The 71775-nt window shown below is 30.8% G+C and overlaps 4 protein-coding genes, 2 non-coding genes and 3 pseudogenes across 12 annotated transcripts; 7 read left to right on the forward strand and 2 right to left on the reverse strand.

The window, feature by feature from the left end:
* The first annotated feature begins 3367 nt into the window (after nt 1–3367).
* LOC111277192 (perakine reductase-like) lies at nt 3368–5954 on the forward strand. The gene is made up of 7 exons (XM_022863435.2): nt 3368–3509; nt 3820–3987; nt 4169–4372; nt 4488–4660; nt 4879–4975; nt 5090–5243; nt 5399–5954. Exons 1-7 carry the CDS (start codon nt 3447–3449, stop codon nt 5590–5592), a joined length of 1053 nt encoding a protein of 350 aa, XP_022719170.1. The 5' UTR covers nt 3368–3446; the 3' UTR covers nt 5593–5954.
* A 248-nt stretch (nt 5955–6202) lies between these two features.
* Nucleotides 6203–6273, forward strand: TRNAG-GCC (transfer RNA glycine (anticodon GCC)). The gene has a single exon. It is a non-coding gene; the product is annotated as a tRNA-Gly (tRNA).
* Nucleotides 6274–6376: 103 nt separating this feature from the next.
* Nucleotides 6377–9585, forward strand: LOC111277191 (putative aldo-keto reductase 1). Its single transcript, XM_022863434.2, has 7 exons — nt 6377–6597; nt 7209–7376; nt 7649–7852; nt 7943–8115; nt 8216–8312; nt 8631–8784; nt 9211–9585. Exons 1-7 carry the CDS (start codon nt 6535–6537, stop codon nt 9402–9404), a joined length of 1053 nt encoding a protein of 350 aa, XP_022719169.1. The 5' UTR covers nt 6377–6534; the 3' UTR covers nt 9405–9585.
* An 890-nt stretch (nt 9586–10475) lies between these two features.
* LOC111277580 (putative aldo-keto reductase 1) lies at nt 10476–15116 on the forward strand (annotated as a pseudogene).
* Nucleotides 10931–11001, forward strand: TRNAG-GCC (transfer RNA glycine (anticodon GCC)). The gene has a single exon. It is a non-coding gene; the product is annotated as a tRNA-Gly (tRNA).
* Nucleotides 15117–15841: 725 nt separating the features above from the next.
* On the forward strand, nt 15842–22935 carry PNG1 (peptide-N-glycanase 1). Of its 4 annotated transcripts, none has more exons than XM_089764028.1 (17): nt 15842–15950; nt 16035–16088; nt 16173–16385; nt 16496–16594; nt 17055–17141; nt 17571–17653; nt 17977–18090; nt 18596–18684; nt 18781–18867; nt 19777–19832; nt 19922–19981; nt 20073–20160; nt 20327–21079; nt 21187–21247; nt 21530–21629; nt 22378–22512; nt 22602–22935. In XM_089764028.1, exons 4-17 carry the CDS (start codon nt 16542–16544, stop codon nt 22684–22686), a joined length of 1851 nt encoding a protein of 616 aa, XP_089620154.1. In that variant the 5' UTR covers nt 15842–15950; nt 16035–16088; nt 16173–16385; nt 16496–16541; the 3' UTR covers nt 22687–22935. The 4 variants fall into 4 exon arrangements, 3 of the variants coding, with proteins under 3 accessions (XP_089620154.1, XP_022719171.1, XP_089620153.1); XM_022863436.2 differs by having other exon boundaries at nt 18630–18684; XR_016343722.1 differs by lacking the exon at nt 21187–21247 and having other exon boundaries at nt 18630–18684.
* Nucleotides 22936–23308: 373 nt separating this feature from the next.
* On the reverse strand, nt 23309–26471 carry LOC111277195 (PITH domain-containing protein At3g04780-like). Of its 2 annotated transcripts, XM_022863441.2 has the most exons (8): nt 26253–26471; nt 25905–25991; nt 25506–25629; nt 25256–25304; nt 25103–25160; nt 24948–24994; nt 24776–24853; nt 23309–23686 (listed from the first exon to the last, which is right to left on the reverse strand). In XM_022863441.2, exons 1-8 carry the CDS (start codon nt 26292–26294, stop codon nt 23638–23640), a joined length of 534 nt encoding a protein of 177 aa, XP_022719176.1. In that variant the 5' UTR covers nt 26295–26471; the 3' UTR covers nt 23309–23637. The 2 variants fall into 2 exon arrangements, with proteins under 2 accessions (XP_022719176.1, XP_089620155.1); XM_089764029.1 differs by lacking the exon at nt 24776–24853 and having other exon boundaries at nt 26253–26409.
* Nucleotides 26472–26683: 212 nt separating this feature from the next.
* Nucleotides 26684–27987, forward strand: LOC111277194 (putative ribose-5-phosphate isomerase 3, chloroplastic pseudogene; annotated as a pseudogene). Its single transcript, XR_016343723.1, has one exon. The product of XR_016343723.1 is annotated as a putative ribose-5-phosphate isomerase 3, chloroplastic pseudogene (transcript).
* Nucleotides 27988–28815: 828 nt separating this feature from the next.
* LOC149518259 (uncharacterized) lies at nt 28816–30608 on the reverse strand (annotated as a pseudogene). The gene is made up of 5 exons (XR_016343724.1): nt 30475–30608; nt 30289–30369; nt 30049–30174; nt 29865–29945; nt 28816–29422 (listed from the first exon to the last, which is right to left on the reverse strand). The product of XR_016343724.1 is annotated as an uncharacterized LOC149518259 (transcript).
* Nucleotides 30609–71775: the final 41167 nt, after the last annotated feature.

The following is a 71775-nucleotide window of genomic DNA, read 5'->3' on the forward strand; positions in this document are numbered from 1 at the left end:
TTTATCTATGATATATTAGTGTTTAGGCTACATTCATCAATAATCATATAATTAATTTTAGCTATGTAAATATTGTATCTATGGCATAAACAATTATATTTTATAGAAAAGTTATTAACCTGTTAATTTAGAATTTTTTATATTAATTTGTTTTTCAATAAAAATTTTAATAAAATCCTGGATCTGTCGCTGTTCAAAACAGCATCTTTCTTATTATTTCTGTCCCAAACTCTATCATTTTGTAGGTTTCCAATTTGGGGTTTGACTGAATGGGATTTACAGGAATGTACAATGATCCTGTCTCTAAAATGTTGACTTATTAATTATCAAACTCGCAATCTATAAAAAAAAAATCACTTTCTTTGATATATCAGACTTCTATGAACCCAAAACTAATGAAATATTAGTTGGATAGGTAACATGGTTGCCCATAAAGTTCTGTTATAGACCTCCTGGATGAATTCCAAGTTTCAACAGTTTCTTAGTTTTGCTTTTAAATAAGTTTAAGCAAATAACTTTTTCGTTTGACACATTGATAGGATTTCTTATTTTAATTGGCGAGTAAAGCAATTTATGATTTAGAATACGAACGTTTTTCAGGCATTGAAGCAGTTACCACAACAAAAAGTACAATTAACCACAAAATTTGGTATTACAAAAATGGATTCTACTGCTTTAGTAATAGATAGAATATGTTTGTGCCTCTGTCGAGGCTAGCTTGAAACACCTTGATATGGAATACATTGATCGTTACTATCAGCACGGGGTCGACATTACAATACCAATAGAGCATACGATAAATGTTGTAGAAATCATCCTGTATTTTCCTTGGTTTAAATGATTATTGTGGTATTATGATGTTTAGCTGCTTGAACTTAAAATTAAAATATTTGTATTTATTCTTTCAATCTTGGATGGGAGAACTCAAGAAATTGGTGGAAGAAGGGAAAATAAAGTACATTGGTTTATCTTAAGCTAAACCTGAAACTATAAGGGGGGCACATGCTGTTCATCCCATCGCTGCTGCACAAATGGAGTGGTCGCTATGGATTCTTGATATTGAGGAGGAAATAATCTCCCTTTGCAGGTTTCCATAAAACCCCACTATGATCTTGGTGAAAAATATAGTATATTGATTCATTAAAAGTAAAGATTACCTGAAATTTGAACTTTGTTTTTGATAATACATTTTATTTCTTACTATAATGAAGGTGAAGTTTCCTTTGTTACCTCATACCTGTTGTTTCAGCAACTATGCTTTTTACTTCTTAAGACCAAAACATGCTTAATTCTTCGTCAAAGGGGATGATGTAGCACCTATTCCTGGTCAGTCGCGTTCTGTATTTTCACCATCCATTTTATTCTCTTCGATAGCAGGCAATACAGATATGTCAAGAACATCACACAAGAATTCACATAATTTGCCTGAAAATATTATACAAATACGTATCCTAAATTTGCCATGTTTATCCTTTCACAATTTGTAGAAACAACCAAGATAAAAAATCTCGATAGCGACATCGATTCTTTAAGACTGAAGCTCACTGAAGAAGATTTAAAAGAGATCACTGATGTGATTCCCATAAACTAGGTAGCCGAGCCTAGATCACCAGATGTATTTTCCAAGTTCTCATGGAAATTCGCTAATACACCCCCAAGGGAGAACAAGATGGATGCAAAGTCCGCAGCGGAATAAGATGCTTGTGGTCCATCAACTCTCCAGGAACTGAAGTATTAAAACAGGGGGTCATTGAAAGCAGAAGCCGGCATTACCAAAAATAAATGAAATAAGTAGGCTGGCTACTGGCTTTACTGTTCAATGCATGTAATGTAATTGTATGGTTTTTCTGTGTGTGCTTACTTGCCAGCAATTGCAGTGGTTACAGTTGTTGAGAGCACTGGTTAAGATGCTAATTTAAGAAAGTTGCTTTACTTAAATGCTATTGGTTCTTCTTGATCTCTTCTTTTCTCCCTTTACAACTTGCTGCAACCATATGTTACAACACATGGCTTCTAATGGAATAGAAGTTGTGGCAAACAAAAAAAAAACCAATGATAAATATTTCACATATTATAAATTATAATATAATCTAATCTAATATCGACTGTAAACCTATGAAAGTTTGTAATAGCATCGGAAACAAATAGCTTACTATTTTTTTTACAATGATATTCATGTTACGCAAATTGTGATTCAAATCCCTATTAAAAAATGATTGTTTTAAAAAGTTATGCAGTCATATATTTACAGTTTTAAAATAAAAAAATATTATTAAATATTAAAAAATTAAAAAAATAAAAAAAGAAGTAGAAGCAAGTAAGTAATTGTAATATAATTTAGAAAGGTCGTATATTAAAAATAATAAAATAAAAAATTTCTAAAAAACAAAAATTTTTTTGAAGGAAAAAATTTTGAGAAGTGCTTAATGATATTTAAATTAAATTCCATACAAGAATAAAATTTATCTAAAGAACAAATTTTTAAAAATTGTAAAAAAAAAAGGAAAAAAATTGGTAAAATGGATCATATAAAAAATTGAATTTAAAAATCTATTTATAAAATTTTTAAAAGGAATTGAAAAAAAGTAAAAAAATAAAAATGGAAAAAATAAAAAAACAAAAACAAAAAACATAAAAATAAAAAAATAAGGAGATGATGCCACATGACACAATGTGGTGAGTGCGAGGAATGCCCTACATTTGTAACTTTAAATGTATAGATGCTGCATTTAATGTTATAATTGATTCTTCTTGATCTCTTCTTTTCTCTCTTTACAATTTGCTGCAAACTATACATTACAAGCCATGGCATCTAATGGAAGAAAAATTATGGCAAAAAAAAAAAAGATTACATAATGTACCAATGATAAAGTTACCAATACCATCACAAACAGACAGCTTACTATTTTTTTCCAATTATATACACAAATTGTGGTTCAAAACCTCAAACCCCTATTAAAAAAAATTTGTTGTTTTAAAACCTCATGCAGTTATACCAATGTATATGCATATTTCTCGGTGAATTATGTTATTAAAAAAATTTTGACTTCCATGATCTGAGGCAAAAAGTAGGAAATATAGCACCCATTTCTTGGCAATGTAGGATTATGTCTATCTGATAACATGACTATTTTGTCTTTTTGACTAATTCTTTGCATTTTGATATTCAGCCGTTCTTGAAGCCTAATTTTCAATGTTTTCTGCAAATTATTCAAAAAGAATTACCTATTGGGTGACATATTCAGAATGGGTGACATGTTTAATGGCGTCACAAAGTTGATACGTCTAACTAATCAAGGTCAAGATTCTAGATATAACGCTGCTAATAATATATTCTTGCACTTAGCTGTCTGCTAAATCTTGTAGTTACTGTTTTTTGAGCTATATAATAAGAAGACAAGCCTCGGTTGAATAACAAAAGAACAAAAAAAGGAACAGAGGAAAAGATGGCTGAGGCACACCAGAGAATTCAGGTTCCTAGAGTGAAACTGGGAACTCAAGGACTTGAGGTTAGATTTTGTTTTTCTTAGAGTAGTCAAGAGAAAGGTTGTTAAAGAGTTGCATATAGCAATGTTTATGAGGTGATAAGCCCTCAGTTTTATAATTTTTACTACTGTTCCTCAGTGTTTGGGTTGAACTGCTGATATACAGATGATTAAGATGCTGGATTTCCTTGTTTAAGTCTATTCAGATTCTATTCTCTTAAAACATGCATAGGGTCAACTTCTTTAACTCACTCTAATCAAATCCACACTACATTCGTTTCGAGGACAGAATCCACGTATCTCATTTCTGTTGTAAAATCCATTATTTTTGTAGGTTTCAAAGTTGGGGTTTGGCTGTATGGGACTTTCTGGATCCTTCAATGATCCTGTCCCTGATGATGTTGGCATATCGCTCATCAAGCATGCATTCAATAGAGGAATCACTTTCTTCGATACAGCAGATAGCTATGGACCCAAAACTAATGAAATATTGCTTGGAAAGGTAACATGCTTGGACAAAATGCGTAGACGTTCAAGTTGAATTGCAACAAAGGATTCCAATTCCTAAATAGATGGCATTTTTTTTTCTCACATTGATATGATTTTATTTTTTCATGTTTTCATTATTGTTCTTGGCTTGTTAAAGGAATTCAATCATCTGTGAAACCAATATTTTTTTTCAGGCATTGAAGCAGCTACCGCGAGAGAAGGTACAGGTGGCCACAAAATTCGGTATTGCAAAAATGGATTCTACTGGTGTCATAATCAATGGCACTCCTGAATTTATCCGCGCCTCTGTTGAGGGTAGCCTGAAGCGCCTTGATGTGGAATACATTGATCTCTACTATCAGCAAAGAGTTGACACAACCACTCCAATAGAGGATACTGTAAGTGCTGCAGTAGAAACCATCTTAAAACTATTTCATACTCTCATTGTGGAGCTATGATCTTTAGCTGGTTGAACTTAAAGCTAAGCTATTTACATTTAACTTTCTTTCATAGATGTCTGAACTCAAGAAGTTGCTAGAAGAGGGAAAAATAAAGTACATTGGTTTATCTGAACCTAGCCCTGAAACTATAAAGAGAGCACATGCGGTTCATCCCATTACTGCTTTACAGATGGAGTGGTCACTTTGGACTCGTGACATTGAGGAAGAAATAGTCCCCCTTTGCAGGTTTCTTCTTGTATCTTGAATCATTATAACTTAAAAAAAAAAGTAAAGGGTACTTGAAATTCAAACTCTAATCTTGAGTCTTTTTCATGACCTAAGTTAAAATGTTGTTTGAGTACTCTTGAGACTCAATAGACTCAAGCTATCAACAATAATTACTCCTTAAACTGCTGCAAGCCAAATAATGAGATATGCCTATTTAAATGTGTTCAACCATGCAGGGAACTTGGAATTGGGATTGTTCCATATAGCCCTCTTGGTCGTGGTTTCTTTGGCGGCAAAGCAGTTTTGGAGGGTTTGCCTGAAAAGAGTGTTCTGGTATGGAAACTCTTCTATTTATGGCTTTAAGCAATCCTTAATCTTGTACATTAACAAGCCTTCTAAGTTATAATGGATAGCTTGGTTGACTGATCGCCAACATCTATTTTTAAGGCAATGCTCCCAAGGTTTCAAGGAGAAAACTTGAACAAAAACAAGATCTTATATTTGCAAACAGAGAAGTTGGCTCAAAAGCATGGATGTACTCCTGCACAACTTGCACTTGCCTGGGTTCTTCATCAAGGAGATGATGTAGCACCTATTCCTGGTGAGTCACCTCCAGCAGTATTCAGATATTTCAGCTAAAAGTCACACCAGAAGTAGCATAATTGGCCTGAAAATCTTTTACCAAGTACCAATGCATAGACTGAATTTTGCCTTAATAGGACCATAAGTCTTGACCCTTTCTTTCACTTTTTTCAGGAACAACAAAGATAAAAAATCTTGATAGCAACATTGATTCACTGAAAGTAAAGCTAACAAAAGAAGATTTGAAAGAAATTTGTGATTTGATTCCAATAAATGAGGTAGCGGGCGCTACTTATCCGGAGAGATTACAGCAATTCAATTGGAAGTTTGGTAATACACCACCAAAGGAGAGCAAGACTTTAACATAAAATAACTATATATGGATGCAAAGTCTGCAGAAAAATATGATGGTTTTGGTGAACAGACACTCCAGCTATTGAAAGACTAGAAGTTTGTATTGATGAGTTACCAAGTTTCGGATACATGAATGAAGGGTTCAGTGAGAGCAGAAGCCTGCATTATTACCAAAATAAAAATGATGCATTTACTTGTATGGTTTTTCTTTCTATGATTTGTAGCCAGTAATATCCCAATGGTTACAGTTGATAATGGGTATTTTGTTTATTAGCGGTTTATCAGATGTAAACTGTTGTTTCTGCTACTAGCAGCAGTTTTCTTCGTGCTTTGCTTGGATTAATAAAAATCTTACTTATCCAAAAAAAAAAGAATTATGACAAATGTTTTTTTTGACAGATACATGTTTTTATTTATTTATTTTTCTTGGCACAGAGAAGTATATGTTTACTTCTTTGTGTACGTTTTTATTGCTCCAATAATTCTCCAATACAATATATTCACATTTCGAAGGTGAATTTGTGATTAAACTTAGATTAAAAAAAAAAGGGACAACTTAAAAAACTAGAAGTATATTTAATAAGAAGAGACGAATCATATTACTATGTCATCCCACCGGGCAAAGCACTAGTGGTCTAGTGGTAGAATAGTACCCTGCCACGGTACAGACCCGGGTTCGATTCCCGGCTGGTGCATTCATGCTTTTTCAGTTTGATACTTTCTTACTTTTATATTTTGTTAAAATGCCAAGTGGCATGTTCCCGTAAAATATTGATATGGTTTTCCTTTATTCCTTCTATTTCAAGTTTCAACCTTTGGTTGGAACCACTTACCTCACCTAACTCAACACATTGATACTCACCTACTTCTCAGTTCCAACACATTCATAACCTAGAAAACAGTTTGCGATAACAGGAAGGGAACGAGAAAAGAAGTTGGAGCTTAGATTTTCAGACATGGCACAACAAGAAAACTTATTACAAATTCCAAGAGTGAAACTGGGCAGCCGGGGACTTGAGGTAAGATTCTGACGTTCTCTTTTTGTTTTCTTTTAATTCCTTGAGCACCCATTTCTGTTTTTGCCTAAAAAACTATACTATGCTCAAATATGTGGGTGGAAATTTGAACATTGTTATTCTAATGTTTATGAAAATTTAAACTTTTCTACATAGTTGGTAAGTAAACTGTGAAGTGAGAATGATTTTTCAGTGTTAAGGTTTTCAGGTAATTCAGTGTACAATTTAGTTGAGATTAAGGTGAGATTTGAGAAATGACAGATTTTGATCAAGTGGGTAATCATGTCTCCATAATTATTTGAAGTGTGTTAGCTTTATCCAAAGGTGACTTATTAAATTTCCCAAAGTTAGTATATGGGCAATAACAATGTGTAAGCTTTTTCTTCTGATATTCATAGAGCTATGGAGTATGGACTAGAATTAAAACATTGGCTGCAACTGCTGACTAGTGAATATATCAAGGAATCAAGGCAATGTAATTTTTCTGTCATTTGGAAAGAGTAGGAACTGTCAGGAAAGAAAACTCAAGTTATTAGTTTTACACAAGCAGGACTGTTTATCAGTGTTCTTCTGTTCCTGAATTTTACTATTCTCTATCTTTGTTTGTCCAACAGGTTTCAAAGTTGGGTTTTGGATGCATGGGTCTAACAGGAATCTACAACTCTCCACTCCCTGAGGAGGAATGCATCTCAATCATAAAAGATGCCTTTGCTAAGGGAATCACTTTCTTTGATACGGCTGATGTATATGGAGCTCATACCAATGAAGTTTTGGTCGGGAAGGTGAGCATCTCTGTTTGTGAGTTAGAAGCTAGATTTTTAGAATTGCTGCATTTGGAATATTTTGTTTCTAATTGTTGATAACATGCAAGACACCATTCCTCTAGAACATTAGTTATTTGAAAGGAAATCTTCTAAATATCTATGTGGAAATGCATTCGGTGTTTCTGGTTAATAGAAAGGGATGGATACCAGTCTAACATAAGTGGAGATGCCTTATGATGATAAACAGATGATTTTGTAGTGTCTACTGAAGAGAAGTTTATAACTTTCAGGCCCTGAAGCAGTTACCAAGAGAAAAAATTCAATTGGCCACAAAGTTTGGCATTGCAGGAATGGCACTTACTGGTATGATTGTGAAGGGTAGCCCTGATTATGTCCGCTCATGCTGTGAGGGTAGTTTGAAGCGCCTTGATGTGGATTACATTGATCTTTATTATCAGCACCGAGTGGATACATCAGTACCCATAGAAGAAACTGTGAGTTTCCTTCTCCTTATGCTATGCTGCGAAGAAGCTGATCTATTTTGGTAGAAGGTTTTAAAACCACATTTTTTTCTTAAAATGCAGATGGGTGAACTTAAGAAACTGGCTGAAGAAGGAAAAATCAAGTACATTGGATTATCTGAGTCCAGTGCAGACACAATAAGGAGGGCACATGCAGTTCATCCCATCACGGCTGTACAAATGGAGTGGTCCCTCTGGACTCGTGAAATTGAGGATGAGATAGTCCCACTTTGCAGGTTTGCTCAATTTCCTTTCCAAGTTCTGAAGAAAAAAGTCTACGTTTCAATTATTTGTTCTCAAATATATAGGCAAGTAGTTGACGCATTTACCTTGCAGGGAGCTTGGTATTGGAATAGTTCCATATAGTCCCCTTGGTCGTGGCTTCTTTGGTGGCAGAGCAGTAGTGGAAAGTTTACCTGCAGGCAACTTCTTGGTATGCATATGTCAATCTTGTTTCCTTTCCATTAGTTTAACAAGTGACATGGAAGTTTCCAGGAAACTATGCTGTATTTTTTATTCCATTCCTTCAAATCTTTTCTCCATTGAAAATATTTGCTGCAATTTTCACTCTTTTTTTTTTAAACTTTAAACCTGAGTATCTAGCAGATCTAACAATGAATGGTTTTTATTTTCTCCTTTAAGATATATTTTTTCCTTTATACCTAAGTATCTAGCATTCAATATATTGTTCACTTGCATTGGAGGAAATTGTTCTATTAATGACTGACAACGTTTTTTCTTTAATTATAAGGCCTCACATCCTCGGTTCCATGGAGAAAACTTGGACAAGAACAAGAACATTTACACTCGAATAGAAGACCAAGCCAAGAAGCGCCAATGCACTCCTGCTCAACTCTCACTGGCATGGATTCTCCAACAAGGGGATGATGTTGTACCTATTCCTGGTGAGAGGCTTTATCTTTATTGTTTCCTAATGCTTATGTCATCTTATAGGAAAAATGAGAAAACCAAACAGGATGTAACCAAGGTCCTTTGAAGTATGATTCTATGCCATTATTTTAGTCTGGAATCTTTCGGTTGTAATGTGGATTCAAGATATTAGCTTCTGCTCTTCCGGTCTGATTAGTATAATAGATAACTAACAATCAAACAAACAACCAATCAAGTAAATAAAACATGGAAAGGTAACTTTGAAAGTACCCAACATTTTGTGCTTCATACCATCCTGACGTTTCAAATATGAAATTTTAGGGCCTAACAACTCATCAGCCCAGACTTTTGTTGCCTTATGCTATCTCAACTGAATTTATTTCATAATATGAGCACTACCTGCCATATTCTTACTTTACATTTGCCTTGAATTTTTGTAGGAACAACAAAGATTAAGAACCTGGATCAGAATATTGGCTCCTTGAAAGTGAAACTCACACCAGAGGACCTGAAAGAAATTTCTGATGCTGTGCCCATTGAAGAGGTAGCAGGTGATAGAAATTATGATAGCATGAGGAAAGCATCATGGAAGTTTGCAAACACACCACCAAAAGATTTTGGGGTCTCAACTTGAGGAACTTGTGGTTGTTATTCATCTCACTTGGAAACAGTTGATGAATAAGTCAATTGAAATGTTCAAGGCACGTTCATGAGCTGTTTGTATCATGTATTGACAACTTTTGGGCATAGACCTATATGAGCTGCCAAACTATCAAATTTTATAAGAATGAATGATGTTAATCTGATTGCTTGGATGAATTATTCCATAATCCAATGCCTAAACATCAGGTATGTGCTTCAAGAATGTCCAGCCTGGAAGAAGGTGCAGCCTTGAACTGATCATGATGAGCTTATTTTCAATCTGAGAATGAAAAATTTTCTGATAAGTTACAACTATAAGTTTAGGTTGCAAAAGAGGTGTCCAAGCGTTTACTTTTATAACCCAGATTGAAAGGATAGGTAAACGGTCTTTCTTTTACCCTTTGTTGAGAAATAAAATCCAAATTTTATGTTAAAATAACCAATTTAGGGCTACCCTGTCAAGCATTGCAGCTAAACATGATATGAGAAGAATTATTTGCAAAGCTTCTTTTTCAGGGTTCATCTTCAGAATTGCGACCTAGAAATAAGCTGCACTCACATCACTACTTTTTTCTTCGGTTAACATTAGAAATATACTATATTTGCAAATACAGAAATTGGCTGAGAAGCATGGATGTACCCCTGTGGCCTGCACAACTTGTACTTGCCTGGGTTCTTCATCAAGGGGATTGTATAGCACCTATTCCTGGTGAGTCACCTTCTGTAGTTTTCAGATATTTCAACTGAAAATCGGAGCGGAAGTAGCATAATTGGCCTGAAAATCTCGTACCAAGTACCAATTACCTTGTTTATATAAATTGGATTAGGATCGTAAGTTTTGATCCTCTCTTCACTTTATGTAGAAACAACCAAGACCAAAAATCTTGATAGCAACATTGACTCACTGAAAGTGAAGCTCACAGAAGAAGATTAAAAGGAAATTTGTGATGTGATTCCACAAATGAGGTAGCAGGCGCTGTTATGCCGCATGGTTTAAATTAATTCACGTCGAACTTTGGTAACAAACCACCAAAGGATAGCAAGATTCCAACTTAAAATAACTATGGTTGCTAAGTCTGCAACAAAATATGATGGTTTTGGTGAATGGATGGACTCCCCAGAAAATGATCCTATTCAAAGACTAAAAGTTTGTATTGATGAGTTACTAAGCTTTGGATACATTAATGAAGGGTTCAGTTAGAGCAGAAGCCGGCATTACCAAAACAAACAAGTAAGCGGACTAGTAGGCTAGCAGTAACAGTAGCTTTGCTATTGAATGTTTATCAAAAAAGAATGCATTTACTTGCATGGTATTCCTGTCTGTGATTTGTAGCTAGTAATCTCCCATTGGTTATAGTTGATAATGGCACAGATTGTTTATCAGTTGTAATACAGTTCTTCTTGATCTCTTCTTATCTCTCATTTTAACTTACTGTTCACTCTGAAATTCTGTATTTGAAGATATAACCTCATTTTATTTTTTATCTTAAAAACTTAGTGCAAACCAAGACCCGCAGAGCACCAGTGGTCTAGTGGTAGAATAGTACCCTGCCACGGTACAGACCCGGGTTCGATTCCCGGCTGGTGCAATCTTTATTTTTCCGTTTACTTATTGTTGAAATGCGAAGCGCCAAGTTCCTCTTCAACAAGAGTTTTCCCTTTTATTTCAAGTTTCAACCCCTTTCCAACGATCACTTGTCTCAACAGACAAAAAGATTATCAGACATGGCAAAAGAAGAAACTTGTTACAAGTTCCAAGAGTGAAACTGGGAAGCCAGGGACTTGAGGTAAGTTTGAGTCTCTCTTTATGTTGTCTTTTAATTCATTGAGCACCTATTTCTGTTTTTGTTTAAAAACCTCACTTTCATCTTGTTGGATTAAAACCAATCTTGTGTTCAAATCTGTGGATTAAAATTAATTTGGATTGAACATTACTGTTATAATGTTTATGAAAATTTTAAACTTTTGTTTGCATAGATGGTAAGTAAACTTTGAATGGAGAGTATTTCTTCAGTGTTTTCAGGTAATTCAGTGTACAATTCAGTTGAGATTAAGGTGAGCTTTGAGAGATGACAGATTTTGATCAACCGGATAATCTTGTCTCCTCAATAATTATTTAAAATGTGTTAGCTTTATCAAAAGGTGGCTTATTAATTTGCTAAAGTTAGCATATGAGTAACAACAATTTGTATTTGAAGCTCTTTCTTCTGATCTTCATAGAGGTATGGAGTAGAATTAAAAAAATGACTACAACTGACTAGTGAATAAATTAAGAAATCAAGGGAATGGAATTTTTGTGCCATTTGGAAAGATTAGGAATGGCTGAAACATCCCTTATTCATGAAAGAAAAATAAAATTTCTCTGAAAGTAAGAGTTGGTTAAGTTGTCTTCACGTTCTTGACAGTGATGGACCCTAGGACAAATCAAGATGTTTGAGTTCTAAAGTTATTAAGTTGTAGATTTACACAAGCAGGGGCGTGTATCTCAGTCTTCGTCTGTTCCGGACTTCTACTATTCTCTTTGTTTGTGCAACAGGTTTCAAAGTTGGGTTATAGATGCACAGGTCTAACAGGAATCTACCACTCTCCTCTCTCTGAGGAGGAAGTTATCTCCATCATAAAAGATGCCTTTGCCAAGGGAATCACTTTCTTTGATACAGCTGATGCATAAGGACCTCGTACCAATGAAGTATTGATTGGGAAGGTAAACATCTCTTTTTGTAACTTAGAAGCTAGAACATTTGGAATATTTGGTTTCTATTTGTCAGTAACATGTAAAATAACATTCGTCATTCGAAAGAAAATCTCCTAGAAAATCTATGTGAAAATGCTTCCTGTGTTCCTGGTTAGTAAAAGGGGATACCTACCAGTGTACATAAATGGAGACACCTTACGATTACACAACAATACTTTGCGATGTCAACTGACGAGAAGTTTTTAACTTCCAGGCACTGAAGCAGTTACCAAGAGAAAAAATTCAATTGGCCACAAAGTTCGGCATTGCAGGAAATTCTCCTACTGGTTTGATTGTGAAGGGTAGCCCTGAGAACATCCGCTCATGCTGTGAGGGTAGCTTGAAGCGCCTTGATGTGGATTACATTGATCTCTATTATCAGCATCGAGTGGACAGATCAGTACCCATAGAAGAAACTGTAAGTAAATTCTCCTCCTCCTCCTTATGCTACTCTGCTAAGAAGCTGATCTGTTTTATCTTTTATAGTTGCTGGTAGAGGGTTTTGGTAACCACATTTTTCTTAAAATGCAGATGGGTGAACTTAAGAAACTGGTCGAAGAAGGAAAAATCAAGTACATTGGATTATCTGAGTCCAGTCCAGACACGATAAGGAGGGCACATGCAGTTCATCCCATCACAGCTGTCCAAATGTAGTGGTCCCTCTGAACTTGTGATATTGAGGATGAGATAGTCCCACTATGCGGGTTTGCTCAATTCCTTTTCCAAGTTCTGAAGAGAAAATTCCATGTTCTAATTATATGTTGACAAATATGTAGGTCAGTTTTTTGATGCATTTATCTTGCAGGGAGCCAGGTATTGGAATAGTCCCATATTGTCCGTTGGTCGTGGCTTCTTTGGTGGCAGAGTAGTAGTGGAAAGTTTACCTGCAAGTACCTTCTTGGTATGCTTATGTCAATCTCGTTTCCTTCCCATTAGTTTAACAAGTCAAGGATTGGAGGGGAATCTCCAGGAAATTATGAAGTATTTTTTAATTCCATTCCTTCTAATCTTTGGAAAATCCTTGTTACAATTTTCAATGTTTATTACTTTAAACCTGAGTATCTAGCAGATCAAAGTAATGAATGGTTTTCTTTTCTATTTTATTTTTCCTAAAGCTGAAAGCAAATGAAACTTTTTCTCATGAAACTTGCTTCGGAGGATTTTGTTCTGTTAATTGCATACAGCTATTTTCTATGATTATAAGACCTAACTTCCCCGCTTCCAGAGAGAAAACTTTGACAAGAACAAGAAGATTTACACTCAAATAGAAGACCAGGCCAAGAAGCGCCAATGCACTCCTGCTCAACTGGCACTGGCATGGATTCTCCATCAAGGGGATGATGTTGTACCTTGGTGAGAGGCTTTGCCTTTATCGTTCCATTAGCATACACCATCTTATAGGAAAATAAGAGAACCAAACAAGATGTAACCAAGGTCCTTTGAAAAATGATATGATACCATTATTTTCCTGAAACACAAGGAAACCAAAGCAAAGAGTATACTTTCTGCCAATCTGATTAGGAGCTTATAATTTTACAAAAACGACACTACAGAGATATAATGGAGAACTAACAAAAACAAACATCCCATAAAGTTATAGAACATGCCAATATGTTGTGCATCAGGTACTTTCTGACATATGATCTTCAGATATCTTCATAAATTTTAGGGCCTAACAAGTCATCAGCCCAGACTTTAGCTACCTTATGCTCTCTCTACTGCATTTATTTCATTATATGAACATTGCATGCTGTATTCTTACATTACATTTGCTTCGAATTTTCATAGGAACAACCAAAATTAAGAACCTGGATCAGAGTATTGGTTCCTTGAGAGTGAAACTCACAGCTGAGGACCTGAAAGAAATTTCTGATGCTGTACCTATTGAAGAGGTAGCAGGTGATAGAAACAATGATAGCATGAGGAAATCATCATGGAAGTTTGCAAACACACCCCCAAAAGATTTTGTGGTCTCAGCTTAAGGCACTTTTGGTGGTTGTTAATCTCACTTGGAAACAGTTGATGAATAAGTCAATTGAAACGGTTAAGGCACATTCATGAGCTGTTTGTATCATGTATTGAGAACTTTTTGGCATAGACCTTTATGAGCTGCTAAACCATCAAATTTTATAGGAATGAATGATGTTAATCTGATTGCTTACAATTGTATGCTTGGCCAAATTATGGATGAATTATACTATAATCCAAGGCCTAACATCAGGTTCAGGCACTACAGTGGAGAATATATCTGTTTTCCAAGGCAAAAAGGATTTCCATATGAGGTAAATCCATAATGGTATCTCATTCAAGAAGATGCAGCCTTGAACAGAAGAGATGTTGGCTCCAAGTGCAAGATAACTTCATCTTCACATAGCTTGACAATTTGCTCCTCTGGCAAGGTTCCCTTTACCGTCCTTGTAAGCTCTTCATCTGGTCAACCCTTCACCTTCGACATTCCCCACATGGCATGCCCCATGAGCAGGCTTCACATTGTCCTCAAACATAGCAGCATACATCAAAGGTCGATCCCCATTAATCATATACTCCATGTGAACACAGATTAGTTCAGGGCCATACATCCTAGAGGGTAATGAATGTTTTCCTCCCTCTCCCTTTTGTGGTGCAAGCCAATCTACCACGGACATCCCTGCCAAATAGCCATGCACTGCATCAACCGCAAGTCCTAACTCACCAGGAATCATATCTTTCTTCGCCAACGACAGCAGTGAAAAATGCAAATGCATTGCCAAAATAGCCATGAGTGGCTCCTTCAACAGCCTCCTGAAGTCTATGCAGATTGAAAGGCAGTGTGTACGATCATGTCAAGAGCCCTTTAAACGCGCAACACTCATCCAACATTCATCCATTCCCAGCTATCAATGTATTTTTCATGCATGCATGCATATAATAATTTCATACAATAATAGTTCATAAAATGAATAGAAAATGTTAAAAGAACTCTAACTTTTATTTATATGAAATACGAAAAAAAAATTTATTCAATCAAGTTTTCCAACTAATTGAATTAAAGGGATATTAAATTTAGATAGCTTTTTATTGAAATTTAATGAGGGTGGATCTCACAATGAAAATTGTTATTACTTATATCTTTCGGGCTTCTACATTACATTTGAACATTTATTTTGGAAAATGGTTTTAGAAAAAAAAAATCCTTCTTTAAATTTCACAAGAATAATATATAATAAATAAAAAAATATTTTTAAAAAATATTTTAATAATCTTTAAACAAAGTTTATTTTATATGTCTACTTTATTAAAACTTCAATCCAATTACCTTGCAATGCTTAATAATAATAATAATAATAATAATAATGTCAAAGTTCACAACTTAGTGTTGTATTATACCTAAAATAAAGATTTATAAATGCTTTTGTATTTTTTTCCCCCCAAAAAAGAAAATCAAGCTTGTAAAAAACAATAAATGGGTCAACCCGATCCAATCCATGGGATGGAAATTTGATCCAAATAAAAATAAAAATAAAAACCTTAAAATCCAAGTTTCGGGCAAAAGCAATAGTCGATGGGCCTCAGCCTGCCCATGAATTTTTTTGGCCAATCTACCCATGAAATTGGAAATATACCTTTTTTTTTTCCAAGAAAATTCAGAAACAAAAATTTTGGGAATTTCAATTATCCAAAAAATAATAATAACGAATTAACATTAGATAAAATCCAAGAGACAAGTAAAGTGAAAAGAAAAAAAAAATGGTGGCTCGAAAGTTTCTGGTTCGCCACGACGACTCCGCGTTTGCCGTCGATTACGACACCGATGACGGTTTCGAAGTCTCTTTTTGTCTCTACATGATTTTTTTTTCCTTTGATTTTCTCTCTCTAGAACTTTTGTTTTTTCTTTTTTTAAATTTTCAGGTATTTCAGTTTCAGATCTTCTCTCTCACTTCAATCCCTCCCGAAGACCAAAAGGTCAAATGGTTCTCTCTCTATATGTATCTGTCTATCTATCTCTCTAATGAAGTTCTTTTTGATGACTGGTTTTGGACGTTGCAGATCATCGGGGAAGGTAATGATCGGATCGTATCGGACGATTCCAGCCTGGCTGCGGTTTCGGAGAAGCTTCGATTGGTATCGATCGCCGCTGAGGAGGAGAGAAAACTGGAGAAACAAGAAGAGACGACGAGTAATACCGCTGGCACCGACACCGGGTACTTCGATGCCGGAACCACCGTGATGTCCGATGAGGAATTGGCACGAATGTTACAGGTTTTGATTCTGAATATTGAACCAACAACTGCATTTGCTTCTTCGCTATGAACTGTTTTAAAATTTTATATTTTTTCTGGATTTTTTGGTTATGTTTTTGATTAATTTAGGCAGAGGAGGAAGCGCTTTTGCTTGAACAATATGTAGCAGGTGAAAATGGTAGCCAGTTTGAAGAGAGAATTTGGCCTTATGTTAGTCAAGTTCTCATGGTAATTCATTTATTTCTTTTTTTTTACATTACAAATTTGGATTATTCATATGGTTGTTAGTTCATTTGGTTTGTGAGAAAATGTATGAAAAATATAATTGGTAGTGAATTAGACATTAGTGCGCGATAGGTAACTCATTGACTTTTGGAGGAAAGAAAAAAGAAACTTTCAGGAAATGTAGGAAAATGCAGTAGTTGTGAATGATGTTTTGATTATGGGCTCTTTTTTTTTTCATTTTGAACTTGTTAGACTACAGAAATAGAAAAACATTGAACTTCTGAATGTTAAAATTTAGCTGCAAGAAATGAGGATAACTGACTTTACTGAATAGTATGGGAATCAGAAGATGGGATACCTTTGTTATTGTTTGTTTATATTTACTTTTTCCCTCTATTATTTATTGTTGAATAGATGGTTAGTACTTTGTAGCATAACTTTGATATGTCATCTATTATTGTAGTATGAGGATCCTGTACGCCAGGAAGCAGCTCGGAAGACGGTTCCTGCAGATAATCTTGAGGAGAAAGCGTTGGTTTCTTTGGCCAAGGTGAGGACTTTGGACTTGTGCAGTGTAGAAATTGTTAGAGAGTGCCGCTGCCCTAAAATGTGTACTGATATCAAGCAAAATAATAAAAATATCAAGGATCAATGGTCCGATATCTTTTTCCATTAGGAAATATTTGAGAGCCCTTTAGTGTGCATGATTATTGCTGTCTGTTAGTGCTGATATATTTTGAGCACTTACATGAACAAATGCCTTTAATTTTGGTTTCTTCTAAAATCTTGTTTACTCCTTTTTAGGGGAAAAAAGGTTGATTTGTGACTTTATCTTAATTAAGGATCAAAGAATGACGGTTCTTTTCTGTTAAAATTGACATTGCATTTTGCTATGTATGAGATTAAGAACCATCACATTTCTAGATTTTATTTTGCAATAACATCATGATAATTGGTGATTTTGCTAAATATGCTTTAGGAGGGGAATCTTAATCCGTCAAAAATTGAACAAGATCATGCTTTCCTACTCCAGCTGCTTTTCTGGTTCAAAAGATCCTTCAGGTGTTTTCTGCTTCTTTACTGTCAGGATTGTTGAACTTTCTCACAAACTCAACAGAAAACTTTTCAGTTAAATTCTTTAGTAATTTTCCACAGCTGAAGTAAATAAGAATAAAACTAATCTTTAGCTTTGCCTTTTACTCAGATTTTATAAAGTGCACAATGTGTTTTATAGCATCCTATTATGAATAAAACTTGTAGGCAACATAGGAAAGTCTATTTGGTTGCCATGCAAAGTTGGCAGAATCGTGTTTGTAATTCCAAATTTACTGAAATTGTGTTCTCTATTATTATACATTGTTGATCCTTCAATTCTTGTCTTGAAGTTGGGTTCATGCACCTCCTTGTGATGGTTGTGGTAATGAAACCGATGGTCAAGGAATGGGTGATGCACTCCCTTCAGAAATTCAGTATGGAGCAACTAGAGTTGAACTTTACTGGTCAGTGTATAGAACATTTTTGTTTAATAGATATGTATATACATTCATCTTGTTTAATTCATACTAGTCAGTTTGGCATATATTGTTTAGTTTAACCTATGTTTCCATTTAGTTCTTCCTTGAAGCCTGTTACATAGATGGCTGAGGTCCTTATATTCATGCTCAATTGCCTTTCCATAATGTTCTGGAAGCTGGAGTAATTTATACCTATGAATATCATTTCTGAAAGATTTGAATTCGCATCCTGTGTTAAAGTTTGCGTGTAACAACTGCTTGCATGAGTGTTTGACACTGTAGATAACTATTTTTTTCTCACATTGTTATTCCTTTGATCTATTTTGCCATCTTCAAGTCCTATCCCTTCTTTATTCCATGAAGTCTTAGTTAGATGAGGTCTTGACACATCACATGAAAAGAATTAAGGTTGATAAGTTTTGGTTGGCGCCCTGTTGTCTCCTTTGTTGTATTCGCGGTCATAACTTGGTTTTTGATAATTTTCTGTTAGAAAGCAAAGTTAATTTTTTCATGGACAACTGCAGTTGCAATACTTGTTCAAGAGTTACTCGATTCCCACGCTACAATGATCCACTGAAGGTATGATGCTGTATTAGTTCGTTTTAATATTATCTTTTATTTTTGGGGGTCAAGAAGTCCTTGTTTCATGAATCTTTCTCCCTTTCATATTTGCAGCTTGTGGAAACAAGGAAGGGGCGTTGTGGAGAGTGGGCCAATTGCTTCACATTGTACTGTCGTGCTTTTGGCTATGAATCTCGTCTGGTTAGTCATTGATGGATGCCATTTCAATCTCCAAATCCAACTTTCTAACAAACAACTTCTTCTTTCTTGCAAAGAGTGGTCAAGATAATTTAGGATAACAAAGAAAATTAGTGTTAACTGCTGTTCTGGTAACCTATTTTGACCTATATTCAGATATATGTAGCTGGAATTGTTTTGATCTGAAGCTTTGGATGATAGGACATTCGTAATATCTAGGCTACTGAAAAAAGGGAAAAATTCAGTGAGAGTGGAATAAAAGATTTAGAAACTCAGGGAAGTTAACTTTAATTTGAAATTATGAGAATGTTTTACCTGGATGATTTTGATTCTGTTTATACTTGAAGAGATAGGTCAAACAAAGAACATGTTCAAGATAGGTTTCAAGAAATTTGAAATTTCGTATTTTTTTATGTATAATATTTTGATACCTGTGTCATTGTAAATGGAAACCAGTTTTAGCTTTATAATTTATGACATGTGAAAGGGGAGCCTTCGCGCAATTGGTAAGTTGCTGCCATGTGACCTGGTGGTCACTGGTTCGAGTTGTGGAAACAGCCTCTTGCAAAAATGCAAGGAAGGACTACATACAATAGACCCTTCCCCGGACCCCATGCATAGCGGGAGCTTCATGCACCGGCCTGCCCCTTTTCTAAGTTATGACTTATGAATGGTTCCTTTGCTGATAATTATGGCCATTGAAGCTATTTATTGTGCAATATTTGGAATCAATATTTCTAGTGGTGTGGCATATAACTGAATTGTATACTTTCTGTACAGCCAAATCAGACATAGTTGTATGCATGTTTGTCAGCTCTAGATGAGATTCCGTGGGCTTTCTGATACTTTGCTTTGTGGAGTTCTGATTGCTTGAGATGATGGTGTTTATGTATACCAACTGTTCTTTTCCAGGTCCTGGATTTTACAGACCATGTTTGGACGGAGTGTTACTCAGAAGTTCTGGGAAGGTAAAAAACTTAAAATTGATGCCTTTAATCTTCTCTTGTGAAAGAACTGATCATGTCACCAATCAGTTTATACATACATTTTTGTACAGGTGGATGCATCTTGATCCTTGTGAAGCAATATATGACAGACCATTATTATATGAAAAAGGGTAATCTTAGTTGTACCGTTATCTTATTTCAAAACAATTTCTTTTTTTTTGGTTCTGATGCTAGACTTTTTTTAATACTTTCTTTATACAGGTGGGAGAAGAAATTAAATTATATAATTGCTATTGCAAAAGATGGAGTTTATGATGTCACAAAACGTTACACAAGGAAGTGGGATGAGGTAGTTTAAAAATAGTAATTTTGATCCATACAAGCACTTTATTCCCTTCAGTCCTTTTTTGCTTCTTAAACTTACAATGCTTATTGATACATTGTTATGGAGAACATGATTTCTCCTCCTCCTCCCCCCCAAGCTCACCTTTTTGGTTGTAACCATTGGTTTCTAGGTTTTGTCTCGACGAACTCTTACCACAGAGTCCTCTCTAGTATCTGTTCTTGCTTCAATGACGAAAGAATGCCGAAGAGACTATACATCTCAAGTTCTTTCTGTACTTGAAGAACGTGACAACATTGAAAGGGAAGCTCTAGAGAGAGATTCACATTCTACTGATGATGCTTCAATCTTGTTACCTGGGAGGCAAAGTGGGAGTTTGCAATGGCGCATTGCAAGATCCGAATTTGGGACTGACTCTCTGAGTTCATCTTCTTGTCCAGTTCGTATGTGTAGAGATGAGCACGTTACAAGAATCTATAATGCATTTTCTGCTATCCTTCATAAGTTTGTTGAGGATTCTTTAATTGTATCCAAAGGTGTTGAAGTTCTCAAGATTTTTAGGGCCACTGTTGTAGATCTCAAGAAATTACCGTATAAAGAAAGGAGAGCTTCTTTAAAGTCAAACTCAATTGTTGGAACATCTTTGATGCATCATTTGCTACCCTCTTTTAATGAGTTGCTTAATGCGCTTTCGCTGAAGAGTGAACTGGATACTAATGGCATTGTCAGTGTTTGCTTAGCTGGTGACCCTGTTGAAACTGCTTTAGCATTGCCTGTTGCCTTGCATGCTTTGGACGAATTGATCAGTGACCTTAGCAAATGTTACAACTTTAGTAAAGGTTCTCTATCCTTTCCTCTTCTGAGATTGAATAGAATATGTTCTGGAGCAGTCCTTGCAAGTGGTGAAGAGCTTCCTTTTGGGATTGTAAGTAATAATATTCTCATGTTTTACATCTATCTACCATCTGGGAATGAAATGCCTTTATGTGCTATAGAAATTATCTTTAAATTTTCCCCCTTGAAAATATCCAGGCCACAGCAGCATTTGATGGAACTCGCATGTCTAAATGGGTGGAACCTAGTGGCGCTAAAGGTATTATTAACAGAGCATATTTGCTTTTGTCTGGTTATTACTAAATGATATCAAAACCTAATGGAGGAAAAATATACTGTGAGATAATTAATGTATGACCTGAGATTTGAATGCTTAATGCCAAGTACGAGACTTCATCATTCCTTCTACCCTACTAAGCAGAAGACTCAGTTCTACATGGATATTTAATTGGGAAATGTATTAACCGCTTGTTGCTGCAGCTGATATGTTTTTCACTGCAACACTACCTCTCTCTCTTAAAAGTTGAATTTCGTCTTGTAGGTTGTTATATCATGTACAAATTATCTGGCAGCATACAGGAACTTGTTGCATATGAGTTAATGTCAGCCAATGATGCTCCAGAAAGAGATCCAATGAATTGGTATGATTTGCTTATATGTCTCTAAGCATGTTCTTTGTTCTAACTCTTAAGGACCACATGCCTTTTATCATGGGCTGCCTCATGCCTATATTAGGTCACAAGTTAAGATGACTCTTTTAAGGACTTTATAATTACTACACTAAAAATCATTACATTCAAGGTAATCAGATGCATTAAATGTAACAATCTTTCCTAAATTGATGAACATAACCTGTGGTTTTTTCCATGTCTTTTTTCTACTTTTGTTCTTGACAACTTTCTATGGAAAATAACTTCAGTTTTGAAGTTTAAATACTTTTGGAAAATTGGAAATTTAAAACATTATTTATGTTTAGTGTAATATTGTTTCTAGTTTCAAAATAAGGTTAAGAAATAGTGTTGGAAGACAGAAAATGTTGTTTCTCGTATTCAGAAAACTGAGAAAATAACGGTAAAAGAAATTTTATTCCTTCTCATACAGCATGGAAATCCTTGTATTCTGAAAATTGGAATTTGAAGCCATGCATCTAAACTTGTTTTCTATTTTCTCAATCTGCAGAACCAGAGAATGTTCGAAAACTAGATGCACCTGTAGTTTCTTGCTATATAAGAGATAGAAATTAGATGGTGTTTTCTTTCTGCTTCTTTTCTAAACTTTGGATTTACCTCTAATGGTCACTAAGATTATCGTCTACCAGGGGGCAAACTATATTTATGCCAACCATGTGGATCTTTGATCTTACTTCGCATCCAATGTTTATTTTTACAGGGTGGTTGAGGGAAGTAACGATGGAGGATCAAGTTGGCATGCTTTGGATGAACAAACCTCTCAGGTGTTTGATAAACGTTTTCAACGAAAAACATATAAAATAAGATCAACAGGTTTCTTATCAAATATTTTCAGGTGAGCTATGCATGTCGGTAGTTTGTCTTATGTGCAATTTCAGTTAACCTTTCTCGAAACCGATGTTTTAACGATATCATGTATGGCAGATTCCGGTTTTTGGCAGTAAGAGACGTTGAATCAACCTCACGGCTGCAAGTGGGTAGCATTGACCTGTATGCTAGTCTAAGTTAATGTTCCTTGTAACTTACCGAAGAAAACTCGAGGATCATCGTTGCAAGTGAAAGAACCTTGTGATTTAAATCTGTTTAGCTTTATTCATGGCTTTCCTGTCTCCTCCAACCCATAATGGCTAGGTCAAGAATCTGGCATATTGGAGTATATTTGTTTGTGTGCTGATAAATATTTACTCGAAATCATTTCTTGTAGCAAACATAAAAAAGACTTGACTACCCAAAGATTTTTCTTTTTTAATCTTTCAAACTCGCTTTAAACCTCCTACTCTTTGGGAAACTACCTAGTAAGATGCCTTTTCTAGTATGTTGCTTTGGCCATTTAAGTGAAGTAGGTATTTTTAATCATAACAAGATAATATAATACAAAAGTAATATAAAAATAATATGATTTAAAATTTTAGTATAAATAATATATAAAATTTAAAAAAATTATAAAATATATTTGATATTTACCGTATTGATATGAATTATGATATAATAATATTTTTCATGTATTAAATACAAAAAAATATATATATATATAAATATATGAATTATAAATTTATTTGTAATCATTTATAAATTAATGAAAATCTAAATATTAAAAAAGAAAAAAAAACTCCCAGTTACCATCAAGATAATGAACCAAAACTGAAATTTTCAGATAGGAAGGCATTCAAATCCACCAGCTCCATTTATGTCCTGTCCCAAAATGTACAGTTCCAAAAAAGTCCTATGAAGACTGGAGGACTGAAACAACAGTTGGATGCAACAGCTGATTGCAGTCACATAGATAGAACAATTTTCAGAAGTCAAGTGAACAGAATGTCTATTTCTGTCATCAAAGTATTTTAGATGGTAAAATGATCAAAATTAAAAAGAAAGAAGAAAAGATAAACATTGTTATATTGTTCCCAAGCCATAAAGGGTTCATCCATCTCTCTTGCTTTCCCTTCAGCTCCTTTTGGGGTCAATGCTCCTCAATCTTCTTCAACCCCTTCATGTCTGTCGTTTCCACCCTGCATTACAAACAAAATATCAACAGATCTTACAATATATATGTATGTATATATGTATGATTGTCCGGCTACTGCAATAATGAGAGGAAATGCAAATATCATATACATCTAGGCTTGTTGAAGATTTAGGGAAAACAGCTCAGTACACTCGTTCTTTTGTTCTTAATCCCTCAGCCAGTCAATATGTTGTGCATGGATTATAAGTTTTTGTCGTTCACCAGCAATATCATATCAGGGAAACAGGGAGGGATAGAACATTATACAACTAGTGCCGAAATTTGGCACAATGAAATGAACTTGGCAGATATTACTGTTTCTTCATGCAGGAAATGCATGGAAATCTATATTAAAAGTTAACAAATAACTTTGACAGGGCATCCTCTAGTGAGAAACTAGTATTCAGAGGGGGATTCAACATATTACTTTACGCCTTCTCCAGCCACATAGTACTCTGACTCTCAGAGTCGAAGGTAAAAGTATGTCACTCATGCAATGGTAGTAAAGATGAGAAACACTCTAAAGGTCTATGAAGATTATAACCAAAAAGATAGTCGTAGAACCAAGTGGGAAGATGTATAAACCCAATTAAAATAACATCCAACAGAAGCAACAAAGCGAACAAATCCTCAAGTGATCTAGAAACTCTTAGTGGCATTTGAACAAAAAAAAAAAACAAACCCAAAGTTAGTTGCTAATAAGCAAAAAGGACAGGATATGTGCTAACAAAATATGTTCACCCATGCTCTTGTTTGCTAGATCAACAGTTTTAGGTAATGCAAATGAGCTCTTGGTTCTAGTAGTTTCAGAAATTTAAAGGTTGGGTGCAAGAAAGACAGTTTGATACAAGTATTACTCTTTTTCCTTACTAATAAGTAATAAGCATCACAGTTCTTTGAAAATGAGTTGACAAGTTATCAAAACATTAGCTCATGCCTTGAACAATATGTAAATCATAAAAATATCTCCTGTATTGAAATTTCTCAGTGAAGGGACATATTTGGCTGTATTGAAATTGTAGCAAATGACATAAAAAAAAATGTAGAGAACTAAAACCCATAATTATTAAAATCTTAAAATCTTAAATCTTACGTTGATCCATATAAAGCAATCTTCTGAACTTTTGTGATTTCAGAACATGATTGATTGTCTTCAATAAATATTGTCAAGCTGGCAAACATCATAAAGTAAAATTAACACTATTTTAATTAATGTTATGATAAAGACAAAATGGAGCACATCAGTGCACAAACTATAAACATACCTACGAACATTCTGGAACTTGACATACTTCAAGACTACTGGTTTCCCCTGAGAGAGAGAGAGAATTTTATAAGATCTATTAGTTCCAATGATTTCTTAAAATATCCTTATTACAGAGTAATTTCCTGAATAGAAAGACAAACAAAGAAGAGCCACCTTCAGATTATCTGGGGATAAAACAGCAGTGTCACTTGGAGGGAAGTCACTGACATTACTGCATTTAAGTACAACAAAATATCACCGGTGAAATGATAAGTGCTTAAAATTAATAAACCAATTAAGAGAATGTAATAATTCCTTCAACATTACCTAAACCCCATATGTTCCTTGTTCGTAAAAAGTTTCACCGTCTTTGGACCTGAAAAGACAACCTTCATGTTAAAATATTACCAACAATCAACAACCTCAAAGGTAATTCTAATAGGATACAATCTAAAACAGGCATTAATCAATGTGATTGAATTCAAGCTCAGATGCATAAATGTACACTTGAATAAAGATAAGTATAGGCAGAATCAATAAAGATTTATAGAAAGAAAAACATATACAAAAAATTTACCATCCTCTTCCGATCCCTTGATGACAATGGAATGTAGTTTAATGACTTGAGTGAAAGGGATATAAATCAGAAGTTGTTCATCTGCATCACTCTCAAGGTTCAAACCTTCATCTTCTCTATAACCCTAAATCATGAGCATAAAAATTAATTATTTCATGAAGATGGGCACAATTCCCACAAAAGTAACTTAATTGGCAAGATATATACATGATCTTTACAGTGGACAATGAAGTAAACCCTAAAAAAATCAATCTTTAAAAAGAACTTTCACTAAAACCATGATCTTTCCACTCAAAAAAGTAAACATGTCTGCCTAAATAATTCAGTAACAAATGACAATCAGCTATTACTAAGGTAAAAAGGAAAACAGAGAAACAATAATTGCTTGAAGAGAGTTACCTGCTTGAGAGCATTGGACAGAGAGTGACTGGAGCTTTGATTAAGGCATTCAACACCAGACCAATCAATAAAGTCCAAGAGATCAACCTAACCAATAAAAAAAACCCCAATCAAGTTAACAGTTTTAAAGAATCCTCTTTTAAATTACCCCTAAAAACCTGCGTTCAAAAGGTTATATAAAAAAATTTATCGGAAAATAGTAAAAAATCTTTTCAAGTTAAGAAAAAAAACCATCCAAAACACACAGTTGCCAGATTCCTTGTTTTCCAACCAAATTTCTCAGATTTTCTCAGAAACCAAACAAAGGGTATACAAAAAGGAAGAAACTTCGAAGATAGGAAGACTCACTAGGTTTCTTTGAATTGCAGCAGCCGATTCAGCAGCAGACATGGTTAAAGAGGTTAATGAGATTGCTGAGATAGAAAAATTATGTTTTGAGAAGGAAAAAGAAGGTTCAGAGAGAATAATTGGAGAGGAAGTTAAAGAGGAAGAAAGCCGTAAAGACAAAGACTTTTATAGTGCCTCCAATGGGTGTGTCCTAGGAAAAGACGAAACTAGAAGGCGATGATACGTCGGCGTTTAAGTACAAAGACATATTTTGGTCGGACTACTAAAAGTACAATCGAAACCAAGTTGGATTTTGAGAACTTTGCTGATCAAACCATGATCAAACCAAAAAGGACAGTGAAATCAAAAAGAAAATTATAGTGAAAAATAGTCATAGGTGAATTTTTTAGGCGAGAATCAAAGTTCTCCAACCCCCGAAGGCCCAAGATCTCTCTATAACAAGCAAAACAATATTTTACAAAGAAAAAAAACATCCACCCACCAGCAAAATCATCCAAGTGTCCAACTAACCCTCAAAAGTTCCTTCTCCTATCCTTCGACCTTTAACCCAAAGTTCACCAAACACCAATAGAACAAATACAGGTCAAACCCAATGCAAAAACCAGCCATTGGCTACATACCTTCATCAAACCAAAACCCCACAAAAACTAGATAGATTCTAAAGGCCCCATTTCACTCGTCATCCCATTCACCAAAAACCAATGGCTTCCTTAACCCTCCACCTCTCCTCCCTTCACAACACCTCCACCACCCCTTTTATCCTACGCAGCACTCCTCTTAACCTAAGCACCCCAACCCAGAAACCATTCTGCATCAGGTCCCAATCTGCCCCAGTCCTTTCCCAAGATAATCTCAAAAAACTTGCAGCTGACAAAGCAGTTGAGTCAGTCAAGTCAGGCATGATCCTAGGCCTAGGAACAGGCTCAACAGCAGCATTTGTGGTTGACAAACTAGGCCAACTCCTTTCCACAGGTCAACTTTCTAACATCATAGGAATCCCGACCTCAAAAAGAACACAAGAACAAGCTGCATCACTTAAAATCCCTTTATCTACCCTTGACTTGCATCCCCATATTGACCTTGCTATTGATGGTGCTGATGAAGTTGATCCTAACCTTGACTTAGTTAAAGGCCGAGGTGGTGCACTTTTGCGTGAAAAAATGGTTGAAGCAGCCTCATCTTCCTTCATTGTGGTAGCTGATGATAGTAAGCTTGTTTCAGGACTTGGAGGAAGTGGTTTAGCTATGCCTGTTGAAGTTGTGCAGTTTTGTTGGAAATATAATTTAGTTAGACTTGAAGGGTTGTTTAAAGAGTTGGGTTGTGAAGCAAAGTTGAGGTTAATAGGGGATGGTAGTGAAAAGCCTTATGTTACCGATAATGGAAATTACATTGTGGATTTGTATTTTAAGAATCTAATCAAAGATGGATTTGGAGCTGGGAAAGAGATTTCTGCCTTGGAAGGTGTAGTGGAACATGGGTTGTTTTTAGGGATGGCTACCTCTGTTATTATTGCTGGGAAGACTGGTGTGGAGGTTATTACTAAGTGATAAAAGAAAAGTGTGAGACAGAGGTGAGGTGGAAGTTTTATTTTTGTTGTTTATTATTTGATGTTTGTGGAGATTTTAATTTCTGTGGGGGGGAATTTGTTGCAAAAATTTTGGATTTTGATGTTGTGTAGAGTAATTGAACAATGTGGAATAATTGGGGATTTTGGAAATGAAATTGAACTGGTTAATGATTGTGTTGTTTTTTTTTTTTTAATTCTTGCAATGATCTATTTAATTTCCTTGTTGTGGTTGTTTCTGAAGTTCTTGGGTTAGATTTGTTTATGGATTTCTTATGTTGTTTGTTATTTGATGTTTGAGATCATTTGTAGGGTAATTGTTGCAAAGTTTGGATTATTAAATGTATACTATAGACTAGCTGTAGAATGTGGAATAATTGGCACTTGGAAATGGCCTGAATTGCTTAATGCTTAGTTATATGGTTTTTGGAATGGCCTACTTTGAATTTCATGTTAAATTGGGGCGTTTGTTTCCTAATTTCTTATAACTAGAAGTAATGAAACATTGAATATATAAGCAACCCTATGAACCCGGTAGCATATAACAGGACATTTTCAGAGTGAATCTGGTAGTATCATGCCTGAGATTTGTTGGTAGTGCCAGCCTTTCCATTAGTCATCTAAGAATGCAGAATTGCAGACAGGGTGAACCTGTAAATAAAGACACCTGACTTGGAAGTCTTAAACACTGTGCTTTGAGGCTGTAATAGGTTCTTTGGTGACTATTGTTGTGTAGGAAATGTGGCAATCGTCTCATGGTTTGTAACTTGTTCTTAACTCTGTTTATCAATCCTGCTTTGGTTAATTAACTGAGAAGAGTGAATGATCAAGGTAAAGAGTACTTAACCAGGATCACATTATATAAGCATGTTAGGGTGTCTTGTCTTTTCTTTTGCTCCCCTCCTCTCTGGTGTCTCCCCCAATTCCCAACCCCATTCTCACCCACCACCTAGCAGTTCCTTTGTCTCTTTTGTCTTTCCCTTAACCGTTGGAGGGTAACTAGTTTTCTCACTATCTCAGCAACTTTACATAGGAGTGATCTTTCTTTCGACACTATTTTCATTTGAATTGACATCTATTAACGTTGGTCATCGGCCACATATGAACATCTAGCTCAGAATCAGTTACATTTACCTAGCCAATTTGTATCATAGTGCAGTTTTAATTTTTCCTTCTTTTGTTCTTAGCATGAATTCTGAGAGAAAAAATGTTTGGGTCTTGGGATGGGGCGTATAGGAGCAGGTTTTGGTTGGGGACAATATATTTGGTGCTTGAGACAAACTAGTTTATTTACAAATAACCAAAAAAGAAAAAGGTATAACTATAATATACAAAAAATAACTGTAATAGACAATAGAGTTCTTTAACAGCAATCATCCCTCACTGAGCCCAACTTCTTTTATTCACATATACAGACTGAAAAAACATAGAAGAATCAAATCAATAGTACTTCATATATCTAAGTATAACCGACGATGACACTATGACACTATAAGCTGGTGAGCTGAGGGCCTGATTTATTGCACATCCTACTTCCATAGAACCATAGCCATGGACATCATCAAAATGGCCGCCCAATGAAGCTTCCCTGGCAAGAATGTGCTAGCTGAAAATAAGATAGAGAGAAAGAAGGATGAGAGTTTGAAACAGAACAATTGTCATTATTTGTTGAGTCAAATTTGTGTATAAACTAATGCATTTTTGGCTTTTATATGAAGTCATATATGAAAACCTTTAAGTCAATTTGTACAAATGTAAGCAAGCATTTAAAAACACAAGTAGTCTGAAGTTGAAAAAAATAGCTAACGTAAAACAAGGGTAAGTTGTTGAAAACAGATCCTGGGTTTGACTTATGTTCTCAATTAATACATGCCAATACATGATAGTAGCGCCTTCACTCATCAGGCTTACTTTTATATGGTTTTCATAAATTTCTTTTGGGATGTTGGATATGACTGGCATTCGTGGTTTTGTATTCTCTATAACTGCTGCTAGTATGTGTGCCTTAAAACTTCTATTTTATTAGAGAGTTTGCATGGTAACTTCACCTTTTCCACCAGCTGGAGCTGGTGTTGATTGTTGATTTTGAACTGTAATCCCAAGGCGGGAGCAATCAGATCCAAGTGTACCTTAGAAATAAAAAGGCCATGAGTTTGATCAGTTTCTCTAAGTTTGTTGCTCTTAATTGAACTTGAACAATCGTGCACTAAAATTTCGAGTTTGTGTTCTTACATGGACTATAGCAAGGGAAGTATGTTTTGTTGAGAAGATTGGAGAACCCAGGTTTGCATTCACATACATGATTGTACGTTGCTGTTTTGTTGCATGTTCCTTCTCCGCAGTAAGCCCAGTAGCAAGCTATCACAACAACCACAAATAACAAAGGTAAAAGAACTGTTAGCAAAGAAGCTGAAAACTATGACAGATTTGGGGATAAAAAATGATGGTTGAGATGGCTGTCAAGGTGATTACGATCATAGAAAGATATATTCAGAGGAACTTCTTTCTGTGGTACTGGAGGAGGAGCTGGCTGGCAGGAGTAATGAAGAGTACCTGAAATAACCAGAAGCTTAGTTGATCAACTTCCCAACTTGAATAATATTCTGCTATGTTTTGAAGAAACAGATAAACGAGGGAAAAAAAAAAAAAAAAACTTACAGTTCGGAATCACACATGGGAGAAACTTAATAGAATCATCAGTGTTGTTGTCATCACTAGTTCTCTTCCAACCAGGATCACACTCACAGATGAAGCTCAAAGGGTAGCTTATGTTTGCTTTGCATGTTCCCTTTCCACACTCAACTTCATCACACAACCTGTCTGTTTTTCAACAAAGAAAACTATACAAGTTAGATTAGAAGCTATATTTTTCATTGAAAACTCCATTTTTATCTGTACAAGATTGACAAGAAATGGAGGTGGGGAAGGTACGATAGAAAGGAGCCAGGGCAGGTGATAAGTCAAGATCTCCTTTAGCGGCTATCGGCAACAAGACCAGGAGCAAGGCTGGAAAAACTAGAATTTTGTAGGATGCCATTGTCTCCAACAGAGAATGAGATAGTGAAATTCAACTGGAGAACCTGAAGCTAGTTTTTGTTAAAAGGGTAGTTATATAAGTAAACAAAGATTGAAAATTTCTTTGCCACCACCAACCTAATAGAAAAAAAAGAGACTTGAAATGGTGATATTACTAAAAAAAATTTTCATATAGTAAAATCAAAGCAAATCTTCTTTTTTAAACAGTAGAAGCTTCTGCAGGTTGAAGATCAGTTCAAATTATAGACATAAAATACTACCGTTTTCTTCTGTTTGAAATACTAATTCCTTTCTTTTAATCAATCTTAGCTTTGAATAGGTCTCTCAATTTCATTTTTTTGGGTTTTATTTTTTATATATAATAAATGTGATGTCATGATCTATATTGTCCAACCATATTATTTCTTTGTAATTCCATTTTACTAATTTTTTTTTTTTTTTTTAAGAATGAGATTGCAATTCGAAGATAAAGTAAAAATTATAAATATTAAGATTTGAATTTCAATTCTATTGGATGTCATTTCTTTAAAGGTACTGTATAAACCAATTAAGTTAAGTTTCAACTTTAGAAAAATGGATTAGTTTTTTTCTCTCCATTTCCTTTTGGGGTTATAAGCTTTTGATCATTAAGAAGTTTGTTTTTCAATATAGTTTAGAAGATTTCTATTTAGAGAAAGGGACAGAGTCTGAATAATCAGAAAAACCCAGGTTTTAACACAAACAAATTTTCAAAGCTGAGGTTTTATTCTAGAAGTGCTCTGCCTAGTTAATCCTTTTTAAGCTTAGAAAGTCAAAATTTAATCAAGGTGTGCCTTATAACAACAACAATTACAATACAAATGTCATAATTAAATATTAAAATATGGAGGGTTGGTTTTCTACAAGTCTAGAGGAATAAGTCACCAGAGATAAAAATAAATAAATAAATAAACAAGCTTGGATCGATTTAAGGGAAAATGTGTTGGATAAAGTTTCGAAACCTTGTTTTAAAAAAATAATCCAGGTTTATCTTGAGTGATCAAGGGTGTTAGGACATAAAATATAGATTAATCTTACATTCAAGTTGTAATACTTTCTTTTCTAATTAAAAAATGTTAGATTGAAATTTGGACCCTACACTAAATAAACAATTTTTTAACAAAGAAAAAAAAATCAAAATCTCATTCATCATGTGCTGACTGTATATATAGTTTGTCAATATGCTTGTCATGCTTACTTTTACAAGTTCTATTTCATGTATTTGGCATTTGTAAGGTAATTTTACATAACTTTCTTGTGGAAATATTTATTTTCATTAATAAGCATGAGATCAAACCCAAATAGAAAACGAATACTTGTTTCTTTAATCAACAAAGCTTAAATAATAAGCCTTTCCTCCATTTCCATGCACTTCCAATATTTAATCAGCTTTGTTTTGGCTATTCCTGTTCATTCTTAATAAGATTAGGTGAAGTCTTGTAAATTTAAGTCTAAAAGTCGCCAACCAAAGTTGGCAGAAGTGATAAGGGATAAATATTGGGTACTAACTCACTTAGGACAAAATCTCCTCACGATTTCTTGTTGATAAACGATTTATAAGTTTGAAAATTTCAAATAATCTTCTTTGTTTCTAAATTTTTTCCTGACAAAAATATATATATATATATATATATAAAAGAATCTAGAGTTTTGTTTTGTTTTGGTACACAATCAAAAGTTTAGAGTACTATATGTATATAGGGATAAACATAATTAAATTGCCCTTCTTTGAGAAGATGTGAATGTATCATATATCTATTTTATAAAAAGAATTGAATGAGTTTGATTAGTAGTTTCTTCCAATATTAATATAATGTAAAAATTGAACACGAAATGTAATTCAATTAATTTATATAATTACTTTAAAAAAATAATATCTAAAACTTAAATTTCAATACCTGTAATTTTTTTTAATTTTTAATTTATAACTTTTTTTATTAAAAAAATACAATGTAAAAATTGCTAACATTTATTTAATATATTGATTTGAAAGAATTAAAAGTGGGGTAGAAATGTTCTAAAAAAATGTGTGGTAGAAATGGCATTGCCAAAATCTTCTTTTAAATATATTTGTTTGAAAATACATCTTGAAGTCACATTATGCAACCGCAAGGTTTTTTTTTTTTTTTTTTTTTTTTTAATAAAAAATAAGTTAAGTAATTGCCCAGAAGAGGTCGTTCGCATGAGCAAGATTTTGTATACAGATAAATTAGGGGAGAATACAGCATTAGAAGAATAACTTAAATTCTCAGTCAAAGCAATTAGCATAATTTTAAGTTTAAGTTATTTTTTATTCAATTTTATATATTTTTTTTGTGTAAAATAAATTATAATATGTAATTTTTATGTAAAATATAATTTAAATATATGAATTTTAATATTTTACATAACATAAATATATGAATCTATTGATTTAGTTGCAAGCCATAAGATCCACCAATTGATTGTTGCAAGCCTGCAATTTTCTTTTGTTTTTTGTTTTTTCTTCTTAGGTTTTTTTCTTTGATTTCACTTTTCCTTAATTTTCTCTCTTATTACACCATTCTTTGAAAACCTCAAAATTGGATGGAAACTTTGTAACTTTGCATTCTGCAGAACAACTTTCCAAACACAGTAAAGCAACAGAATTTTCTGGATGTTTGAAAAAGCTGATTCTAAACAAATAAAATCAAAATAAGAAAAAAAATATATCACTAAAAAAATACAACAAAGATTTAAGAAAGGCTTACCCCAACAAGAAAAATATAGGAATATCGAGAAGGTTTAACTCTTCCACTTTTTTTTTCTAGCTTCAATGCCATTGCATTAGTTACTTTCCAATGCTGCTTTCTAAATTCTTCCTTAACTTTATTATAATCAGAACCAACAAGTTCAAGTACTTGTTTTTTTAAAATCCTCATGCACAGATTGTTACATTTGCAATAAAGTTTTTGAATCAACTTCTAAAGTTGACTTTTCATGAGTCTCACCTAAAGTATTTAGCATTGGGAGGTTTGATAAGCTTTTTCCTTCTTCATATGTTCTTCAAAATCAGACCCTTATATAGTTATTAAAATTTCAGGAAGGACCTTCCCTAAATCATTATACATTTTGTCAACAATATCCGGTTTAATTGTATCAAGAAATATGCTAACAAAATTTACCAAATTATCTTCAGCCATATTTCCTACAAACGTAAAAGGAAAATGATCAAAAAAGTATCCGTCTTTGTAAACAAGTTTTGAACATTTAATGATGGACAGGACAAGATAAAATCGTGTTCCTGGTATATGCTTTAAGGGCAAGAGAGGATGAAACATAAGATGATTCATACTCATAGATACGATGATTCAATTCGACTAAGAAGAAAAGGAAGATTTGAACTTGTTGGTTCTAATTATAATAAAGTTAGGAAATCGTTTAGACAACGTCATTGGGAGAAAGCTCATGCAATGGCGTTGAAGCAGAAAAAAATACAATGGTTTAACTTTCGTAATATTCTTATATTTTTCTTGTCAGGGTAATTTTTTTAATTTTTTTATGGTTTTTTCTTATTTTTGATTGTATTTGTTCAGAATCAGCTACTTCAAACGACAAGATTATTCTGCCGCTTTGCTTTGTTTTGAAAGTTATTATGCAGAATGTTAAGTTATAAAGCTTCTATTCAACTTTGAGATTTTAAAAAATGGTGTAATAAGAAAGAAAATAAATCAAAAGAAAAATCAGAGAAAAAAATCAAGAAAAAGCAAAGTCAAAACAAATCTGCTAGCTTGCAGTAACCAGTTGATGAATATGCTCAAAGAAAGGAAGATTTAGATCAAAACAGTTTCAGAAAATATTAAGCTATCTGCATCAATTGCTGAATATGAAGATGATACACAAATTTAAGGTATAGAGAATCAGTTTGTTTTATAACAATGAAGTTTATCAAATTATGTCCGAGACATGTTTTTCTTTATGATGTTTGTATGTTTGTTGATGCCCTTCATTGTTTTTTGAACGATTATTATGAAGATGTATGTATAATTCAATGTAATGATGAAGTGAGTGCAATAAAGTTTCCAGAAGAAAGCTTTCCAATTTTAAAAGCTTTGAATATTGAAAAGGTCTGTGCTGATAAATGTTGTGCCTATAATTTGGTTGTACAGATATGTGAACCATTTGCTGTTTGGTTGAAAAGAGAGCATCTTATCTTTGAAAAAAAGATAATTCAACTCCTGAAGCCTCTTGGTGATCGTTTATCAAGCTTTCTGTAAAAAAATTTTGGTAATAAATTGTTAAAAGGATTTAAATTTTGTTATTCATGACTTGTTTGTTGATTTTTTATTGTTTCTTATTATAGGGATGTTATCCGGGCATTATGTGTCTTCAATAAGAAAGAGTTGTTTGACTATATTCTTGATAGTGGAATGAGGATTTTTGTTACTCCCGATGGCCATGGAAAACTCAATCCTTCGTTTGATGCCCTTAAACTGGACAATGGTGACATAATGTATAGTGCTTTAGGGAAGATCTTTCCTGAAATTGCGACTGCATATAAAGGTCTGATTCTGAAGAATATATAGAGAAGAAGGCAATAGCTAGCTGATCAAACCTGTCAATGCTGTAGAATTTTGTTAGCAAACTTCATGATGCATTTAAACCGGATAGAGGTGACACAATGTATACTGATTTAGGAAGGATCTTCTCTGAAATTCGGACAACTATAGAAGGGTCTGATTCTGAAGAATATATAAAGAAGGCAATTGCTGATCAAACAGGTCAACGCTGTATTACATTAGGTAAGGGTTGTGAAAAGGTAGCTTCAAAAGCTAATGCAGAATTGTTATTACTCCAAGGACAATCTGTTTAGAAGGATTTTAAAAAACCAAGTGTTTGAACTTGCTGGTTTTGATTACAATAAAACTAGAAAACCGTTTAGACAACGACATTGGGAGGAAGCTCATGCAATGACATTGAAGGCAGAAAAAAAATTACAACCTTCTCAATATTCCTATATTTTCCTTGCTTAGGTAAGACCTTTTTTTAAATTTTTGTTGTGATTTTTTTTCTTATTTATTTAGAATCAACTTCTTCAAAGATAAGAATATTCCATTGCTTTGCTTTAGAGGTTTTCAAAGAATGGTGTACTAAGAGAGAAAATTAATCGAAAGAGAAATCAAAGAAAAAACAAAAACAAAAGAAATTGCTGGCTTGCAACAATCAGTAGATGAATATGCTCAAAGGAAGATTTAGATCAAACAGTTTCAGAGAATATTGAGTTATCTGCATCAATTGATGAAGAAATGATTATACACCAATTCAAGGGGTAGAGAATCAGTTTGTTTATAACAGTGAAGTTTATCGAATTATGTCCGAGACATGTTTTTCCTTATGGTGGTTGTATGTTTGTTCATGTCCGTCACTGGTTTTTGAAAGATTATTGTGATGAATTATACCTACATCTTCGTGGCCGGTTTAAATTATGATGAATTATACCTATGTCATTGCTCAGTCTTCATGGCCGGCATGGTTAGTTTGGCCTTCGTGGCTGTAGCAGAAGTCTTGTGAGACGCAGCGACTGAGAAAGACTTGCGGGAGGGGTTGATGCCAAGAGTCTTGTGAGTCAGAGAGATAATGATTTAGGTCGGATCATATTTAATTCAAATTTTTTAAATAATATATAATATTATAAATTTTTAAAATTTGATTTAAATTAAAATCGATTTTCTCTTAAAATTTATCCTATCTTAATTAAATTTTACAAATTTGATTTGGTTCTATTCATCAATTTTAAAATTTAAATTTTTATATATTATTTTAATAAAATTTTTATATATTTAAATAAATTTATATATAAAATAATTATTTTATTTTATAAAAATTTAAAAAATATATAATTTAATTTGATTTGATTTTTTTTTTCATTTTTTATATTTTAATCTAAAATTCAATTTAAATTTAAAATATATATTTAATATCTAAATTTAATCTACATTAAATAAAAAAATTCAATTTAAATCAAATTAATTATTACAATTTTTAATTTTTTCGATTTTTTTCTCACGTTATCGTGAGTGTCTCGAGGTTTTATTTCCCTTAAATTTCATAGACGCACATTAGTATAGAATAGATCGATATAACTCCACAAAAGCTTGGGCTTCAGCCTACGGTCTACGGTGGGTATGTTTTGGCTTACGATTTAAATTCGATTTATTTTTATATACTTTTTAATTTATATTAAAAAAGTAAATAATAATATATAAATAAAATATCTTGAAAGTAAAAAATTGGAAGTATCGATAATTAAAATTTTTAAATATTAATCTATAAAACATTCTATACCATTATAACAAAGAAAAACAATTTTTAACTAAAGCCATTAAATTTAACAAAATTATATATTGGATAAGGTTTTTTAATATTTCTAATAAAAATTATTTTAATGGCACTCATTCAAGTATTTAGAAAATTTTAAAAAGTGAAAAAATTTTATTAATAATTTATAATAAAAATAGCAACACACTGTTTCTAATAAAAAAACATTAGCTTGAGCATTGGTTTGACTATGATCAATCAAGTGCTCTTACTGGGCCCAGCCCACTTCGTTAACTAAACCCATGCTCTGTCACAAATCCATCACAAGAAATATTGTTTTTTTTTTTTTTTTGATGCCTCGAATTTTAATTTTTTGGGGTAAATTGTATCGGTCAAATCTAGGATAAGATTTTTTTTAGGTCAATGATTAAGGAAAAAAGTAAAATTGAAATAACCATATGTGACAATTTGATTGAAAATAGTATCTATTCACAAAGTATTTTATAATTACTCTGTCTTTATTTATTTATTTTGCATTGATTTTCATGAAGTTTAAAAAAAAGTTTTAATTTTAATGTATTTAATATTAAAATTAAATTTTCACAATTTTTAATGTTAAAAAGTAAAAAAAAAAAAACATAAAAAATAAGATTTTTAAATATTTAAAAAAATTAGATATAATTCTAGGGCATCTCAAAATGAAAAGATGAGTAAAAAAATGAGAGAGGGAGTAACTAGTTTTCAAATGGTGAAAATTTTGATATAATTCATAATGAAAACACTTATTTATATAAAAATTTATTTGAATTATTTAAACGTTTGCATACTTGTATTTAACAGGGCTTACCAATTTATTAATTTAAATTTTCAATTTTTATTTTTATTTGATATTTTTAATAAGGAAATTTACAAGCTCAACTTGAGTTTTGTTCAATTACATAATACTGCTAGCTTCACATTTTAGTCTTCTTACTATGAGTTTTTGATGTCATACACTATAGTCCTACGCTCATTACCAAATCCATAACTTAATTCATTTTATTTGTGTAATTATTTTTGAAAAATAATATTCAATAAATTTAAAATTTAAAATTTAAATTCTTAACACATACAATTACTTTCTTATTTCTAGACTATAACCTTGAGTATTAAAAAAATGCTCATTACCATTCATTAGAAAGTTAAAATTGTCCTCCTTCATTGATGTTATCTAAAATGCAAATTCAACACTATGATTGAAAGTTTTTTATTCACTAACCCATAAAAAAACTTATGGAATTTTTTTATTTTTTAAAGAATTTTGGGACTTACAAATCATTTACTAACATTATGGGGGTTCGAACCAAGTGCTTTGAAGTCCTGATTCTAAATTTAACAACTTGCACCAATCTTTATAGGCAACTTTGATTGAAAGTTGAAGTAATATATATTTATCCTAAATATTCATTTTAAAACGTAAAGGTATTTATTTTTTTTATATTTTTCATAACGCATAAATTTATGACCCTACTACTATAAATGAATTAAAGGAGTTGTCATCAATATTTTTGTTTAAATACGATTTGTCATATGAAAGAATCTATCCCATTTAAAAAGGAGTCTTAAGATTGATTTAAATATCTTTAAATAATAAATTTTAGTCCATGAAATCATATATTAGTTTTGAGAGTGCGATTATATGTGAGAAAGGTTATAACACCTTAATTATGCCCATCCAAAGGATAGTATCAATTTTATTTCAAATTTTCCAAGCTTTAAATATATTTATGTTTTACCAAAATATTTAATATTGAAAATTGATCTTAAAATTACTTTAATAGTTTGGTAGCAATTTAAGATAATTCTCTCACATCAAAAGTATTTATGGAAACTAGTGTTCACCTTGAAAAGACTCTATAGTCGGATTCATTAATATATTTTTATTTGAAGAAATAATTAGTAAAATCTTCCAATAGTTTGACAATATTTACTTTAATACAGATCTCTCAATAGTTTAATGAGATTTTCTTGTAAATTTATTTGTAAAAAATATACTAAATCTTCCAATAATTTGATAAGACTTGATTTAATATGCAAATCCTCAAATAATTTAATAGGATTGAAACAAAATATTAGCAATAATTTTTTATGAAAATTGATTTATGAGATTCTCAAATAGTTTGATAAAATTCATGAAAAATTAAATTTATGAAAAATACTCCAATAGTTTATAAGGATTTATGAATTTATTTTGGAAACATTTTTTTTATTATTTCTATAAAATAAATAAGTAAAATGAAATTTGTAAAGGTAAAAAAAAAGAAACAAATAAATTGTTCAACTTAAAATAAGTAAAATAATAGTTGAAGATATAATAATAATAATAATAATAATAAAAGAAATCTAAAAAATAAATAAAATGAAAACATAAAATAAAATAAAAAAAGAAAAGAAAAGGAAAAACCTATGAAACAAGTTGACTTGAAAGAGGGTCATGTGAAGATCTTCATGGGTCATGCACGTCAACTTCTTATGCAAAACAACTCAATCTTCTATGGTATAAAAGCCCAATTTTCAAGCTTTCCTTCAGTATGCCTTAGACCCCCCCTTTCTCTAATTTTTTTTTTTAAATCCCCAGATCCAATTGCCGAAAATTGGATTTAATTGCCAGTTTTTGGAAATATCATAGGAATTTAATAAAAAAATTCAGGTCTAGCCAAAAAATTCAATCAGCAAATTCAAACATTCAATCAAAAATCCAGATTTTTTAGAAATCCAAACTTCACTAAACTTTGATCCAAAAAAACACAAATGAAACAAACTAATACTCTTCCAAAATACACTCCCAAAAACAATTTTTTTCATACAAACCAACCTAAATTCAAAAAAAAAAAAAATTCCAAAAATTTTTTCACCAAAAAAAAACCTAAACTCTTCCCCATCCTCTGTGCAATTTAGGATGCCCTTTATAAGGCCTTGATTACATAAATTTAGGGATTTTATCAATTAAATCAAATTTGCAATATTCAATTAAGGTTTTATTGAATAAGAGGAAATCATGTCTGTCAATTTCAATCCCAGTCACCGTATGAAACATAGATGAAATCCATTGACAATCTTGCCTTTAGAACCATGATTTGGTCTAGGTTTTAACAAACAATTTTATTTTGAATTTAGCTTTTGACGAGCATGATTTTAAAGTTGACTAAAAACAGATTTCATTCCCTTTTTTTTTTTTCGTTCTTTTTAATTATTTATTTCCATTAAAAATGATAAATGAAAATAATAATAATAATAATAAAACTAGCCCGTAGCCCACATTAGAGCAAGTCAAAGGTTTGGGTTCTATACCCAAACAAAATAAAGTCTTTAGTTGGGTTTAAAATCTAAATTATCCATAATGAAATTTTGATTATCAAAAATAAAAAAATGTCGTGTAAGTCCAGACAAAAAAAGATGTCTACAGTTGCCCTTCTTTGCATATTTCTATAAAATAAGAATGATGCAAAGACAAAGACAACTATTGAGTTCGGTCTAAAATTTGGGAAATACCGTGTAAGTCAGAAAAAAAAAGGTATATACAGTCTTTTTGGCACATTTCAAAGAATGGTGTATCGAGAGAAACTGACTCAAAAAGGAAATAAAAGAAAAACCAAGAAGAAAAAGTAGAATAAAGAAAAATCTATTAGCTTGCAACAAGCAGTTGATGAATTTGTTAGCTTGCAAGAAGCAGCTGATGAATCTATTAGCTTGTAAGAAGCAGTTGATGAATTTATTAAAAGAAATAGTGAACAATTTTTATCAAACGGTGAAGATGAAGATGATACATCAATTTTTAAGATGTAATGTATCAGTTTGTTTACAATGGGGACGCTTAGCAAATTATGTCTAAGCAATATTAAGAGGTAAAATTTATGTTTGATACAAAGGCAATCAAGTATAATCTTGGTATAAGTAGTACTAATCTTATAATGAATAAAGTGTATTATTTTCATCCTCAACTTGAATTTTAAAAATTATTAGAAGAGGTATGTATAAGCTAATTAAAATGATTATATTTGTTATAAAATTATGTAGTCTAAATTATAACTCAACTATTGTCAAATTATAGATTATTATTTTATCTCTCTTTACCTCCGTTTGTGAAATCTATTAGCTCATCTAATAAAATGACACCTACTTCAAAGAAATACTAGAGAATTAATTGCTAAATCTTCACTTCAACAACAACAACTTATGAAAGAATCTCTTATGATAAAAAGTTTGTATGTAAGATTAATTTTAAGGATGAAATTTTTAATTTCTTGAAATCAAAAACATTATTATCTTTTGTTTAAAGATTATTTGGGTTTAATAAATTATAGTTAGAGTTTTCTTTAGAACTAATGATAATTGCATAAATATATTCAATAAATAATTAATTTATTTTATTATATTAAAATATATAAATTTAAATAAAAATAATTATATAAGTTATAAGTTATTCATAAACTTCATAGCTTATATTATCATTTAAAAAAATTTATATTTATATAAAATTTATTAATATATGAAATTATTTTCGTGCATCGCACGGATTTAAAATTAGTTAATTTAATTATAAAGAATTAATTTAACATATTTGCTTTATATATTTACACATAAAATACATCATAGAATATATCAATTACTCAAATTGATACTATATTTAATCAAATATAAGTGTATCAAATTAAACACTTAAGCCTTTGTTTGATCTTAATTTTCAAGCCAAATTAAACACTTTGAATTTGAAAGATAGAGTGAAAGAAGGGCATAGCCGTGACTTAAAGGAGTTTCGGCAAGTTTTTTATCAGTTGATTGTCTTTCCTTTCAAGGATGATAAGGCTGTTCAAAACAATGAGTTGACTGCTGCTAAAGCGCTTGCTTCGAAATATGGATTAGAAGATGAAGTTTTATGTGTTTTTGAGTTAGCGAGTGAAATTTATTTGTAATTGTCTTTTATTTAAAAATTTTGATAATGTTGTTTTCGTTTAACAACTTATTAAAATTTTGTTAGTTAATGTTGTTTTCCTTGTTTTTGTTCTAGGGATCATACTGATTTTGATTCATTGATCGATTCTCCATTTTTCTGGACCAAAGGAGAGAGAATTGGTTTTATATTTTCTCTTTTGGACCTTTCAAAGAGAAAAGATGTTGATTTGGCTGTCATTGATTTTCATTGTCACAATTTTGACTGGATAAGGAATGTTCAGGGTCGAACAGATGTTTTTGGTGAGGTATTTCATCGCAAAAGGATTGGAAAAGTGAATCAGAAGATGTATAAGGAGAAATTTGATTTCGTCAGATACTTTACTAATCTGTGCAAGCATCATAATGATGATGATTATATCTTGTATCGTTCGAAAGTAAGAATTTTTTTTTTTTTTTATGCTTACTCCTTTCTGCCAATTAATATTGTAGTTTGTCTTTTTTTTTTTTTAATGTTTATTCCTTTCTGCCAATTAATATTGTAGTTTGTCTTATATTTTTAGGTTCTGGAACAAGTAGAAATCGAATATCAGTTTAGGGGTATTGTACCTAATTCATATTCTAACTTGGTCCTGGCAATGATTACGGCTGAACATCATGAGTTTCAAGATTGGAGGAGAGTAAAGGGGAAAGTAAAGACCAAGAGGTAAATGTGTTGTCATTGCTGTTTGTTGCTAATAATTATTTACGTTACTCACTTTTCTTTTTCTTTCATTTAGAGATATATTTTTGATCAATCAGAATGCACGGAAGAGGTTGCTTTCAAGTTGTTTTTCTCAGGTTTTAATCTTAATTTCATAATGTATTCTTTGTTTAATGGAATACGGCAGCATATTTTGCACTATAGGATCCTATAAAGCCTTTAATTAGCGTTTGCTATGACTATTGTAGGGTGTATGTCCTCTTGATTGCTCTTCTTTGAGGGTATGTGAACATCTACTGGAGTAGGCCAAATGATTTTAGTTGGAATTGAAATGTTATCATACTTTATCCCAATTTTCGTCTGATGCTACCACATATTAATTCCTGCAGTTCTGGCTTATAATTTGATGTAATATAATTTTCGTTTTCTTTTTCTTGCATTTCTTAAGATTTTAACAATAGGTTATTATATGCTTATGGGTAGCTGGAATATTTCTTAAATGGTTTGACACTCAACATTTGAAATATCAATGTATGTATGAAATGATCATCATTTTTATACTTACAAAATGATTGCTAGAATGCTTTTCTGTGAAGAGTTGGATTGCTGATTTGTAGTTGCTGCATGTTTAGAACATGTAAAATGATTGTTGGGATACTTTTTTGTGAAGGATGGCTGATTTATAGTTGATGGTGGGAGATATGTAAAATGATTGACGGAACACATTTTTGTGCAGTGTTATGTTTTAGTAATGGCTTGGGCTTGTGTGATCTAGCTCATTTTGGATACTCTGAAATAAAATTTTTTTGTCGTTTATTGGTTTTAATTTATCTTACAAAAATTTGCCCAATCCAATCATCTATTGTGATTTCATTGGGTTTCAACTTTATAAAAAAATAAAAAATTTCAGATTTCTAGGAAACAATCTCTACGATTGCAGAATGAAATCATTTATTATAAATGGAATAAATGTTAAAGCCATAATCGAGAATCGCCCTCTTCCAGTTTGGCCATCAAAGATTTTTATATCCGTTCATTTTTTAAAACTTTGTAATTATATTTTCCGACTCCTATCCGAGGATCACACGAGAAAGCTTGCAAAAGAGCATAGATATACTTTGTTATTGCACATGCAATTTTAGTATTAGAAGTAATATGAGAGAATGGGATTAGTGTATTTTGTTGAAAATCCATTTCTATGAGACGAAACCTGAGCCAAATCATCTCACAAGCAGCTGAAGGATGAAAATTCATATTTTTCTAAATGGTTTTTTCTTTTCCAATGTAAATCGAGTTTCTTCCAAGTCGCACAATCTGAACTAGATTTTCTATAACAATAACTTCAATATCCAGTTTTGGATCTCATTCCTCTCAATCCAAACTTCTCATAGGTCAAAAAAAAAAAAAAATCTCAAACTTCCCAATCCGGTGAAGACCTTAAAATTCTATCAATATTTTGCATTAGACATGAACACAAATTAAATATTATGTATATTTAAAATTTATATTTATTTTACACCTAATAGTATTATGTAATAATAGAGTAAATAAAATAGCAACTTTGATATGATATAGAAACAAAATTCCATTTATTATTATTATTATTGAAACAAAATTGCTTTAACAAATTTTTTTCTCTTCAAACCAAACTACCTAATTAAATTAGCAAATTCTAATAATGAACAACCGTCTATCTATTCCAGCCGGTAGATGAAATGGAAATAAATTTACCAAATTGGTTGCTTTACTTAGTTTTCTATTAAGAACAGTGAAGAGAGAGCTAAGAATTATAAAAGAATTGATGTCACTCTTAATCTATATTAAAATATTCAATATGATATTTGAATTAAAAATTTTAATTAATATAATAAATATTATTATTTGAAGCTAATCATGTTAAAAATAAATATTATATCTAATTAACATATTTATAATAAATATTTTCAAAATTCAAATGATATATTTAATATTTTTCTATAATGTAAGAATCATTCATTATAACACAATGACAACCAGTACATCCAAAATGAAATCTGTCACCATATTGCATTAGCATAATACTTGAAACTAATACGTACTGAACTCTTTTTTTTTAAAAAAAATTTAAAACCTAACGGCATCTTCAATGGGCATCTCAAACTCCCAAGTATCCTGCAAAAATATGAACAAGAAATTAAAAGAGTCAAGACAAAAACTGGAAATTAAAAAAAATAAAAATCAAGTGCTGAAAGACATACTAACCAAGGAACTATAGGGGAGATTCATTCCCAGAAAGGAGAAAAATAATCATGATACCAAGGCAAAAATAACAACAAAAAATTTTGAAGGTAAACATCTTTGCGAACAAGTTTTGAACATTTAATGTACATTTGGCGATGGACAGAACAACATAAAATCTTGTTTCTTATTTGGTGCATGCTTTAAGAGCAAGATAGGATGACAAATAAGATGATTCATTGCAATTCAACTAAAAAGAGGAGGATGATTTTTTAATATTTGGCATATGCAATTTACAAAAAGCTTAATTATCGTATTTTTAACTCTTACATAGGATTAGGTCATCCTGTAAAAGTGAGATGACTCAATATTATTTGTCATGCCATCCTCCCATTAAAGGGAACACCAAACATGGGATAGGGTGATGTTTATCCTATTCTAACCATCATCCATTGCACCAAATGTACCCTTAAAAGCTTTGTCTTCTGCTAACCCTCAAGCATTCTGCTACCCCTCAAGCGTGAACTAGCTAAGGACAGAGAACTGATAATAGGCATCAGGAAAAGTAATAGACAGCAAATGGACCCAGCATAAAAAATATGAGCAATGTTCCTTAGCAGCAAAACTTTTAAAAGGAGCAAGTTACTATTGGATGCGTTTGTCATAAAAATGCAATATCAATCAGTCTTTTACCAAATTATTAAGAATCACAGTCAAGCTTATAGTTCAAACAAGATTAGGCAACAGAAATTATAAGCATAACAGAAGAAACATGATATGAGTACAAATTTTAAACATGCAAAAAAAGAGTCTAGCAGAAATAAGAATGCAGAAAAACATAAACAGATGGTCTAATTAGGAAGAGAAGTTGAGAGTGTATAGTTGGATCATATTTGTCATAAAATTGTGAGAACAAATACAGAGAATGAATGAAAAAGAGTAGTCAATCTAGCTCACATATATATATATATATATATATTTATATATAGCCAAAATTTTTTCAAACCTCAAATGCTAAAATTTTCTTCGTCCAATTCTGGCATTCCCAAGATTTGGATTATTTTTCAAAAGTCCAAGGCTTGTTCTTCCATTAAGGTTGCCAACCCCAATCCATAACTTTATAATTTTTTCTCTTGGCGACACCAAATGTCAATTTCGTTTGTCCAAATCGGACATTCCCAAGTTTTGGACTGTTTTAACAGCCCAAGGCTTTATCTTCGTTTTAAGGTAGGCAACCCCAAACCTATGTTTATATATATTATGGAACTTGGACTGTGATCATTTAAAAGTGTTAATCGGAGTGTCACAACAGTACAGCACTACTGGTACTAATAATCTTTAAAAGCATGCTATTAGAGATAATGAAAGAATATCAGATGACCAAGTCAGAAATATCTGGTACCTACTTACCTACAATGCGAGAATATTGCTGAAGAACCCGGGTTCTAAATGATAGGAGGTGTAAGACTCTTCAATGGCAGTTAGCTTGACGGGTCTATTTCCTGACATTTGCTTGTTTACTTTGAATCGTATGCATACAACCTTGAGTACAATATTATGCAACCGCAACGTTTTTTTTTTTTTTTTAATAAAAAATAAGTTAAGTAATTGCCCCGAAGAGGTCGTTCGCATGAGCAAGATTTTGTATACGGATAAATTAGGGGAGAATACAGCATTAGAAGAATAACTTAAATTCTCAGTCAAAGCAATTAGCATAATTTTAAGTTTAAGTTATTTTTTATTCAATTTTATATTATCTTTTTGTGTAAAATAAATTATAATATGTAATTTTTATGTAAAATATAATTTTAATATATAAATTTTAATATTTTACATAACATAAATATATGAATTTACTGATTTAGTTGCAAGCCATAAGATCCACCAATTGATTGTTGCAAGCCTGCAATTTTCTTTTTTTTTTTTTTGTTTTTTCTTCTTAGTTTTTTTTCTTTGATTTCACTTTTCCTTAATTTTCTCTCTTATTACACCATTCTTTGAAAACCTCAAAATTGGATGGAAACTTTGTAGCTTTGCATTCTGCAGAACAACTTTCCAAACACAGTAAAGCAACAGAATTTTCTGGATGTTTGAAAAAGCTGATTCTAAACAAATAAAATCAAAATAAGAAAAAAAATATATCACTAAAAAAATACAACAAAGATTTAAGAAAGGCTTACCCCAACAAGAAAAATATAGGAATATCGAGAAGGTTTAACTCTTCCACTTTTTTTTTCTAGCTTCAATGCCATTGCATTAGTTACTTTCCAATGCTGCTTTCTAAATTCTTCCTTAACTTTATTATAATCAGAACCAACAAGTTCAAGTACTTGTTTTTTTAAAATCCTCATGCACAGATTGTTACATTTGCAATAAAGTTTTTGAATCAACTTCTAAAGTTGACTTTTCATGAGTCTCACCTAAAGTATTTAGCATTGGGAGGTTTGATAAGCTTTTTCCTTCTTCATATGTTCTTCAAAATCAGACCCTTATATAGTTATTAAAATTTCAGGAAGGACCTTCCCTAAATCATTATACATTTTGTCAACAATATCCGGTTTAATTATATCAAGAAATATGCTAACAAAATTTACCAAATTATCTTCAGCCATATTTCCTACAAACGTAAAAGGAAAATGATCAAAAAAGTATCCGTCTTTGTAAACAAGTTTTGAACATTTAATGATGGACAGGACAAGATAAAATCGTGTTCCTGGTATATGCTTTAAGGGCAAGATAGGATGAAACATAAGATGATTCATACTCATAGATACGATGATTCAATTCGACTAAGAAGAAAAGGAAGATTTGAACTTGTTGGTTCTAATTATAATAAAGTTAGGAAATCGTTTAGACAACGTCATTGGGAGAAAGCTCATGCAATGGCGTTGAAGCAGAAAAAAATACAATGGTTTAACTTTCGTAATATTCTTATATTTTTCTTGCTAGGGTAATTTTTTTAATTTTTTTATGGTTTTTTCTTATTTTTGATTGTATTTGTTCAGAATCAGCTACTTCAAACGACAAGATTATTCTGCCGCTTTGCTTTGTTTTGAAAGTTATTATGCAGAATGTTAAGTTATAAAGCTTCTATTCAACTTTGAGATTTTAAAAAATGGTGTAATAAGAAAGAAAATAAATCAAAAGAAAAATCAGAGAAAAAAATCAAGAAAAAGCAAAGTCAAAACAAATCTGCTAGCTTGCAGTAACCAGTTGATGAATATGCTCAAAGAAAGGAAGATTTAGATCAAAACAGTTTCAGAAAATATTAAGCTATCTGCATCAATTGCTGAATATGAAGATGATACACAAATTTAAGGTATAGAGAATCAGTTTGTTTTATAACAATGAAGTTTATCAAATTATGTCCGAGACATGTTTTTCTTTATGATGTTTGTATGTTTGTTGATGCCCTTCATTGTTTTTTGAACGATTATTATGAAGATGTATGTATAATTCAATGTAATGATGAAGTGAGTGCAATAAAGTTTCCAGAAGAAAGCTTTCCAATTTTAAAAGCTTTGAATATTGAAAAGGTCTGTGCTGATAAATGTTGTGCCTATAATTTGGTTGTACAGATATGTGAACCATTTGCTGTTTGGTTGAAAAGAGAGCATCTTATCTTTGAAAAAAAGATAATTCAACTCCTGAAGCCTCTTGGTGATCGTTTATCAAGCTTTCTGTAAAAAAATTTTGGTAATAAATTGTTAAAAGGATTTAAATTTTGTTATTCATGACTTGTTTGTTGATTTTTTATTGTTTCTTATTATAGGGATGTTATCCGGGCATTATGTGTCTTCAATAAGAAAGAGTTGTTTGACTATATTCTTGATAGTGGAATGAGGATTTTTGTTACTCCCGATGGCCATGGAAAACTCAATCCTTCGTTTGATGCCCTTAAACTGGACAATGGTGACATAATGTATAGTGCTTTAGGGAAGATCTTTCCTGAAATTGCGACTGCATATAAAGGTCTGATTCTGAAGAATATATAGAGAAGAAGGCAATAGCTAGCTGATCAAACCTGTCAATGCTGTAGAGTTTTGTTAGCAAATTTCATGATGCATTTAAACCGGATAGAGGTGACACAATGTATACTGATTTAGGAAAGATCTTCTCTGAAATTCGGACAACTATAGAAGGGTCTGATTCTGAAGAATATATAAAGAAGGCAATTGCTGATCAAACATGTCAACGTTGTATTACATTAGGTAAGGGTTGTGAAAAGGTAGCTTCAAAAGCTAATGCAGAATTGTTCTTACTCCAAGGACAATCTGTTTAGAAGGATTTTAAAAAACCAAGTGTTTGAACTTGCTGGTTTTGATTACAATAAAACTAGAAAACCGTTTAGACAACGACATTGGGAGGAAGCTCATGCAATGACATTGAAGGCAGAAAAAAAATTACAACCTTCTCAATATTCCTATATTTTCCTTGCTTAGGTAAGACCTTTTTTTAAATTTTTGTTGTGATTTTTTTTCTTATTTATTTAGAATCAACTTCTTCAAACGATAAGAATATTCCATTGCTTTGCTTTAGAGGTTTTCAAAGAATGGTGTAATAAGAGAGAAAATTAATCGAAAGAGAAATCAAAGAAAAAACAAAAACAAAAGAAATTGCTGGCTTGCAAAAATCAGTAGATGAATATGCTCAAAGGAAGATTTAGATCAAACAGTTTCAGAGAATATTGAGTTATCTGCATCAATTGATGAAGAAAAGATTATACACCAATTCAAGGGGTAGAGAATCAATTTGTTTATAACAGTAAAGTTTATCGAATTATGTCCGAGACATGTTTTTCCTTATGGTGGTTGTATGTTTGTTCATGTCCGTCACTGGTTTTTGAAAGATTATTGTGATGAATTATACCTACATCTTCGTGGCCGGTTTAAATTATGATGAATTATACCTATGTCATTGCTCAGTCTTCATGGCCGGCACGGTTAGTTTGGCTTTCGTGGCTGTAGCAGAAGTCTTGTGAGACGCAGCGACTGAGAAAGACTTGCGGGAGGGGTTGATGCCAAGAGTCTTGTGAGTCAGAGAGATAATGATTTAGGTCGGATCATATTTAATTCAAAATTTTTAAATAATATATAATATTATAAATTTTTAAATTTTGATTTAAATTAAAATCGATTTTCTCTTAAAATTTATCCTATCTTAATTAAATTTTACAAATTTGATTTGGTTCTATTCATCAATTTTAAAATTTAATTTTTTATATATTATTTTAATAAAATTTTTATATATTTAAATAAATTTATATATAAAATAATTATTTTATTTTATAAAAATTTAAAAAATATATAATTTAATTTGATTTGATTTTTTTTATTTTTTATATTTTAATCTAAAATTCAATTTAAATTTAAAATATATATTTAATATCTAAATTTAATCCACATTAAATAAAAAAAATTCAATTTAAATCAAATTAATTATTACAATTTTTAATTTTTTCGATTTTTTTCTCACGTTATCGTGAGTGTCTCGAGGTTTTATTTCCCTTAAATTTCATAGACGCACATTAGTATAGAACAGATCGATATAACTCCACAAAAGCTTGGGCTTCAGCCTACGGTCTACGGTGGGTACGTTCTGGCCTACGATTTAAATTTTATTTATTTTTATATACTTTTTAATCTATATTAAAAAAGTAAATAATAATATATAAATAAAATATCTTGAAAGTAAAAAATTGGAAGTATCGATAATTAAAATTTTTAAATATTAATCTATAAAACATTCTATACCATTATAACAAAGAAAAACAATTTTTAACTAAAGCCATTAAATTTAACAAAATTATATATTGGATAAGGTTTTTTAATATTTCTAATAATTATTTTAATGGCACTCATTCAAGTAATTAGAAAATTTTAAAAAGTGAAAAAATTTTATTAATAATTTATAATAAAAATAGCAACACACTGTTTCTAATAAAAAAACATTAGCTTGAGCATTGGTTTGACTATGATCAATCAAGCGCTCTTACTGGGCCCAGCCCACTTCGTTAACTAAACCCATGCTCTATCACAAATCCATCACAAGAAATACTGTTGTTTTTTTTTTTTTTGATGCCTCGAATTTTAATTTTTTGAGGTAAATTGTATCGGTCAAATCTAAGATAAGATTTTTTTTAGGTCAATGATTAAGGAAAAAAGTAAAATTGAAATAACCGTATGTGACAATTTGATTGAAAATAGTATCTATTCACAGAGTATTTTATAATTACTCTGTCTTTATTTATTTATTTTGCATTGATTTTCATGGAGTTTAAAAAAAAGTTTTAATTTTAATGTATTTAATATTAAAATTAAATTTTCACAATTTTTAATGTTAAAAAGTAAAAAAAAAAAACATAAAAAATAAGATTTTTAAATATTTAAAAAAATTAGATATAATTCTAAGGCATCTCAAAATGAAAAGATGAGTAAAAAAATGAGAGAGGGAGTAACTAGTTTTCAAATGTGAAAATTTTGATATAATTCATAATGAAAACACTTATTTATATAAAAATTTATTTGAATTATTTAAACGTTTGCATACTTGTATTTAACAGGGCTTACCAATTTATTAATTTAAATTTTCAATTTTTAGTTTTATTTGATATTTTTAATAAGAAAATTTACAAGCTCAACTTGAGTTTTGTTCAATTACATAATACTGCTAGCTTCACATTTTAGTCTTCTTACTATGAGTTTTTGATGTCATACACTATAGTCCTACGCTCATTACCAAATCCATAACTTAATTCGTTTTATTTGTGTAATTATTTTTGAAAAATAATATTCAATAAATTTAAAATTTAAAATTTAAATTCTTAACACATACAATTACTTTCTTATTTCTAGATTATAACCTTGAGTATTAAAAAAATGCTCATTACCATTCATTAGAAAGTTAAAATTGTCCTCCTTCATTGATGTTATCTAAAATGCAAATTCAACACTATGATTGAAAGTTTTTTATTCACTAACCCATAAAAAAACTTATGGAATTTTTTTATTTTTTAAAGAATTTTGGGACTTACAAATCATTTACTAACATTATGGGGGTTCGAACCAAGTGCTTTGAAGTCCTTATTCTAAATTTAACAACTTGCACCAATCCTTATAGGCAACTTTGATTGAAAGTTGAAGTAATATATATTTATCCTAAATATTCATTTTAAAACGTAAAGGTATTTATTTTTTTTATATTTTTCATAACGCATAAATTTATGACCCTACTACTATAAATGAATTAAAGGAGTTGTCATCAATATTTTTGTTTAAATACGATTTGTCATATGAAAGAATCTATCCCATTTAAAAAGGAGTCTTAAGATTGATTTAAGTATCTTTAAATAATAAATTCTAGTCCATGAAATCATATATTAGTTTTGAGAGTGCGATTACATGTGAGGAAGGTTATAACACCCTAATTATGCCCATCCAAAGGATGGTACCAATTTTATTTCAAATTTTCCAAGCTTTAAATATATTTATGTTTTACCAAAATATTTAATATTGAAAATTCATCTTAAAATTACTTTAATAGTTTGGTAGCAATTTAAGATAATTCTCTCACATCAAAAGTATTTATGGAAACTAGTGTTCACCCTGAAAAGACTCTATAGTCGGATTCATTAATATATTTTTATTTCAAGAAATAATTAGTAAAATCTTCCAATAGTTTGACAAGATTTACTTTAATACAGATCTCTCAATAGTTTGATGAGATTTTCTTGTAAATTTATTTGTAAAAAATATATTAAATCTTCCAATAATTTGATAAGACTTGATTTAATATGCAAATCCTCTAATAATTTGATAGGATTGAAACAAAATATTAGCAATAATTTTTTATGAAAATTGATTTATGAGATTCTCAAATAGTTTGATAAAATTCATGAAAAATTAAATTCATGAAAAATACTCCAATAGTTTGGAAGGATTTATGAATTTATTTTGGAAACATTTTTTTTATTATTTCTATAAAATAAATAAGTAAATGAAATTTGTAAAGGTAAAAAAAAAAGAAACAAATAAATTGTTCAACTTAAAATAAGTAAAATAATAGCTGAAGATATAATAATAATAATAATAATAATAATAATAATAATAATAATAAGTAAAATAAAAGAAATCTAAAAAATAAATAAAATGAAAACATAAAATAAAATAAAAAAAGAAAAAAAAAGGAAAAACCTATGAAAAAAGTTGACCTGAAAAAGGGTCATGTGAAGATCTTCATGGGTCATGCATGTCAACTTCTTATGCAAAATGACTCAATCTTCTATGGTATAAAAGCCCAATTTTCAACCTTTCCTTAGTATGCCTTAGACCCCTCTCTCTCTCTCTAACTTTTTTTTTTAAATCCCCAGATCCAATTGCCGAAAATTGGATTTAATTGCCAGTTTTTGGAAATATCATAGGAATTTAATAAAAAAATTCAGGTCTAGCCAAAAAATTCAATCAGCAAATTCAAACATTCAACCAAAAATCCAAATTTTTTAGAAATCCAAACTTCAGTAAACTTTGATCCAAAAAAACACAAATGAAACAAAGTAATACTCTTCCAAAAATACACTCCCAAAAACAATTTTTTTCACACAAACTAACCTAAATTCAAAAAAAAAAAAATTCCAGAAATCTTTTCACCAAAAAAAAACCTAAACTCTTCCCCATCTTCTGTGTAATTTAGGATGCCCTTTATAAGGCCTTGATTACCATAAATTTAGGGATTTTATCAATTAAATCAAATTTGCAATTTCAATTAAGGTCTTATTGAATAAGAGGAAATCATGTCTGTCAATTTCAATCCCAATCACCGTATGAAACATAGATGAAATCCATTGACAATCTTGCCTTTAGAACCATGATTTGGTCTAGGTTTTAACAAACAATTTTATTTTAAATTTAGCTTTTGACGAGCATGATTTTAAAGTTGACTAAAAACAGATTTCATTCCCTTTTTTTTTTTTCGTTCTTTTTAATTATTTATTTTCATTAAAAATGATAAATGAAAATAATAATAATAATAATAAAACTAGCCCGTAGCCCACATTAGAGCAAGTCAAAGGTTTGGGTTCCATCCCCAAACAAAATAAAGTCTTTAGTTGGGCTTAAAATCTAAATTATCCATAATGAAATTTTGATTATCAAAAATAAAAAAAATGTTGTGTAAGTCCAGACAAAAAAAGATGTCTACAGCTGCCCTTCTTTGCATATTTCTATAAAATAAGAATGATGCAAAGACAAAGACAACTATTGAGTTCGATCTAAAATTTGGGAAATACTGTGCAAGTCAGAAAAAAAAAAGGTATATACAATTGCCCTTTTTGGCACATTTCAATAAAATAGGAATGATGCAAATGCAAAGATAACCATTAAGTCCAGTCTAAGAACCCACTGAATAGAGGCCAAACAACTTTAAAAAAAAAAAGAAAATGGGTTTCTCTGTTCAAAGGTTAAACAATTTTTAAGAAAAAAAATGGGCTCCTCTATTCAGAGGCTAAACAACTTTTTTAAAAAATAGGCTCCTCTATTTATAGGGTAAACAACTTTAAAAAAAGAAATAGGCTCCTCTATTCAAAGGCTAAACAATTTTACAATAGCCTTCTAATCAGAAGCGAAGTTTGAAAATTTAGAACTGCCTACCTTAGTGATTCTTTCTCCATCATGATTAAAAATCTTTGCATTCATTTTCTTTATGCTAGATTGGGATGTTCTTATATGGAATGAATTTTCATGTATGCAATGTATGTAGTGCAAATGAATTATCAATTATGGTATACAAATCCTTAAGGCTTTTTTTTTGTCCAAACCTTTCAAGTCTCCAATAATAGGAATAAAATCAACTATATTCTCAAAATTGGCATTCGTCTTTTAAAATCAAAGTTTGTACCAAGTTTTGAAAGTTTCATCTCTTGCTTGTATACCTTTCACCTTTTCCAAAGTAATACATAATCTTCCATGATATTAGTTAATTAGCAACCATTATCCCAAGTTCATGATATATAAGATGCAAATCATGTATTTCTCTTATTTATTGCAATGCATTTAAAAAGAAAAAGCATAAATTGATAGTGAAATATAACTAGTAAACATTTTTATTTGGAAGGGAAAGCAAGTTACAAATGGTGACCATTTGGGACAATTCTGTCAATTACGTATGGTAAAAGTAAACAAGGATTGCTATTTAGGACAACAATGCCCCAAGATAAACATTCAAATAATCATGATGACAAATCTTAGATTCTTTCCAAAAACTCAATCATGCCACGCCCTTAACACTTTAGAATTCCTTGAAGCATACTTGTTTTCATTTTGGACTTTGTGATCCTCAAACAATGTTGTACTCATCTTATCTAAATCACCTTTTTAGGTTTTCAACTCAGATAAACCCCCATTTAGTTTAAACCGCCCTTTTGAATTTTCAATTTGAACTTCTTTTTTTTAAAAGTAAAATATTTTTTCACAACATCAAAATTTATAGGATTGGGAAAATTATCTCTATCAATCTCTATTAAGATCAATGCTCCTCATGAAAAAGTCCTTTTTATAATATACGACCTTGCCCAATTTGGTGTATACTTTTCTCTGTTATCATGTTATTAGAAAAAATTCTTTTTAGGACTATCTCTCCTTGAAATTGATGAGATCAAATCTTCTTATCATGAGCTTTCATCATTTTTCAAGTATAATTGACCATAAAATAAGGCTACCAATCTTTTTTTCAACGAAATTCAGTTGCTCATGGCATTCTTGAACCCATTCATCTTCTTCTATCCCCACTTCCTATAAAACCTTCAAAGATGGGATTTCTATTTCTACTGGCAATACAACCTTTATACCATAAACCAAGAGAAATAGAATTACCTCGATAAAAGTGCGTATGGTCGTTCAATAAGCATGCAAAGCAAAATGTAATTTTTCATGCCAATCTTTATACACCTTAATCATTTTCTCCAAATTTTTTTGATATTTTTATTCACAGCTTTTACTGCTCCATTCATATTTGGATGATATAGTGCCAAATTATGGTGCTTAATTTTAAACTGAGCACATATTTCTTGTATCATTTTATTATTTAAATTCTTAGCATTATCTGAGATAATCATCTCGGAGAGTCTATATTTACAGATTATCTCTCTCTTGATAAACTTACAGACTACTGATCATATTACACTTGCATAAATAGTTGTCTCAACCTATTTTGTGAAATAATCAATTATCACAAAAATGAATCTATTCCCATTTAATGCTTTTAGAGTAATAGGCCTAATAACATCCATACCATACATAGAGAATAGCCAAGATGATGCCAAAACACGAAAGTAGTAGGCAGAATATGTATCTTATTAACTTAAATTTGACATTTATGATACTTTTGAGCATAATCAATGCAATCAGCTTTCATTGTTAACCAGTAATATCCAACTATCATAATCTATCTTGTTATCATGTGTCCATTTATATGTGTTTCATACACTTCATCATGCATATCTTCGATAATCTTCTTTGCTTCAACTGCATTTACATGTCGCAATAACACTTGATCTTTATGTCTTTTATAAATAACCTCTCTATCTAAGAAGAATCTCATGACTAATCTCTTCAATACTCTTTTATTATTTTATGTTGCTTGATCTAGGTATTATTGACTCCTTACGTATTATAAGATATATTGATACCACAGCATTTTATCTTTTTCCTTTTTCACATTGGCACAATGTACTGGCCTATCTTTGACATTTAGTTTTATAGGCTGAACCTCAATATTGTTATCAACCCGAATTATCATAGTTAGAGTGGCCAAGGTATACACATTTAGATTTTCTTCATGCGGCAAATATTCAAATTGGACTACTTTGAACTACTTGTGTAATTCCAAAATATACTTATCATACGAATAAGCTTTGAATCTCTTATCTTCTATTCTCCCTTCAATTGATAGATAACTAATACTAAATCCCCAAACACCTTCAATGCTTTAATTTTTCTATCCAAAGTAACTTATAAACCTATAACACAAGCCTCATATTTAGCCATATTATTAGTACAATTGAAGTTTAATCTTGCTGTGATAAGATAATAATGTCCATCATGAGATATTAGAATTGTCTCAATTTCATGCCTCAAGGCATTAACAACTCTATCAAAGTACATTTTCCATGACTTCTCATTATTTTCTCTAAAACAGCCATTAACTTTTCATCTGAAAAATCAAATTTCATTAGCTCATAGCCTTTAGAAGCACATTATGCAAGGAATTCTGCGATGGCACTTTCTTTAATTACCTTTTGACTTACGTACATAATGTCATACTCTAAAAGCATTATTTGTCACCTTGCAATCTTTTTTGATAATGATGATTTCTCAAAAATGTACTTGATTGGGTCTAGTTTAGCTATAAACCAAATGGTACGATAAAGCATGTACTACTTGAGCCTCTTAGCTGTCCAAGCTAATGCGCAACACATTTTTTCTAATGATGAATACTTTGACTTATATTCTATGAACTTTTTACTTAAGTAATATATAGCTTTTAATTTTCTATCAAAATTATCTTGTTGCCCTAACACACACCCCATTAATTTTTATATACAATCAAATACAAAATTAATGGTATTTTCAAAACAGGTGGTACTAGTACTAAAAGATTTGACAGGTATTGTTTAATTCTATCAAAGGCTTCTTGACATTCTCTATTCCATTCACTAAGGTTGTTTTTTCAAAAGAGCTTAAAGATAGGGCCACATTTGAAGGTCAGTTGAAAAATGAATCTAGAGATGTAGTTCAATCTGCCTAAAAAATCTCGAACTTCTTTCTAGATAGCCTTTATTTTATCTAGATCAACTTCGATTCCTTTTTCACTAACCACAAAGCCTAGCAATTTTTTTTACTTAGCTTCGAATGTATATTTGGATGGATTTAACTTAAGTTGAAATTTTCTTAGCTTTTTAAACAATTTTCTAAGGTTACCTATACGATTTTCTCTTTAACGAGACTTTATGATCATGTCATCAATATATACCTCGATCTCTTTGTGCATCATGTTATAGAAAAGTGTCACCATAGCCCTTTAATATATTACCTCAGCATTTTTAATCCAAAATACATGACTTTGTAACAAAAGGTACCCCATGTAGTTACAAAAATGGTTTCTTCCATGTCATCTTATGCCATCTTTATTTGATATAACCTGAAAATTCATTCATAAAAGAAAACATAGAATGTCAAGCTGAATTATCCACTAATGTATCAATGTGAGGTAGAGAAAAATTATCTTTCAGGTTGGCCTTATTCAAATCATGATAATCTATACATATTTATACCTTTTCATCTTTCTTAGAAATAAGTACTATATTAGCCACCCATTCAGGATATTTAGCCACTTGCAAAAATCATGCCTCAAACTATTTTTTACCTTATTTTGATCTTCAACAGTATTTCAAGCTTCATCCTTTTCAACTTTTACTGAACAAGCCTATATTTGGGCTTCAAGGGTAGCTTATATTTAACAATTTTAGTGCTAAACCCTAACATATCCTGATAAGACCAGGCAAACACTTCTATAAATTCTCAAAGTAGATTTTTTAACCCTTGTCTATTAGCAAATGGAAGCAATATGCCAACCTTAACTTCTTTTTTGTTCTCATTATCCCCTAAATTGATTACCTTAGTAGTTTTCTAATGGGCCTCAATAGGTCTATTCTACTGTTCAATTATTCTCATTAGATCCAAATGTAAAGTATATTCTTCAAAGTCTTTTTCTGTGTTAAATTCATCAGCATTAATTAAATTTTCAAAATTGAATCCCTAATTGTTATCATGATTATCCTCACATTCATTTGAGGACCTGAAATGAAATGGAAAGTATTGACAAAATGCTTTGACTACAAAAGAGAAATGGAAACTAAATAGAAGAAATGAATAAAAATGCATAACCTTATGCTTTTATTAAGATAATAATTAATAAGATGTCTATATATAAAAGATTATCCCAATGCTTTTGGACATAAGTAATTAGAAATTGTAATTACATTGGAAGGGTATCAAAGATAGCAGACATTTTAATGACGTTCCAATTTGTAAGTTCAAAGCCTAGTAGACACGAATGAACAAACATTTCTTCCTTCTAGAATTTTTCTCCTACCATCTGGATGGACATTTTGACGAAAGCTTCTATTATGCTCAGTTTGTTTTTGACACTCCTTCCATCCTTGGATACATATATCCTCCTAGCCTAAAAGTCTCATAAGATATGGTACGATAATCGACATATTTCTTGCTATTATTCTACCTTTATTATCTCACATCCTCTACATTTCCCATTCTTCGAATTTATATCCCCTTCTAGAATTTTTCTCCTACCATCTGGATGGACATTTTGACGAAAGTTTTTATTATGCTCAGTTTGTTTTTGACACTCCTTCCATCCCTGGATACATATATCTTCCTAGCCTAAAAGTCTCATAAGATATGGTACGATAATCGACATATTTCTTGCTATTATTCTGCCTTTATTATCTCACATCCTTTACATTTCCCATTCTTCGAATTATCTTTCAGGTTGGCCTTATTCAAATCATGATAATCTATACATATTTATACATTTTCATCTTTCTTAGAAATAAGTACTATATTAGCCACCCACTCAGGATATTTAGCCACTTGCAAAAATCATGCCTCAAACTATTTTTTACCTCATTTTGATCTTCAACAATATTTCAAGCTTCATCCTTTTCAACTTTTACTGAACAAGCCTATATTTGGGCTTCAAGGGTAGCTTATATTTAACAATTTTAGTGCTAAACCCTAACATATCCTGATAAGACCAGGCAAACACTTCTATAAATTCTCAAAGTAGATTTTCTAACCCTTGTCTATTAGCAAATGGAAGCAATATGCCAACCTTAACTTCTTTTTTGTTCTCATTATCCCCTAAATTGATTACCTTAGTAGTTTTCTAATGGGCCTCAATAGGTCTATTCTACTGTTCAATTATTCTCATTAGATCCAAATGTAAAGTATATTCTTCAAAATCTTCTTCGATGTTAAATTCATCAGCATTAATTAAATTTTCAAAATTGAATCCCTAATTGTTATCACGATTATCCTCACATTCATTTGAGGACCTGAAATGAAATGGAAAGTATTGACAAAATGCTTTGACTACAAAAGAGAAATGGAAACTAAAGAAGAAATGAATAAAAATGCATAACCTTATGCTTTTATTAAGATAATAATTAATAAGATGTCTATATATAAAAGATTATCCCAATGCTTTTGGGCATAAGTAATTGGAAATTGTAATTACATTGGAAGGGTATCAAAGATAGCAGACATTTTAATGACGTTCCAATTTGTAAGTTCAAAGCCTAGTAGACACGAATGAACAAACATTTCTTCCTTCTAGAATTTTTCTCCTACCATCTGGATGGACATTTTGACGAAAGCTTCTATTATGCTCAGTTTGTTTTTATCACTCCTTCCATCCCTGGATACATATATCCTCCTAGCCTAAAAGTCTCATAAGATATGGTACGATAATCGACATATTTCTTGCTATTATTCTACCTTTATTATCTCACATCCTCTATATTTCCCATTCTTCGAATTTATATCCCAAGCCCAATCTATCACTATTGTCTATTATTATTGGAAGCTTCTTAATTTCTTATAAGTTTTTACCTAATCCAACTCTTGGATACCAACCTTTATCGATAATTTGTCTAATCACGATTTTACTAAACTTTGGTTAGTATAGCTTAGATCTTTTATAGTATTGACATGTTTAAAGGATTGATAAAAACATTCCAAGGATTCTTTTGTTACCTACACATAAGAAGCATTTATGGGCTGGGTCACTAATAGGTCATCTTCTTCAGCCACGATCACAAATTGCCCTTTCATATTGAACTTGACTTTTTGATGTAAGAAAGAGGGAATAACACCAGTCATGTGAATCCACAACCTGTCAAACAAATAACTATATGATGGAAAGATATTTATAAGTTGAAACTTCATGTCAAAAGTACATGATCCGATTTGTAATGGCATCTCAATATCTCCTAATACCTCATGCCTGGTCCCATCAAATGCTAGGATGACCATATGGCTACTTTTTATATAAGACATATCAATGGGTAACCTTGCTAATATGAACATAGACATAACATTTATAGCAGAACCATTGTCAATAAGCACTTTGGCAATAATGTGACTTTTGCATTTGATAGTAATGTGTAAAGCCTTTGTGTTTCTTTTTTCTTCAGTTGGGATCTTATCATCACTAAAAGCTATATAATGCGGTACCATCAAATTTCTTGTTAGATGATTCACATATTCTACAGACATATTATATGCCACATAAGCTTGATTTAACACATTTAAAAAAGTGTTACGGTGTGGCTCTAAATTTAGTAACAAAGACAACAAATAGATTTTAGCTGACATCTTATTTAATTGCTCAACTACAAAATATTCACTGTGTTTTATTAGTTTTAGAAACTCACAAGCTTATTTTTTGGACACGAATTTTAGGTTGCCTTTTTTTTATGTAAAGTTTGGTTCAACCTATTTTTTCACCTTTATCATTTTTTTTCTTTTTTTGCCCTTTTCAACATCTCTATAATGTAATATCTTTCACTTCTAGTTATGCCTCTTAGTCATGTTATGTTGACGGTATTTGGTTTGGGCATAATCTCTTCCTACCCTTAAATTATCACTTCACAGCCATACCTCTATGACACAGCCTTCTCATTCTCGTATAGAAAAGGACTTAAGACCTTAAAAGTTACTAACTTTAGGATAAGTTTGTCTATAACTGACTTTGGCTTCTCACCACAATATATAGTTATTGATTTTGATATCTATTTTGATTTGTCAATCATAGAAACCTTTACTTCTTTTGAGGCTTATCATTCCTCGTATAACTCAATCTGATATAAATCTATTAATTTTTATACTTTTTCATGAAATTGCTTGTAGGTTTTAATAGAATGACCCGAAACCCCACTATAGTACTAGCATTTCTGATTTAGAACATATCCCCCACATTAGGTGTATGGGTTAGTCGATTGTACCACCCTAGCCTTATAAAGCATTATATAGCTAATTGAATAGCATCTTAATCTTTTCCATTCTCCTTTTCATATGCCCTTTATCCTCATTCAAAGTATTGACTGCATGATTTGATAATGGATTGCCACTGACATTGGGTGTCATTTTTTCTCTGGTATTGAAACTAACCAGCCCTTCTTTGATCATACCTTACACGTTGAATTTCAAGGCTGTGTAATTTTTGGTGAAATGGCTCACGATTCCATAATGATAATCATAATAAATAATGAGATCATACCACTTAGGATAAGGGGGTTCCAGTGGTTTTATATGAAAAGGGGCAATCAAATGATTATTGTAGAATTTTTGGTATAACTCCGTATAGGTCATGGGAATGGGGTCACAAGTAGGCTTTTTTCTATTATTTTATGGCTCATTTGGATCACTTGTTAGGTTAAATGAGAATATCTAAAAGTCTTACTGCGGGGGTAGTACCAGGGTAATAAGTGTTGATAGATGGCTGGAATGATGGTTGATAAAATGGTGGATAAACAGATTGAGGCATTGATGGGTATGGGGAAACTGAGGTATTATTTATGGTGGGATGGTATGTTAGGTATATAGGTTATGGATAAGGGGCATAATTTTTGAATTGTTGTCTTTTGAAACTCACAGCTTGAGTTTTACTCTCTTTTTTTGTATTATCTTGGCTGTTGAAGATTTTTCTTCCTCAAGTTTGCCATTTTAATGGCATTTTTAATGACCTCACCTGATATTACCATGTCAGCAGAGTTTTTAATTGCTTTCCCTATCATCTTTTCATAGTAAGATGACTTTAGAGTGCTCACAAATAGAATCATTGTTTCTTTTTTATCAGTGGTGGTTGGACCTAAGCAGCCATATCCCATCATTTTTTAGCATACTCCTTAAAGGACTTAGTTATCTTCTTTTTCATACTTTACAGCGAAAGGCAATCAAAAGCCATATCTATAATATGGCGATTTTGATTAATGAATAAGCGGGTCAAGTGCTTCTATGTTTAAATACGAGTCTTATCTAAATGAATATACCATCTTGCAGTAAACCTTGTTAGATTGTCTTGAAATACATACATGAGTAACTTCTTATTACTAGTGTGGGCTGTCATTTTATAACATTACATTGTGACATGGGTGATGGGGCATTTGATGCCATCATACTTCTTAGATTCTGGTACTTTAAACTTTGGGGGTATCACCACATCTGGTACCAGGCAAAGTCTCACAGTATCCATAGACCTATAAAAGTTGATGCCTTTTACTATTCGTAATCTATCCTTAAGTATATTCATCGCATGATTAGCTTTAGTATCTTTAACCACCTTCAACTTTGTATTTCCTTTGACTTCTTCAAATTAAAAACTTGGATTGGTTCAACTGCCTTTTCAATAAAAGTAGGATTAATGAATTTTTAACATTTCCTTGGCTAGGCACAGGTGACATTCTTGAATAATTATAACTTAGGAGCAAGTTGTTATGGCGAGAAGCTTTGAATGGATTGGGCCTGGTATGAGCCATAACTCAAAGGATATAACAGGTTCGTAACTTCATGAAAAACATCTTCCTCCACTGCTTTTCCCTTATTTAGCTTATCCAAAGCTTCAAGAATTTTACTCAATTCTCTTTTGATTTTTTTAAAGCTTTTTCCAACCTTTCAACATTACTTGTATTGTCTTGTTCCATTTTTCTTGCTTAAGCTCAGGCATTATACTGATGTTGAGCTATTCTTGAACCTTATATACCACAATCTAAAATTAGTGATCCTATTATAGACTAATTAAGGATGAATGAAAAAATGTAATGCATGAAAAAAAAATATTTGCCCCTTTTAAGATTTCAACAAAAGTGAATTATCATTTATTCCACAAAAAGTCTGTTTTACATCAAGTCTATTATTCTCCACTTGTAAAAATGCTTAATTTGCTCATACTAGTCTTTGGCTTCCTCAATGAAGTTCAACAGCCACTACCCATGCTCTCTTGTTAGTGCAACCAAAATTTTTAATGTTTTAGCCTCTTCTGCCATTTCTTTTACCTTAATCACTACCTTGCTTAGCTAGGTTGCTAGATGCTCTATGTACATTTGCCTTCCCAACCCTTCTTTTTTAGCAAACCATACTTGATAAGATAATTCTCTATGCTTATTTATAAGTGCCATGATATGATCCTCTTGCTCATTTAATTATTGCTTTAGTGTCTGAATATACCTTCTAAGCATTTAATTTTCTTGTTGAGCTTTCATACAATCATCCTTTAGTTGGGAACATTCTCTTTTTAGTTTTTTGTTCTCATAAGTCAAATTGGGGATATCTATTTCTTTAGCTTTCATTTGTATGTATAGCCTTCATTTGTATGTATAGCCTTTTGTGCTCTTGTTGCAACTCTATCAATTCTGTAAGGGCATTGTCAAGCTCTCTAACAACCTTTTGAGTCTTGCTTTTAGCCTCTAATCTCTTATGTTATTGATGAAGTTCAGCCAAATCTTTAACTATCATATCACGTTCTTTAAAAATTTCATGGACTTGAACTTCTAACTTTTTTGCTTTATCTCTTCACTATCCCTTCTCTTTTTGAAGCCTTAGAATTTCTTGTTTGATTTTATCTTTTTTAACTTCAAATTTCTTCTTTGCAAATTACAACTTTGAAGGTACCTTATCCAACCCCTAATTCATTGACTGGCAATGATTTTTTAATATAGATGCAACCTTCTTACCCCTCTTAGCTTTCCACATCAAATATCCATAAGTGACTTTATTAGTGAATATTCCAGGGCTCACTCTCTTGGGTTTTTTTTAGGCCTTAATCATACTATTAATTTTCTAAAATTTTTTAGGTTCTCCATATAAATATTCAAATTATTTGAACCTGTGTCATAGGAATAAACTGTTCAGCTCCATATTATCTCCTCACCATCAGCGGTGCATAACCTGTTAACCCCTATAAGCCTAAAAGTGGAACCTCTATCTCATTTTCACATTGATACAGCATAGGTTTTTAATTCATCTATGAAACTAACTATTTCACCTTACAAACTGTGGCTTCTGCAACAAATATTCTTATTCTTTCTAGGTCTTTGCTTTTGGCCATTCGCTCTCACAAAATTCTTTAATCAGATTTTGATTGTGAAAATAATGTTTGGAGAAAGTATTCTTTTTGCATTCAAAATGACTCTTCATCCATAAAAATAATAAAGGTGTGCAACATAAAAAATGTGCTTTATCATTCTGTCTATAAAAATTCAAAAATTTGACGGTTTTCACCAATATCGTTAGGGAAAGATTACATCATCTTTCAATCTGTTCAAATAAATCTACAACCTCTATCTCAATATGACTTAAGACTTTGGGGAAGATCACCATCCCATATATTGCTAAAGCAAATGAATTCATTCTTCGGTCATCATCAGGATGTTTAACAATGAAATCTCAAAAAAACTCATGGAATACCTTTATGCCCTTCTTTTTCTTGGACATTTGAATCTATGAGCTCTTTTTTAATCCCTAAAATATGAGCTAACTTTTTACGATATCCTAACTTTTATTTCTTCACACATACTTTATTTGCATACTAAAAATGCATACCCAATAGAATCAAATATTCCTCTATAGTTGGTACCAAATTAACTTCATTGAAAATGAAACAATGATAGGAGGTGTCCTAAAATTGTACCATCACCTTAATGAGTGAGTTTTTAGCTTTCATTGATAGGAGATGTGCAACATGCCCAAACTTCTGACAAAAAGCTTGTTGTCATAAAGAAAACATGTTATTTCATATGTATACCAAGTCTTTCAAATCATTATGTTTAAGGAGCAATCGAATCTCTTTAGGCAAGGTAGAAACATAACCAAATGGCAAGCAATCTCTTTGCTCTCACTGTCTCATTTCTGACTCCACCTTCACATCAATAGGTGACTCATACTTGAAGAACACATATGAGGTGTAAACTTGATGTTCTGTGGGTTCCATGAAAGCCTTTATTAAAGATATCTTTTAAGGCAAGAATAATATGCAATCTTTATGTATGTTTATAAATATGTAACAAAAGAAAAACAAACAAAAAAATCAATTAATTATCTCAATATAAAATAAAAAATAAACATAATAAAAAAAATAAAATATAATAACATGACTCTAAGTTTTGGATTAACTATGAAAGGTAAAAGAGCATGGCTCTACCTACAGGTTAGGCTCATAAAGTTAATTATATGTAGCTTGGGCTACTTCTAAAAGGTTTTCAAATTATTTCTTACATCATTGTCTATCACAGACTAGTAAGATACCTTAATCCTTGCCCATTATAGGCGGTAAGCGAAAATGGTTCAATTTGAGTGAGAGTATTTTACTAGCCCATGTGGAGACATGAAATCTCACAAAGGTATTGGTACTTTACTCATTCCTAAATTACAAAACTTAGGTATAGAGTCCATGCTATGCGCACACAAATTAATGAAAAATGTATAAAAATAAATAAGTAAATAACAAAATAAAACACAAGTAGAAAAAAAATCTTGAATTTATTAAGTTAGACTTGGATAACAAGAAATCATTTACTAGCCTGACTCATTATATCTCCAGCGAAATCGTGAAATTGTCAAAACTTATAGATTTATGAACCTACAACTATAAATGGATAAAATGAGTCACGACCAATCTTTTTATTTATGTGCAATTGATCACCTAATAGAATCTATCCTATTTAAAAAGGAGTCCCAAGTTTAACTTAGGTATCTCTAAATAGTATATTCTAGTCCATGAAATCAGATTTTAGGCTTAAAAGTACGGTTACATGTGTGAAACTTATAGCACCCTCACATCGTCTATCCAAAAGATGATACCAATTTGATTTCAAATTATCCAAGCCTTAATTATATTTATGATTTACCAAAATATTTAATATTGAAAATTGATCTTAAAATTACTCTAATAGTTTGGTAGCAATTTAAGATAATTTTCATGGAATTAGAAACCAACCAAATTTTTATGTTTTTCCTCTTATTATATTTACTATTGATGGTTTACTCATATATGTGTAAGGATACATAATTTTCCCTTTCATTTTCAAACAAATAAATTAATTTATCTACCTTTAATTTTTTTAAATGAAAACAAGTCTTTTAAATGAAAAGAATTGTTTTAATGTGCAAAAATGGATTTATTGCGTCTGTGTTATGGTGCCTTGGTAGAAAAATGGATTTATATTGATCTTTTCAATGTGCATTTGTGTCTCATGCTTAAGGGCTAACATGTACATGTAATATGCGTTAAGGGCCTTATGTGTACTTGTAGAGAAATTTATTTATATTGATCTAATCTATTTCTAGACTGTCCCAAATTGATTTATATTGATCATTCTATTTCTATGTGCAAACCCTTATAAGCTTAGCCTTAAGCAAAACTCATTGAATCTGAGCCCAAAACCCCGCATCTCAATACTTATAAACCTTAACTACCATTTTCATCTTTCTTAGTGGTTCTGTTGCTTTTCATTTCAGCAACAATTATTGCTCCAATTTAGTAAGTTATGTATTTTAAGAGTATTTTCTTTTAGAAAAAGGTATTTTAGAATTTTGTTATCATGTAGCTAATTAAAAACAATTCTGTTTACATTTACATTTAAAGGAAATGGATGCGTTTGAAGGAGAAATAGTTGATTTTGTTATCAAGCTTCATAAAGCATTTAAACCAAATATTGGTGATAAAATGTATACTGATTTAGGAAAGATTTTTTCTAAATTTGTGACAACTTCACAAGTTGGAAAATATTATAACTAGTTTTAAATCCGTGCGATGCACAGAAATATTTTCATATATCAATAAATTTTATATAAATATAATTTTTTTTAAATGATAATATAAGCTATGAAGTTTATGAATAACTCATAACTTATATAATCATTTTTATTTAAATTTATATATTTTAATATAATAAAATTAATTAATTACATATTGAATATACTTATGCAATCATCATCAATTTTAAAGAAAACTCAAACTATAATTTATTAAATCCAAATAATCTCTAAAAAAAAAGACAATAATGTTTTCAATTTTAAGAAATTAAAAATTTCATCCTTAAAATCAATCTCATGTACAAACTTTTTTAATGGGAGATTCTTCCATAAGTTGTTGTTGAAGCAAAGATGAAGTAATTGATTCTTTAGTATTTTTTTCTCTTTGAAGTAGGTGTCATTTTACTGGATGAGTCAATAGATTTCATAGATAAAGATAAAGAGAAAGATAAAATAACAATATGTCATTTGATAACAGTTGAGTTATAATTTAGATTATATAACTTTATTACAAACATAATCATTATAATAAGCTTATACATACCTCTTCTAATAATTTTTGACATTCAAGTTGAGGATCAAAATAACACCTTATTCACTATAAGTTTAGTAATACTTATATCAAGATTATACTTGATTACCCTCATAGTGAACACACAAATTTTATCTATGATATCTTCAAATATCTCTTGGATTTTATAATCACCGTTTTCCTAAATCATAATTGTAAATATATCATTCAATTAATTAGAATATTAAATAATATTAAAATAATTTTTAACTTAATATCTTAACAGATATTTCATAAAGATCGTCAATATCTTTATTAATTAAATTTTTAGTTTCTGTATTGAACTGTACGAATATTGCTCTTCCAAAATTATCATATGCCTCTATATTCAACTTATACCTATAAAAAATATAAATTTTTACAATTATAAATATAATATAATAATTTAAAATACTTTTATTATCATAATGGAATAATAATTTTTTTATGTATCAAATATAAAAAATATAAATACCAATTACCTTGGAGTTGGATTAGGGACATCAACATTAAAGGAATAACATGGAAAATTTTCATCAATTTCAAATAGTTTCTTGTTACACCCATATAACATATAGCATCAACCAAAAGTGGTATCAACTTTCATGATAGTGACTCTACTGGTGAAAGACTTTTCCTATATATACCCAATCATCTTTAAATCATTTATTAACCAAAAAATATTAAAAAAAGAAAGCTAATATCATAGTTAAAGAAATATAAAATATAAGTATAAAAAAAATAACCTTTGAGCAATATAGACTAAAAAATGATATAAAGTGAAAATTAGAGAGAGAATTAAAGTAAAGTTGAGTAGTGATCAAAAGATATAAAATTAGTGAAAAGTGGTTAACACTACATTATACTTAACCTAGAGCTACTTATACAAAAAGTGTGTTGTAGGTTAATTAATAAGATAATTTTAAATTATAAAAGTTAATATTGAAATAATAAAAATTATGAGTGAATAATGGTTTAACAATGGCAAGTTGATTCATATTAAAATATTTTATTATGCCATTAACATTTAGAAATCTCTTAATTTATAATAATAAAATAAAATAAAATTATTGTATTTAATAATGAAAATAAAATAAATTAATTTTAATTAAATCAACGTGCATTAATAACTAGATTTTAAAATTATAAAACGTTACAAATGAAATCAAATGAAATTCAAGTGCATTAATATTTTATTAAATTAAATCAAACATGCATTAATATTTTACCAAATGAAATTAAATGAAATCATATTTAATGAAATATAAATCTATCAATCAAATATAAATTAATAAAATATTTTATTCCATTAATTTAATTATGGAGAATTAATTTGATATATTTGCTTTCTATATTTACATATAAAATACATTAATTACTTAAATGGATACTATATTTAATCAAATATAAATGTATCAAATAATTGATTAGAGAATCAATTATTTTATAATTATAATTGTAGTATTTATTAAATTATTAATTATATATTGATTGATTTAATTTGTCAAATTAAAAAAATTTTAAAATTTTTAATATGAATTGAATTTAGAGTGATTTAAAATCAATAATAAAAATATAAATACAGTCAATTAATAAGATAATTTTAAATTATGAAAGTTAAAATGGTGAATAATAAAAATTATGAGTGAATAATGATCTAATAATGTCAAGTTGATTGATATTAAAATATTTTATTTTGTCATTAACATTTAGAGATCCCTCAATTTAGAACAATAAAACAAATTAAATTTATTATATTTAATAATGGCAATAAAATAAAATAAATTTTAATTAAATCAACGTGCATTAATATCAAATAATAAAATTATAAAACGTTACAAATGAAAACAAATAAAATACATAAATACAAAGAATTAATTTGATTAATTAGTAAAATATTATCTTTTGCTAAAACTTATTTATAGTTTATATGTTTTAAATCCTTAATGATTCACTGCAAGTGAGGCCGGAGATTTTTAACAAAATATTTGGCATGCATTGCTTTAAGCAAATACCTTAGCTAAACACAACTAAATAGTGATTCCAATTTTCTTAAAAAAATTTTTATTGCACTTTATCATGTAACGGGTAACATAATTATTGGAGTTTTACCTTAAAAAAATAATTTACTGCAACTTATTGCAAAATATCATGTAACATTCCTTACAATTTATTGCACTTTATCAAGTGATGCACAGACACATATTGTGATAAAAAATAATTTTTAAATAATGCATATTTTAATATGTTTTATCTTATATAAATATATAAAAAAAAAACAAAGTTTTTAGTGAAAAAATAATCATCCTACATGGATAATACAATATTATGACAGGTAGACATTTTATAAAAAAATTGATATGTGTCTTTAATTAATTTATATTTTAAATTTAAATTTTATATTTTATATTTTATATTAAAAAACAATTTAATTTCAAATATTTTCTTTTATATTTGCATATTCAATAGAATGGTTCTTTTTAAATTAAATATTTTATTTCCATAATCATTTTGAAACTTAAGTAAAAATGAGAAAGATTCATAATTTTTTAACATATGAACTTATTAAATGATACATATCAATTGCCATTAATTAAAAAATGACGTACTTAAATAGATTTTTAACCGATTCACTATTTGATTAGCATGCCATAAAAAAACTATTTGATTGGCATGATATATTATTCAAACAAAAACGTTTATAATTTAAAAATAATAAGAATATTTGCTTGAAAATAATTAAAAAAAGGGTACAATTTATACCATTTAAATGGCAACCTTGAAGAATCACTTCCATTGTCAAATTTACAACTTCAAAATTTGATCACCAAAATCAGAATCACAATTCCAAGAATGAATGACTATATATTTATATAAGATTTGCACAATTTAAATAAAATATAATGAAAAAGTTGACATAATTGAAATAAGCATCATAAACACATATATAAGACTAAATTAAATAATAAAAAATGCAAATAGCACCAAAGGAAGTAAGTAAGAAACAAATGAAGCAAACAAAAAGCTTTGCCCTTTTTTTATTATTTTTCAAGCAAATAGGCTTATTATTTTTAAATTATAAATGTTTTTGTTTCAAATATTTTTGGGCATCGCACGGATTTAAAATTAGTTAATTTAATTATAAAGAATTAATTTAACATATTTGCTTTATATATTTACACATAAAATACATCATAGAATATATCAAATACTCAAATTGATACTATATTTAATCAAATATAAATGTATCAAATAATTAATTAGAGAATGAACTATTTTATAATTATAATTGTTGTATTTATTAATTTATTAATTATATATTGATTGATTTAATTTGTCAAATTAAA

Source organism: Durio zibethinus, chromosome 7, assembly GCF_047325235.1.
Source record: "Durio zibethinus cultivar Kanyao isolate XHJ-2024 chromosome 7, ASM4732523v1, whole genome shotgun sequence".
NCBI lineage: Eukaryota > Viridiplantae > Streptophyta > Magnoliopsida > Malvales > Malvaceae > Durio > Durio zibethinus.

Coding starts and splice junctions, on each gene's coding strand:
- LOC111277191 (XM_022863434.2), top strand. CDS start 6,535: ATGGCACAACAAGAAAACTTATTACAAATTCCAAGAGTGAAACTGGGC. Junction 7,853..7,942: donor CAGTACCCATAGAAGAAACT/GTGAGTTTCCTT, acceptor CTTAAAATGCAG/ATGGGTGAACTTAAGAAACT. Junction 8,785..9,210: donor TGATGTTGTACCTATTCCTG/GTGAGAGGCTTT, acceptor GAATTTTTGTAG/GAACAACAAAGATTAAGAAC.
- LOC111277192 (XM_022863435.2), top strand. CDS start 3,447: ATGGCTGAGGCACACCAGAGAATTCAGGTTCCTAGAGTGAAACTGGGA. Junction 4,373..4,487: donor CCACTCCAATAGAGGATACT/GTAAGTGCTGCA, acceptor TTTCTTTCATAG/ATGTCTGAACTCAAGAAGTT. Junction 4,661..4,878: donor GAAATAGTCCCCCTTTGCAG/GTTTCTTCTTGT, acceptor TCAACCATGCAG/GGAACTTGGAATTGGGATTG.
- LOC111277195 (XM_022863441.2), bottom strand. CDS start 26,294: ATGTCTGCTGCTGAATCGGCTGCTGCAATTCAAAGAAACCTA. Junction 25,305..25,505: donor CAAGGGATCGGAAGAGGATG/GTAAATTTTTTG, acceptor TTGTCTTTTCAG/GTCCAAAGACGGTGAAACTT. Junction 23,687..24,775: donor ATTGCTTTATATGGATCAAC/GTAAGATTTAAG, acceptor TTTGTAATGCAG/GGTGGAAACGACAGACATGA.
- PNG1 (XM_089764027.1), top strand. CDS start 15,873: ATGGTGGCTCGAAAGTTTCTGGTTCGCCACGACGACTCCGCGTTTGCC. Junction 17,142..17,570: donor CGTTGGTTTCTTTGGCCAAG/GTGAGGACTTTG, acceptor AATATGCTTTAG/GAGGGGAATCTTAATCCGTC. Junction 18,685..18,780: donor GCTACAATGATCCACTGAAG/GTATGATGCTGT, acceptor TCATATTTGCAG/CTTGTGGAAACAAGGAAGGG.